Source organism: Nymphaea colorata, chromosome 2 (genome assembly GCF_008831285.2).
Source record: "Nymphaea colorata isolate Beijing-Zhang1983 chromosome 2, ASM883128v2, whole genome shotgun sequence".
NCBI lineage: Eukaryota > Viridiplantae > Streptophyta > Magnoliopsida > Nymphaeales > Nymphaeaceae > Nymphaea > Nymphaea colorata.
In genome coordinates, this window is record NC_045139.1 from 6,706,813 (window position 1) to 6,776,282 (window position 69,470).

The 69,470-nt window shown below is 38.4% G+C and overlaps 7 protein-coding genes and 1 non-coding gene across 13 annotated transcripts; 4 read left to right on the forward strand and 4 right to left on the reverse strand.

Moving 5' to 3' along the window:
* The first annotated feature begins 419 nt into the window (after nt 1-419).
* On the forward strand, nt 420-5,391 carry LOC116247128 (uncharacterized). 2 transcript variants are annotated; one of them, XM_031619105.2, is made up of 5 exons: nt 420-681; nt 1,693-1,849; nt 2,483-2,533; nt 3,996-4,088; nt 4,893-5,391. In XM_031619105.2, exons 1-5 carry the CDS (start codon nt 677-679, stop codon nt 4,968-4,970), a joined length of 384 nt encoding a protein of 127 aa, XP_031474965.1. In that variant the 5' UTR covers nt 420-676; the 3' UTR covers nt 4,971-5,391. The 2 variants fall into 2 exon arrangements, with proteins under 2 accessions (XP_031474965.1, XP_031474964.1); XM_031619104.2 differs by having other exon boundaries at nt 422-1,272.
* Nucleotides 5,392-5,807: 416 nt separating this feature from the next.
* On the reverse strand, nt 5,808-8,901 carry LOC116247005 (malate synthase, glyoxysomal). The gene is made up of 4 exons (XM_031618947.1): nt 8,551-8,901; nt 8,099-8,424; nt 7,362-7,692; nt 5,808-6,467 (listed from the first exon to the last, which is right to left on the reverse strand). The coding sequence occupies exons 1-4, from the start codon at nt 8,899-8,901 to the stop codon at nt 5,808-5,810; spliced, it is 1,668 nt and encodes a 555-aa protein (XP_031474807.1).
* Nucleotides 8,902-10,871: 1,970 nt separating this feature from the next.
* On the reverse strand, nt 10,872-22,032 carry LOC116247169 (transcription factor GTE9-like). 2 transcript variants are annotated; one of them, XM_031619167.2, is made up of 10 exons: nt 20,143-22,032; nt 19,987-20,035; nt 19,721-19,876; nt 17,934-18,007; nt 17,689-17,758; nt 17,162-17,242; nt 16,952-17,067; nt 16,792-16,858; nt 11,964-12,094; nt 10,872-11,897 (listed from the first exon to the last, which is right to left on the reverse strand). In XM_031619167.2, exons 1-10 carry the CDS (start codon nt 21,529-21,531, stop codon nt 11,604-11,606), a joined length of 2,427 nt encoding a protein of 808 aa, XP_031475027.1. In that variant the 5' UTR covers nt 21,532-22,032; the 3' UTR covers nt 10,872-11,603. The 2 variants fall into 2 exon arrangements, with proteins under 2 accessions (XP_031475027.1, XP_031475028.1); XM_031619168.2 differs by lacking the exon at nt 10,872-11,897 and adding an exon at nt 15,757-15,901.
* A 1,610-nt stretch (nt 22,033-23,642) lies between these two features.
* Nucleotides 23,643-33,404, reverse strand: LOC116248075 (uncharacterized). 2 transcript variants are annotated; one of them, XM_031620670.2, is made up of 5 exons: nt 32,129-33,403; nt 28,335-28,766; nt 27,798-28,101; nt 26,053-26,166; nt 23,644-24,344 (listed from the first exon to the last, which is right to left on the reverse strand). In XM_031620670.2, exons 1-5 carry the CDS (start codon nt 32,582-32,584, stop codon nt 24,316-24,318), a joined length of 1,335 nt encoding a protein of 444 aa, XP_031476530.1. In that variant the 5' UTR covers nt 32,585-33,403; the 3' UTR covers nt 23,644-24,315. The 2 variants fall into 2 exon arrangements, with proteins under 2 accessions (XP_031476531.1, XP_031476530.1); XM_031620671.2 differs by lacking the exon at nt 26,053-26,166 and having other exon boundaries at nt 23,643-24,344; nt 32,129-33,404.
* A 2,151-nt stretch (nt 33,405-35,555) lies between these two features.
* Nucleotides 35,556-36,488, forward strand: LOC126409838 (uncharacterized). The gene is made up of 2 exons (XM_050076379.1): nt 35,556-35,841; nt 36,050-36,488. Exons 1-2 carry the CDS (start codon nt 35,715-35,717, stop codon nt 36,286-36,288), a joined length of 366 nt encoding a protein of 121 aa, XP_049932336.1. The 5' UTR covers nt 35,556-35,714; the 3' UTR covers nt 36,289-36,488.
* Nucleotides 36,489-40,605: 4,117 nt separating this feature from the next.
* LOC116249195 (ATP-dependent DNA helicase Q-like 5) lies at nt 40,606-54,479 on the forward strand. 3 transcript variants are annotated; one of them, XM_050076376.1, is made up of 21 exons: nt 40,606-41,524; nt 41,610-41,729; nt 41,809-41,862; nt 42,476-42,588; nt 42,736-42,945; nt 43,400-43,481; nt 46,482-46,535; nt 46,621-46,695; nt 46,801-46,854; nt 46,985-47,029; nt 47,109-47,203; nt 47,286-47,454; nt 49,143-49,241; nt 49,337-49,389; nt 49,482-49,584; nt 51,232-51,360; nt 51,441-51,616; nt 53,145-53,169; nt 53,263-53,378; nt 53,460-53,531; nt 53,734-54,479. In XM_050076376.1, exons 1-21 carry the CDS (start codon nt 40,682-40,684, stop codon nt 53,753-53,755), a joined length of 2,709 nt encoding a protein of 902 aa, XP_049932333.1. In that variant the 5' UTR covers nt 40,606-40,681; the 3' UTR covers nt 53,756-54,479. The 3 variants fall into 3 exon arrangements, with proteins under 3 accessions (XP_049932333.1, XP_049932335.1, XP_049932334.1); XM_050076378.1 differs by having other exon boundaries at nt 47,286-47,415; XM_050076377.1 differs by having other exon boundaries at nt 53,643-53,739.
* A 426-nt stretch (nt 54,480-54,905) lies between these two features.
* LOC116247671 (protein TPLATE) lies at nt 54,906-65,350 on the reverse strand. The gene is made up of 7 exons (XM_031619915.2): nt 64,061-65,350; nt 62,772-63,368; nt 60,757-61,121; nt 59,500-59,803; nt 57,152-57,274; nt 56,571-57,029; nt 54,906-55,926 (listed from the first exon to the last, which is right to left on the reverse strand). Exons 1-7 carry the CDS (start codon nt 65,189-65,191, stop codon nt 55,438-55,440), a joined length of 3,468 nt encoding a protein of 1,155 aa, XP_031475775.1. The 5' UTR covers nt 65,192-65,350; the 3' UTR covers nt 54,906-55,437.
* A 573-nt stretch (nt 65,351-65,923) lies between these two features.
* Nucleotides 65,924-65,996, forward strand: TRNAE-CUC (transfer RNA glutamic acid (anticodon CUC)). Its single transcript has one exon. It is a non-coding gene; the product is annotated as a tRNA-Glu (tRNA).
* The last annotated feature ends 3,474 nt before the right edge of the window (nt 65,997-69,470 follow it).

Below are 69,470 nucleotides of genomic sequence, written 5' to 3' on the forward strand. Positions count from 1 at the left end.
TAATATGCAACACCTACTAGAAGAATCTCAGGACCTGATAATTATAAAAAAAAAAAAAAACCACTCAAATGTACTTTACAGTTGTGATTTTCATGTGGAAAAAAACCTAACAATTTAGTAAAAATATTTTCCTTATGATTCAAACTATGATGTTTGCGTATATTGTAAAAAAATGTAATTTCTATTGAAGTTCTTAAAAATTCTATTGTAAAAAACTTAAATCTATATTGTTAACATAGAAGGAATGATCGAATACCAACAGTCAATCAAGTTGCTCTCTGATTTTACTTAAGGAGATGCAAAATACATACCAACGGTCATTTAGTTGTCAATGCATATGTACACCAACATCAATGTCTATATTGATGAAGTAGCAAAACTATATGTGAAATTCATACCATTGAGTGGTTCTGCGTGGTTTAAGTGGGTAAACGTATAATTGATGTTTGGTTACATAGTTAGAACTTTGGAAATTGGCACGGAAGAATGTTTGCCTACCCGAATGTTTGTATTTGTTGTTTCTGCTTTCGCTGTCAAATGAGTAATCACACTTTAAATTCCATGGCAGACGCTTTGTTTGCAAGCCTAAGCAGCCATGCAGTGAGAGTTAGGGCACAAATCACGCTGTTCTATACGATCAAGAGTGCAAGTGGTCGGATGATTCGGATCTAGTTTGATGATGTGGGTAATTCAATGATCTAGATTCGATTTCGATGCAATTTCTAATGTATATTTTTGCTATCCAATCTATTTTGCAATGCGACGCCCTTATCGTATCGATCAAATGGGGAAATTCCAAGATTTTCTTGAAAAATTTTTACTATTTGAAAGGGTGATGATATCCGTATGGGTAGCCGCTTGACTCGGAAGTGTTTGGAAGTAGCAAGGTGGCGAATTTACTCAGTGAGGATATTCATCTCTCTCTCTCTCTCTCTCTCTCTTGAGTTCCTGCATTTGCCCGCGAAATCAGGATCAAATCAATCGTGTATTGTTAGAGAAAGAGTCCCCCCTATCTGCATGGCTCTTTTCCGTCATCCCCACGTCGAGAATCGCAAGGTTGAGTTTGGTGCATGAGACGAGTGTGCTTGTGGGGGACAGAGAGAGCGAGAGAGAGAAACTGGTCGTAGTGATGGAAGAATCTGTTTTCCCTTCCTCTTCGTCAGTGTTGGAGCTGCCGGCGACTAGCTCGCCATCTTTGCTGAGCAATTCTCCTCTTTTTTTGGCTTGGGCGGCTTTTGCGATTGGACAGTCGTTCAAATTCTTCATCTTGTGGTACTTTCCCTTGACTGTGCGTGCCTTCTGTTCTGTGGTTTTTCTTTACTCTAGCCTTGGAAAACTTGATGCTTTGTTGCTTATCTAAACCATGCGTGAAATCTGTTAAGATCAATAGCTACCCCCTTCTCTTTTGGCTTTCCTCTAAGTTTGGTTTTCTCTCTATCATGACGTCCTCTTCGGGGAGCAGTTTGTGGCTAGTCTGCTTCTCATTGTGTCAATTTTATGAACTAGCAACTGCCATAACTAAGACTAAGAATCTGGATTTTCACCACGGTAGCAGTCAGCGGTCATGTAAGTCCTGCCTCTGTTTGTGATATGATATTATGATGATAATAAGGAAGGAAACTTCTTCGGACTGTGGCCCCTTCCTGCTGAAAAATTTTACCTGAAAAATTATAATTTACTTTAGGAATGCAGGTATAAAGAAAGGCGATTCGATGCTAAGCTACTCATTGGATCTGGTGGGATGCCGTCATCTCATTCTGCCACGGTTACGGCACTCGCAGTTTCTATTGGACTCCAAGAAGGATTTGACGGATCACTATTTGCTGTCGCAGCAGTCTTGGCTTCTGTTGTATGTTCCTTCCTTTTTTCCTGTTTTGCATTTACATAAGCAGGAAATAAGATCCACTTTTTCTATCAATAGTAAAATCTTAGCTTGCTTCTTCACCTACATGTATGATGAACACTCTTTTCTGATGCTGCTCATTTCAGGAGAAAATTAATACCGTTCAACGTGATGCTTTTTGTGATAAATAACTATCGAGGACATAATACCTATCTTAAAGGCTCATTTACAATCTCTTGGAGTCGGATGTTATATGGACAACACAAACTTAAGAAAGCAAGATGGGGAATGCATTTTTATGTGTATGTGCATGTTTTGTCTTCACAGCTTCTAATTATTGCTCATTTCAGTCGCCAAAACAAACAAAACTATGTATTATCATTCTACTAGAGCAGTGAAGGTTTAAGATAATCCCAAGAAAACCAAATAGTCTTCAGTTAAAGAAAGCTAGATATTGTATTAGCATTCACTTAGTTGTCCGTTTTTCTGCCTTATAGACAGTGGATACACTGTTTTAACAACTGATGCCAGTTCATGCTCACTTTCTCTTGATATATTTGTATGTTTCAGCCAATTTTTCATTCGTGGAAATAATTTTCTCCACTTATAGTAGTTATTTTTTCCTAAATTTGCTTGCAGGTCATGTACGATGCTTTTGGTGTTAGATTACACGCTGGGCGGCAGGCTGAGGTAATACTTGCTTCCGTTTCTTTTACCTTGTTTTCTCCTGTTTAACTTGGTCCTTCTAAAGGCAGTGTAATCTGTTCAGGTGACTTTTGTTAGTTAATCAGGGATCCGTCTTCTTCCTTTTCTTACCAATTGCAGAAAATGCTGAGGATGAAAATTGCACGTGCTTGCCACACACACACACATATATGGAGATTTGGTCCCTCTTAACAGTCCATACTGTATGGGCAGTTATGATCTTTGCTTTGTGCATCTTGACCAGATAAGAATCTACGGATTACTTATTTTGGTCTTTGGACCATGTTTTTCTAACAGTTGAAAAATAGATAATTGTGAGCCATGTTTATATACTGGACATGTAAAAGTGTTTCCTGCTAGGCAAATGACTTAATTACATCCACGTGGTTAAATTCCAAAAAATAATGTGAAAAAAATGAGTAATATTGTCAATATTTTCGTGCAGTATGTAAATTTGAGATTTTCTTTACCTCAGAATGCCTGTCGAGTGCCATCCAAATAAGTCCCTTAAGATATATCTATCATGGTCCTTAGGAGTATGATAGAAAATGTAATTTTTAAAATTTGAAAATCTAGATAGTTATGAGCCATTGATTTCTGGAGCTCTCCATTAGTTTGTAAATAAATGTTCTAATGGTGGATTTTTACTAAACAAATGATATAGAATAGAATGCATCTTTTCCCTAGATTGCACAAAAGAATATGGAAAAATATCATAATTGCTACATCAGAATGGTCCCCACCAATTAATTAGTATATGTGTATGTGTGTGTGTGTGTTTGTGTATGCACATGTCCATGTGTGGAATTTTGAAAATATTATGTCAGAAGACCTTAAAATTTTGATATAAAAAGCAAAATATTGTGAGTATAGAATAATACAGGAGAGGAGACTCAAAATGTTGCTGTATGACCACAAAAATTTCATTTGTTGCTCTCCTAAGCAACACTCTCACTAAGTAATTGTGCTTCTCTCTCTTGTGTGCTTCAGAAAACACAAGACCTTTAAATATTATGTTACTTGGCAGTTGGCCTGAGCAGCACTCAGAAACTGCTGCATACAAGCCATAGTTTTTAGAGTTTAGTGTCAGGTCGTGCAATCTTGTTTCATATCTTGGAATTCTAAAATAAAATATGCTCGAAGGATAAATCAGGCAGCTCAGAGACACATTGATGACAATGACCCGAGAGCAAGCAGAAGCATAGTTGAGTCTTGAGACTACTCCAGCACAATTATCTGAGCAAGAGTAGCAATTTTTTGGTAGTGTATTCCAAACAAATAGATTTATTTTCTTGTGGTGATGCAAGTTGCTTTGATCACCTTTCGGAATAACCCTTATCTGATACTGGAGATTTGACACTACTGTACGGATGCATTATCTACTGTTACCAATTGTTTGTAAGTTGAAAGTACTTCTGCATTCACTTTACAACCGGACTCTTTACAGGTGCTGAATCAGATTGTATTTGAGCTACCGGCAGAGCATCCTCTGTCTGACACTAGGCCGCTGCGTGAACTTCTGGGACACACTCCACCTCAGGTCCTTCTTTCCATTCCCCTAGATATGGTCGACCTCTTGGTATTCCATTTTAAAATATTAGTAGTTTGTCAATATGAGATATTTCAAAAATTTTAGAAGAATTTCTCCTTTTTTACTTTATTTGTGTTGGAAATCTGCAGTCATTGTGCATCAGTAAATAGTAATCATATATCTGGAGATGCATCTGTGGGCATCTCCCAACTTTTGTGGCCCAGGTGCCTCTTACATCTCTAGCTTTCAGTATTGGTCAATACTGTGGCATAGTTTCAGTTCTGAGGTCAGGTGCTTCTAACAACAAATCATAGGAGTCAGGCTCCATGAAGGCTATGTGACTTCAGTGATTTCATGTGGTATAATTGTTTCTAAATTCATTTATATTGGCCTGTAACTGACTCTTGTTATTGCACAATCCATGATGGTAAAAAAAGTGCAACTCTCAAGTAGTAGCATTTTGCTAGTAAAATGAACTGGCAATCTTAGTCCTCTCGCAACTTGTCATGTTCCAGAAACAGCAAAAGTATGTCCACTGTTCTAAATGAATACTAAGTAACCATTTCCAAGGTGTGGAGACATCTAGTTTTTGTTTCTTTTGAATACCAGCATCTCAACTTGATGTTCTCTAACCTGCTATTTCACTTAGATATTGGGCATTTTTGAACGTAAGTTAAGCTGATCATATCAGCTTCACAATATTTGGTTAAGCTGAAACATTAGAAAATAAACTGTGCTATGATTGTAAGTATGCTTTCACATCCATGTAGATACTTGGATTTGAATTGACGTTTAAATGCTTTGGACTCTCAGGTTTTTGCTGGATCAATGCTTGGACTTGCTATTGCTCTTGTGGGCTATGCCATATCTAAATCAGTAATTGTGGGGTGATACACTCTTTAAGTGATCAGCTGCTTCACCAAGAAGTCTCTGCACCAGTAGATGCTGACAATCACCTTGAACTCAGGAAGTTCTGCTATAGACTTTCTCAATCAGCTTCTTGCATCTGATCGGTTATTCACTGTGACAGTGTGTTGTCACATGTAGCGTGAACATTGGTTCTCACCTTATTTGCTTGGAAGCAATAAGTTGCATGTATATAGGCAATTCTGATCCACTTTTCTGAGATTGATTGCGTACTCTTTTCTTTGGCTTATTACATGGTCACATAGTGTCAGTTTCTAGGTCGTGTGTATGGCTTCATCTCTATCCAGAGATGGTTATTCCTGGTTTTTCGTGTTCTCATAAATTTTTCTCATTTTTCATGTAGAAACTTCCATTAGTATTTGTTATCAATATTTTTGCACTGCTCTTTCGGGTTTCTACTTGATGTGGTGTCCTGATAATATCAGTCCAGCGGTTGAGTTTCTCTTGCATCTTCCAACTCTTTGTAACATACAGACACATGCACATGCACGTATACATGTACATACGTGCATAGATTTTTAACATCAATACTCTATTAGTGTTTGGTAGCAGAATTTTTTGGTCCATGACTCCTTGTGCTCTAGCATTCGCAACTAAAAGTCAGATAGCTGTGCAAGTGGTTGCCCATCTAGTTCCTGCCATGAAGAACATTATAATGGGTAACCTGATGCGATTCAGAATTTCAAATAACTTTGTCTGGGCCTTTTTCATTTTCAAATATCAGTCACAAAATAAACTGCCATTTTATTGCCATTATATTTCTAGGCATCCTTTTTTCCATCTAAAGGAGGACGGGAATTCTTAAAGTTTTGAACATGCATCAGGATGAAACTGTACTATCTGGTTGTAGGCCTCTAATGTAAGGAAATCATCAAGGGTTGGAGTGGTGCACTGTCTAGTGAAAATGTTACATGCCTTTCTAAACATCCCCTCTGCAAAACGTTCGTGGCCAACTTCTCTCTCTATCCTTGCCATCTCCTCTTTCACCACTCTTTCGAACAATTCCATGGTAGCCTTCAATTTTATGCGGCCTTCACCCTCCAAGACTGCACCATGTTTAATCCACTGCCAGTTCTGGACCCTGCAGATTTCTGCAGTTGCAGCATCTTCCATGAGATGATACAGTGGTACAGATCCCGTCCCACTGAGCCACGCTGCCAGATACTGTATACCAACACGTACATTGAGTCTTAGAGCATCGACAGTTTGTGTCCCCCGAGGTCTTTGGAGCAGGTCATCTTCTGTAATTCCAGAGGAGTCTTCACGCTTCTTGATCTCAATTTGGTTTGGTCCATTTTTCATGTTGTTATTGAAAACCTCCATTACCAGCTGTATCAGGCCTGGATGAGCAGCCCATGTGCCATCATGTCCTGCATGAACTTCTCGTAATTTGTCCTTGAAGACCAACTCCAGTGCTGCTTCATTTGCAACATCATCATCCTTAATTGGAATTTGGGCTGCCTGCAGATTAAATGTAAAACTTTTAGCGTATCCTTTTCTGTTCCCATATCTTGCTTGTGCTTGCCCACATTACTCCTTTTAGCTGGCACATGCAGCCAATGTTAGACAATCCAGTAGGATTAAATAGTTATGGACAGTCCTACATAATCAGGCGTACCAATCTGGTTCAGACTCAGAACATGGTTCACAAGGCTCTGCTTCTGCTACAACCTTTTCTTCACTTGAAGTCAAGGGAAACCTAAGCCTGAACCCTCTTAGGAACAGTAAAATCCCTGGATGTCCCCCTGAGGTCAGCTTGTCTCCTAGAATATCTGAAAGGCAAGAAAAAATCAAAAAAAAAAAAAAAAACTCAAGTACGTGAAAAATTTTATTTGTGGAAAAAACTCAATTATTGGTCTGGTTGGAACGAGCTTCTAGTTTTCGAATCCACAGTTTCTGCCTAATCTTGTTTTCAAGTGTAATAGTACTTCCAGTTGCAGTTCTTTTTTGCCCCTTTTTCTTAGAAATGAACTTTAACTTTTTTCTATTTTTGTATAAATCGTCTGTTTTCTTTCTTCCATCTTTTCGATTGCATAACCTAAAAGGCTAAAACACATTCATGATTGAACGACTTTGGGCTATTCGAGATTTTGCTAGCCATGATCACACAGATCAAGAGAACCTTCTGATTTCTACATCTCGTTTTCTTAGTTTCACATTAATCTGATGCAATTGTTTGGCAAGCCGGATTCGTTGAAGGTATTACATGGAACAAACTTATTGGTCGTCAAAGAACGTAGCCATTCCAGAACTTCCTCACCATGCAACAAAAAATTGGCTGCATGGGAAAAACCATCTACTGCTGGTCCAAACATGAATCAGATATAAAAAGCCAAAAAGGAAAAGAAATCCTACCATGCCACCCATTGCATGCACGCCTCTCCTATGGCATGTGTAAATAAGGAGGTCCGAGTATGACTTCATTAGGTGCTGTGTCATGCCAACTTGGACTCTGTCAGGAAGCAGACGGTCTGGGTGTGCTTGAAAGGTTTTGACATAGCTGAAGATGTAGTCCCATCTTCCACAGTTGAGTCCTAAGGAGTGTTCTCTCAACTCGTACAGTATTTCATCCATCTGAAACACTGCTGGAAGTGTCTCGATTAAAACAGTTGCTTTGATGCTTCCTCTTGGAATATTAGCTACTTCCTCTGCTCTCTCAAATACCGACTTCCATACCCTTGCTTCCCTGCCAAAATGTGCCTACATAGCTGATGATATAGTTCTCATGGACCTTTTTTGTTTAATGTATGAGCAAGAAAGGGAAGGACTATGGTTGCACGAGAGTAGTTTATTAGCTTTCAGGAAGGGTTAAAACCGTTGAGTCCCATTCATATGATGCATCAGAGGTTGTCAAACCTACTTGACAAATTAAAGGAATTAAAGGAATCATATATTCATATTAGGTAGACTAATGTGTTTGAACTGATATTGATGCATAGATCCACACAGACAAAAATGCTATGTGTGTGTGTGTGTGTAAGTGTGCGTGTGTGTATTGACAAGCAGACACCCAACTAAGCCTATTCTGTCAACCAGTTATTGAGAAAGCACAATTCAGACTTGCGGAAATAGTGCCATGCATGTGCACTTGCCTTGAGTGCTCCATCTTGGGCAGATAGAAGAAAGGTCCAAAGCCTGAGCCTTGTGTTGATCTAAAAATGGCATAGTTATGGTAGAAGTAAAGGCCAAAATCCACAAGGCAGCCTGTGGCGGGCTCATTATCTATCAGGATGTGAGCCTCTGGCAGGTGCCACGCTCGTGTCCTCACAAAAAGCACTGCCCTCTCCTCGTTCAGTATATAAAGCCTGTTTCTCTGAGCGTCATGGAAGTTGATGGTTCCATTGACTGCATCCTTCAGATTGACTTGTCCCTTCATGAGGTTATCCCAAGTTGGTGAGAGGGAGTCTTCAAAATCAGCCTGCATTTAAACCATCATCATCAGCCATTGCTCTCTCTCTCTCTCTCCCTCTCTCTCTCTCTCTCTCTCTCCCTCTCTCTCTCTCTCTCTCTCTCTCTATATATATATATATATACTCGAGATTACCATGAAAACTTTAGCTCCAGAATTGAGTGCATTGATAATCATTTTCCGCTCCACTGGACCAGTGATCTCCACTCTACGGTCAGCTACGACTGAAGGGATCGGTGCACATACCCAGCTCCCCTCCCTTATCCATCGGCTAGCAGGATCAAACACAGGAAGATCACCAGAATTATACCTCTCTTTTGCTTGCTTTCTGCACTCCATTATGTACTTGACCGGCTGCCTGAATTCTCTATGCAAATCGGCCAAGAATTGCAATGCCTCCTTGCTCAAGATGCTGGCATAAGCATCGTCATAATGCCCTCGGATTTCGACTCCATGAGGAACATCATAATTCCTGCAGTTCTCCATTTCCTACTTGTTACTGATTGATGCTAAAAGATACTAGAAATATATAAGGGACACGATGATCTGATTGTGCTAATAAGGTATGGGCTTGTCATGGAGGTGGTTGCCAGAATCACAACTACTGATATCAGGTTGTTATTTGGTGTCGTTACATTAGTCATCTCCAATAAAAGGCTGGCGTATGCGTCTTACTTGCAGTGCTTGGCTAATTTAGTGATTAATTCTTGCAGAGATGTTAGCTCATACTCATCCAATTAACTGTTCTAGTTAAGGAAATTAAACTACATTGAAAAGATACTAATATTCAGTTTAGATTGTTTCATCTCAGTTCATCAGGTCGGCTATCTGAATTCAAAGAAGGTAATTAGTCAAATTCTGGAAATAGGTGTCCAAATCCTAGTCCTTGTCTGCATGAATTACTTTAGATATCATTAGTTTGCTTCCCGAATGAATCCCTCCGTCTCGGCGTGTGTGTGATTAAACCAACTTTTTTAACATTAGCAGCAATAGAATCATTACGTCACCCTTGGGATGGCATAGGTGACTATTTCTAGCAGGAGGTTCCATCGAAAGTGAAGTGACAAGCTCTCGGATGCGAACTTCATACTTAACCAAGGCATATAGTATGAAGTTTTGGAAATGCCAGGAGTCAAAATGTCAACTTAGTGAGCCACGGCAGTCTGAACTTAAGTTATTTGTCCTCTCAAGCTCGCCGTGTTTAGCCTTGGATCGACTGAAATCTTAAACTGGGTCTGCGAAACCATGTGCAGGCATAAGATTGGTTACATTCAAAAGCAAATTCGTTGAGCAGAAAGTCGCCCCATTCAAAAGTGAATTTACGATAGATCACAGTCAGGGCTGCACACGAGCCAAGTCGAGCTCGAGCTTGCCCAGCTCGAGCTCGACTCGACTCAACGAGCTCGAGCTCGAACTCGACTCGAACTCGAGTCGAGCTACCTAACACAAGCTCGAGCTCGACTCGATTAAATAAAGTCGAGCTCGAGCTCGACTCGATTAACTCGATTAGCTCGTCTAAATAAAATATGATCTTTCTTTTTAAAATATCTAGTAAATTTCATGACGTGGGATGAAATTTGTTTACTCATCGAGTATAAACGAGTCGAGTCGAGTATAAACGAGTCGAGTTCTTAAAACTCGAACTCGACTCGTTTACTCATTCGAGTTTCATTGTAAGCTCGAACTCGACTCGTTTATAAACGAGTCGAGCTCGAGCCGAGTTTAACCAGGCGAGTTCGAGTCGAGCCCGAGCTGGCTCGACTCGTTGTGCAGCCCTAATCACAGTATTCCAATCTCTTTAGCAGGGCTTGTACGTGGGCTAGAAATGCAGTTGGAGGATCATCTGAACTTTAACATACCTGATGTACTTGCCCATTGAAGCTGCAATATGAACTTAGTTATAAGACTTCAAGCTGCAGGCATAGAGTTTACTGTTTGTCAAGCTGAACTTTTAGAAGCTTGTTCCAGGCCATGATCATGTCCCTAAACCTTTCATGCAAGACAGTAGGCTATAAACCATTTTGGATTCCATGCGTGTTATAAGTTTCAATGACCTCTTAGCGAAAGCACCTCCATCCTGGAAATTAGTTGAAGGTTCGTTTACACCAACTTAAAACTGAAGTCATCCTCAAAGGATTGGCGGTAAAAACTTTTACCCACCAATCTTTTGCGCTAATCAGCACAAACAAGTCTTGATAGAGAGATGCGATGGAAAATGAAAAAGAAAACAGTACATAAATCATAATGTCTTCTATCACAATTGCAGACATTTAATGATTAGGGTTGACAAGACCATCAATTCTCAAGTGTATACATGATGCTTTCTTAAGACATAATTTGTTCAAGGTTCCAGGAATGTCTGACATACAAGCAAAGATACAACTTCCTACTCCTAATCATGGCAACCAGATCATTTCCACAAATATAGCACTAACATTGCTCACAAATGCCCAATCTAATAAAGGAACAAGTGGCTAATACAAATAGAAAATCGTATTTTTACACCTCTGTGACTTAAAAAATCACAAACTTTTGAGCATAGTTGCATTTGACAAAAAATCAAGTCCATCATCCTGCTTCTTGGCTGCACGCAAGAAGATCCAGCATCCAGCTTTACTCAGCCTTGATAATAACATCATAACGCAATTCACAGGTACTTGCTCTTCATGGCATTTTTGTCAAAATGCACAAAGGAGGAAGAACCAAAGTTGAGCATCAGCAAGATGATTGTTGACAGAAATCCAGCATATCGGCTTCAGGAATACACATTTCATGCACGGGAAAACTTTGGTGCCCGCAACAGTTGGGGAAACAAAATTTTATCTACATAACCCCCACCGAAAGGGAACTGTTCAAGCCCTGTTCTGCAAAATATCTCTCTTTCCCAGAAACAAGCATAAAGGGAAAAACCCTGCCCAAAGCATAAAATATAAGCATTACATGGCACTGAGCTTTGCTCCCCAGCCAGATTGTCTAGACAGCGACAATCCCAAGCAAGACTCTTCAAACACCAGCTGAAAGTAACTTCATTAGGTAACACTCAGGTTGATCCGCATCAACTCAGTCGAAGTTAAGTAATGTGGCTGCATTTCAGAGAACGAAACTGGTTAAATCCAGCTCAGCTCTCCCCCTTGATTACCAGCAGGAAGGCCCAGTGCTGAGAAAGAATCACGTGTGCTTGATTCTCTTCAGTCAATTTCCCCTTCCTCAACATCACCACCTTCGGGCAAAGCAGAAGCCACAGCAGTATTAGCAGGCAAACCATCATCTTCGTCCTCGTCATCATCCTTCCTGTATAAACCAAGTTGCTCAAGAGGGTTACGTCCACCAAGCTTGAAACCTGCAGCCATACTATCTTCATAGTGGTCCGGGCTTGTTTCATCAACAGAGCTTGGCAAATGCTCAGGCAATGGGCCAGACTGAAGCATTTCTAAATCTTTCAGGAACTGGCAATTCTCATCAATCTCAACTGTTTTCTCCATCTGTAAAATACAGCGCAGATCAAAAACAGTCCACAGTTAAAGAGAGTTTAATTCTGCAGTATATACCTTTTGCAATGCCAGGCGTGCAGCCTCACGCTCTCGTTCCCTCTTCTTCTTAGCTTCAGCAGCTGCTGCTGCTTCAGCCTGCCTTCTAGCATCCTCTGCAGCCTTTGCTTCAGCTTGTAATCGTGCTTTCTCTGGTTCCCAAGTTACAAAACATGGATATAAGTTTTACTGAAACTCTGATGACATCAAAAATTTGCATTTACAAAGTCCCCCCAAGGTGAATTCAAATCCTTCTGAAGACGGACTCAACCAAGGTGAATTTTCAAGTCTTGAAATAGTAAAAGACACCTCTAATTTTCATATTTCAACAGCTTACAAAGGATTCCGGTTCATGTAAAATATATTCCTTAAGGATCATTGTAACTGCATGGCATCAACACTAGATGCTGACACAGAGTTGATTTGTCAATGCAATGACCCTGATGTCAAAGGCCAAATGCACCCGCCTGGATCTACAACTGGTGTACATTGAATTGTATGTTGACACAAGTTGGGTGCAGTCAGAGACACCACTAACATGTTCAGTAGTTTATTCTCATAAGCAATTTTGTATTTGTTGCTTTGCTATGTACCAAACTACCACTCCTTAATTTTGTTATGCGTTTAAAACTAAAAGGTCCTCAGCAGTGTTGTGCATATCTCAAGATACAGGGGTGTACCTTACCTGTACCATGTTGTATCGTACAATACAGCCTCTTATCTTGTGATACACCCCCATAACTATATGATGCCATATCTTATAATACGGCCCTTTATCTTGCCATATGCTCGATATCTTACTATACAAGACAGCAGGTAAAAAAAGGCCGCCTGAAACACCATTTTTTTCCTTTTGGGTTTTAAAAAACCCTCACCTGACTCCTACACACACTTAGGGAGTTGAATGTGAGGGAGATCTTGCCACTTAAGGAAGAAAAACATCAATTTGAAGCTACATTTGCCAATGGAAGATTGATCCGCGGTTGAAGAAATAAGGGCCTTTTTTGTATTTCCCTCAACTTCGTGTGGTTGATAGCGTTGATCATTTGCTATTTGCATTGGACAAGTTTATCTCATGATGTATAAGACTTTAAACTTATTTCTGAATGTGTCATGAGTTATGAAATTATGATTATGTTATGTTGAACTGAAGAATGTTTCATTTTTATAAGTCTGAATTTATGTATGACATGTTTTATTATAGAAAACATGTTTTCTTGATTTTTTTTTCTTATTTTTTTTCTTGAATTAACAGATAAATTTCCGATATGTCTGCAATATATCACAATATTTTGTATCTATTGGCTTGATAAACACAAACTACCTATGTCACATAGGTGCAGGGTGCGGGTTCCAGTGCGGGTGCCGGAGCAGCACATTCCAAAAAATTTAGGTGCAGCAGTGGGCAAGGGTAATTTTGTATTATTATTATATACACAAACACACACACACATAACAAAATTGTCACCACTATCTACATTCGGTGCTAAGTAAAATGCCAAAATCTAAATCAGTAAATGGTAAATGAGTAAATGTTTACAATACACTTCAAATATCGGTGCTAACTGGTTAACAGACATTGCAGTAAAACAGATCAAATCATGGACACTATAAAAAAACAGCAAAACCCAGCAGAAATTAGTCATAAAAACATGCTATGCAAGTAAACATTAAACAACAGTATAACCATCATTGCAGCAAAACAAAAACTGATCTAGGTGAAAAACATTAACACTTTAACAGTCAAACTCAAGCATGTAGTGTATACCATGAGAATTTGAAAACAGCGATCAAACAATTCCACGTTTCAGAAAATAATCATCAAATACTGAACATCACAAAAAGGAACTGTAAAACAGTAAAACACGCTGCAAATATGAGCAAATGCCTAACGGAGTAGCAATCATCATTCCTAAAAGATAAAGGCGACAAAAACAATAATCGAATTAAAGAGAAACAGCAATGAAAACCAAACACGCAAGCTGCAGTAAGAAATCGACTAGATGGATCTCTGACTCGCAGCTGATTTCTCACACATTTGGGTGGAGACCCACCAGCCAGAGCTTCTAAACGCCAAATGGAGATTGACCAGAGGTCTTGCGCCAGCTGCCTTGCACTAGAGATGCATTGAAGGCTGTCGCTGGTTGTTGGAAGATAGCATGCCGGTCTCATGTCGCCGGAAAACTGTGAAGATCGCCAAGACACACACACAACAGCAAGGCACCTCAAGGGTGAACAAAGGGCTTTCAAGTAAGTCAAAGCCCTAATCCCCTTTTGTTTTATGTTTTAACTTTTAACAAATGATTAAAAAAAATAAAAAACAGACAAATGTAAACTTGACACGGTTGACCGCACTTGACTCATGTTTGACCCGAGACAGGTGCGCACCAACATCGGACAATCTAGGTCGGGTGCAGTCAGCTGCACCTGATTCTCATTAACTGGCTTTGGGTGCGTGTCGGAGCCGCACCCACACCCGAGTTGTGTCGACTCAGGTGCAGCACTGAAAATGCAGCATCAGTGTGATATAGCAGACTACTATCACTTTACAACATTGGTCCTCAGTATAATTCCTAGCCTAACTCATTTAGTCATTTCATCAATTGACTATCACATCATTCATCTAGACTTCTAGTCATGTCTACTATTTGTTTGATTTATTTTATTTGACTATATTGTGAGTTTTGATCAATCATAAAGTTCTTAAACAACCTTTTGTTGTTCTTTCGATAATCTAGAAAACGCTAGTTCATGTGTGCGAAAGAGAGAGAGGAAGAAAAAGATTGGGATGGGGGTGGGTTGGAGGAGGAGGGAGAGGGAGAAAGAGAGTGTGTAACTCTAACAAATCCAGGCACCTAAGAAACATATTTTGGCGTGTTCTTGTCTTATTGCTTATTCTTTATGAACCATGTCTGAGTGTGAAAAATACAATGCAAAACCATTCTTGACCGCCAAATTTCAATGTCATACGAACTCTTCATTTTTTTTTTGTTTTTACTCACTTTGAGGAAACATCAACGCATGAAAACCAACAACTTTAAGTTGTTAACATATTTTATGCACCTAAATCAATTATAAGATAACGTTATAAGGTCAGGCTATGTAACAAGGACATGAACAATAAAAGAGGCGTTTGGATTTGCCTGGATACAAACCGCCTAGAATGCTTGTGTATACAAAATATTTCAACATGTATAAGAGAAGCCCAAGACATGACGTTGCCTGAGAAAGACCCTCCAACCATGTCAACCTGTTGTTGAGCTTCAAATAGCAAAACCTAGTAAACCCACATTGAAATAGAGCCCATGAATTGTCCTCAGTTCTCTAGGATTATCGATTTGCAAGTCGCATTTATAGGACAAGTAAGCAGAATAACATTTGCAACAAATTATGATTTTGAGTCAACAATTTGTAGCATGGTTTTTTTGGGGTCCTGCCATGCAATTCCTTCTTGTGAGGGTCCACCTTTCTAAACTTGATAAACACACAGCAATGACATGCATGGGAGAATTGTTCATATTTTAGGAGAAATCTAAAATAAAACCAGGTCATTCACACGACAGACCCACACATGAATCCTCTTAGAGGAGCCAAGCAAACTTCTGTCAAAGCATTGAGAAGACCTGGCCCAACAAGAGGGCGGCTGGGACTGGGGGAACATGTACAGGCACTCACACTAATGCAACGGGACTGAGGGAACACCCACTCACACTAATGCAATTCACAGTCACATGTTTTGGAACCATGAGTAAAAGCATGATCTGAAAACACTCAAGTTGTAAGTAAATGATCTCCAATATGATTCATTACTTACTGCCAAAATTTTTTTGTTCTTGCTTTAACGCCATAATAGGGCTACAAAAGAGCAACTCTGGTTTGGGATGAAGAAAATATGCCCCAAAAGAACTGGTTATGATTCCAACACCAGCAAAGACAAGAAAATGGCAGAACCATAGAAGCTGTATGATCCCTCATCAGCAAACATGAGAAAACCATGTCAGTCAGCACAAATGCCAAAATAAGTGTTTCACATGCTTTCAATAGAAACATACACAAATATATCCTCTTCAAAGGCCAGAATAAAGCGCTGGAATGCTCTGACCTTGATGGCACCCTTTGGCATATAAATTGGCATAGAGAATTTACTGGGGCCTTTTTCAAATTCATTAACTTATAGGTGATTTGTATCCCTGAGTAATTGCGATTGACAAATCTATCCCAACATTTGCACAACTGTGTACCTGCTATCCCAATGAGAGCAAGCACAAGAGGCATAATATGTATCCAGTAAGTTGGAATTTGATTGCAAAATTCCAAGTGGCTATCATAACTTCAACAGTTTCATCAGACATCCAAAATAAAACACTTTTTAGTTGGCTTCAAGCATCATTATAAGCTGGAAGATGTACAAATATAACAGGATTTAATAGTATAATCCACTAAATTTATTGGCCATAGCATGTCTATGATTCTGGATTTCAAGATGAATCTATCAGATGGCACATAAAAAAATTGTTTCCATCTAAACTAATATTGCCTAGGTCTCACTTGAAATCCGAAGTTAATATTTTATCCCATAATAAAAGCCAGAAGTAAGAATTGATTAAAATATAAATCTTTTTAACAAAGAGTGAATAGCTTTTTCCAACCCCCATAATCAATGAGAGGGAACCACATTCTTTCTTTGTCCAATTCCAACACTAGCTGCACTAGTGCCGTTCAATGTCAAAGCACATATTCCTCCCTCACTCAGCTTGAAAAGCAATAGAAACAACAGAAACACAAACACATGCATTTGCATTTGCTAGAAGAAATATTCAAGATTCAGTAGACAGTAATGAAAGCTAACCTTCTCTTTTCTGTCTTTCAAGTTCTTCTCGCTCAAGTCTCAGTTTCTCAGGATCTCCCTTATCACCCTGCCCCAGAAATGAAAAGGACCAAAATGCTTCACATTCAAAATATTTATATTCTAATTCTTACTTCATATAAACTCACTTGAAATATTTAACCTGATCAAGTGTCTTCTCACGAGCTTTAAGAATTGTGTCAGCAAATCGGCTCCTCAGTAATGCTGCTCGATAGAGCTTGTCTGGGGAGACCTGCCTTCCAGAAGGAGCATTCTCCCCTAAAATGTTCGTAGCAAAAACATAAGTTGATGCATCTACAAATGCTAACCACCTCTCATTCTCAAACTTCTCTCCTGCCCGAATCATGCTTACCCTCATTCTGACTGTCAGCTCCACTCGAGACAGCTTTAGATTGTGAATTCTGCTCAAGCTCAGCCAACTCACTGACAGGACCTATAAAAATAGGTGCCAAAGTCATCAAGACCACTCTCACAAATATCGTTCAAGGGAAAACATCAGCAAGGTTTTTCTTGGGTATTTTTCCGCAAAGTTTTTCTTGGGAAAATCTCAACAAATTTTTTAAAAAATAAAAAATCCTAAAACGTAGAAAAAATAAAACAAGTGAGAAACTAATAAAAAGTGAAAATTTGTGAAAAAAATCACAAGAAAATCACGGGAAAATCACAAGATATTCATTTTCACGAAGATTTTCCCAATATTTGTTTTATTTGTTTTTCTCGCAAATATCATGAGATTCTTGAAAATCTCACGATATCTGTTGACAATGATTAAGACACCCACTAAGCAAAAAGTCAATGCAAATAGCATTTAGATGATATTCATGAATCATAATATCACTATAATAACAATACAGAAGCATCATGTATTTGAGAACTCACAACTTCCATCATCAGTCTGGAACTTTTCACTTCCTGTTTGGTCCAGAGATGGTCCAGAACATATTGTTTCCTAAAAAAGAAGATGTTACAACGTATGATTCTATAAAACAAAGACAATCCCAAAACCAAAGGAAGAACATTAGAAAATTTTTCTTAAAACAGAAATAAGAAATAACAAAGTGCAATCAGTGATTTGAAAATTGTGACATGCTACCTTTGATTAGATAAATAAATGAATAACAGACCTTAGTAGCCACTACAGGGGATATAGCCTTAGCACCATCCGTTCCACTGTCAGAAGAGCTTCCAGAATCTGAATCTGCACCACAACATGCAGTTTAAACCAAGAAAATAAGAAGCAATAGCAAGCCTTAGTCCAATCATGGAAGGCAGAACTGCATGTCAAACATAATACTGGATGAGGGACCCTTGACAATGAAACCCAGTGACACCCCTCTTCCAGCAAATCAGAGAAGTAAATATACCAGTAGGAGAAGAAACCAGGCCATGGTCAAAAATTATGGTTCAAAGACACTATCTTTCTGTAGATACCACTCATAAAAGCATCCAAATTATGCAAATAAATACAAGTATTCTTCTCGAACATCATTTATTCATACATTAACTAATTAACTTCTTGAATGATACTTCTCAGCATGTAGTGCTTAATCCCACATCTTAGAACGATACTTCTCAGCGTGTAGCACTTAATCCCACATCACAGAGCATGCCAAAGGAACTCACATGCAGAAAACAAATTTAAATCAATTTAAACCCCTTGGAACATAATATAATACAAAAGTCTCACCAAAGTACTGCATGGTAAGAAAAAAAGCAGCCGAAATTCTTTTCTTATTGAACATAATTACGTAGTTTTTATTTAAAACAAGTTTATTGCATCGATTCTCTATTTTACAAAATCATTCCTACCTATTTTCTTCTTATGATCTCAACAACTATTTTCATCGAAAAATTAGGATCCTTATATATTCATTTATTTATTTATTTATTTATTTATTAAAAAGAGAGAGAGAGAGAGAGAGAGAGACTGGTATTTCCCATACACTTATTTCCCAGACGAGACTGGACCAATCTGCGCAGTCCAATTTGTGTTGATCAACGGTAGAAATTAAAGGTGCAGTTGCATTTTTTATTTATTTATCCATTTCTTCCCTGCTTAAAGAAAGAAAGAGAGGGGTCCACACCGTTCTCTCCTCCCTTCTCTCTCCTCTATGCCTCATCTCTGTTACCAGATATCTGAATATTCTTGCCCTGCAGAGGTCTTTTGATCCTGAATATGGTAGAATTGATATTGCAATGTAAAAAGCTTGGATGTGACCCAACATTTAACAAACAGCCACCAGTTTCAAATACTTTTTAAATCACTAGCTAACTCGAAAAGTTTTGTGCTACAAGGAAAAAAGAAAATCTGTAAGAGAAAATATCTAGGCAGGCACAATTCAACCTCCTTTTTTTTTCTCATCAGGATAGCCACGACCATACAACTTAGAAACAGTGAACTCCAAAATCTAGGTAAACCCCAACTGAGCATCCATCTCCAGTTGTGATCACAGAAAAAGACAATCACCAAAAAAAATTCCACCTAACGCTTGAAATGTTGACAAAAAACAAGTGAATTTAAGCAAAAGGAAAATACAAAAAAGGTTCTATAGCAGGTGCTATGTTAGGTGAGAATATTCAGATTATTTGGTAATTGGTATGATGCAGAGAGGAGGGACAGAGAGAGCACAGAACAGGATTGGCACCTCACTTTCCCCTTTTAAGCAGGGGCAAGATGGAGAAATAGAAAAAGGCAACTGCACTTTTAATTTGCACCATCTGATCAAAGGAAATTGGACGGTCCAGATGATTCCATTCTCAGCTGGGAGATAGGTGTCCAGCAAATAACAGTTTTTCTTTCATATATACAGTGATACCATTCTATTTGGAAATGTCGTATATCATTTACACAATTATGAAATGCCAAACCACATGAGTGGCTCTTTACAATATCAAGTGGTGGAGCACAAACCACTGGAAGAAGACGCAGAATCACTACTTGAGCTGCTTGAACTACTGCATTTGCCACCACGTGCCACCATATCCTTTTCTATTTCAACAGGAGGGTAGCTCGAAACAGGAGGATCATTTCCACCAATGTCGACATCCTCATCTGCGGGTTCATTTCCTGATAGAAGAAAATGGAGACAGATGTGGTTGCTGAGCATCAAACGTTCTCAATCATGCAAAAGCGAATGAAAGTGACAAAAGGACAAGGAAAAAACTAAAAAGACAAACCTTTGCAAGGTTGTAAAGAATAGTTGCTAAGCCCAGACTCATTTAAAACCTGTCTCAGTAAACCAAAAGACATCTAGTCATAACCATGATCCAAATGGGACAAGCAATGAAGGCTAACTCAAGCTACGCTGCACATCTCAGAGAGATAAAGGGTACCTCCACTTCAGTGGGCTCCACGTCAATCAGCTCTGCTTTCTGTTGTGGTTCTTGGCTCTTGTTTAGGTAGTCATCCAATAGCTTACGCAACGTAAACAACACATCATCACTCAGAGAATCTATATCAATCTCTATTTCATCTTCACCATTCTGGTTAGTGGTCTGGCTATGGCCTCTTAAGAAGTCAACAACATGCTCTAGCATGTCACCTGTCAGATTCTCCAAATCTCTGCTCAGCTTGTGCTTCTCTGCATCGGACATGATACGTTTGGCACTGTCTACCTTGACTTTGTCATTGGCATCTGAGACTTTCCGCTTCTTAGGCTGAGGCTGTTTTTCCTTTTCCTGTTGACTCTGCTCCGAAACGGCCAAATCTGAAGCTGCTGCCGGTATGCTGTTCTGAGATCTACATGGCTGAGCATTTATTGCAGCTATCTTCTTCTCGATTGCTTTCCATCTTACTTCAAAAAATTTGTTGAGTGTGTCGGCCATAAAATGAACATCATTGCCAGGTGGATTATAAGTCATCGCGTTAGAGAAAGTAAGCCTAACGTCCGCTGCAAATGCATGAGGGCTAGAGTACGCTCCGGAGGCAAGAGTGCTCCTAATCGTCCCCAGGTCCATTGGGTGCTTGATGATATGGAAGTAATCAGGAATCTTTAGTTTAACGGTGTCTACCGGGACATTGAACACCCAGCCAAACTGGTGAGTCATTAGACGCTTAAGCAGATTCTCACACTGTGTCATCACTGATAAATCCTTGTATTTTGCCTTTTTAGCATCTGCATTAGCCGATTCAAATCTTCCAGATGGCCCACGCTTCAAACCACCTCCATGTTTGCCAGCAGAAGTCTGGCTTCTCACACGGCCAGACGACAATTCGGGTAAATCTACATGACTTGCCTTCTTATTTGACTTTCCCTTGCCATTTGCACTAACTGAAGGACCGACCGCTGCCTTTTCAACTGTGGGCTTCCAGCTACGGACACCGCTGGAAGATGATAAAGCAATCCCGTTAGAACACCTTGAAGCTATCTTCTTTTGAAGACCCCGAACCTGTTCCAGCTCAACCCTAAGCTTCCTCGCCAGTTCCCGCCGTTCTGATCTAGACATATTTGCAATAGAAAAAACCTTTAACGGGACGCCCAAAGCATCGGACCTATCCACATTCAGACTCATCAATTTCCTCTTGGGTGCGCATGAATCCTCCGAAGCCGTTAATTCAGCATCAATCCTACCAGAACTACAGAAACCCCCACTATCTGAATGAGCAGCATTATTGTGTAACCCCGCCCCATCGGATTCACCCGTAGTTTCGAGCCTGTAATTGGAAACAAAATTTTCCGAGTATCTCCTCGACAGCTTCTGTGATTTCCCCATCGCAACCATGAACCTACCGGCAATTCCAATGATTCCCTGCACTTTCCACCATCCCCTATGGAAACCGAAGACACCATGAAAAAATCGCGAAGCGAACCATCTCGACAATGCCGAAATCTTCAATACCCAAGACTGCAAGAAACCAAATCCAATCCGTCCAAACAGCACGGACCCACCTCCGAATTTCTCCTCCCGAATCAACAGATGCACTAACCACAAAGAATCCAAAACACAGCACAAGAAACCCAAACCCTAACTGCGCGAATGCACGATCACCACCACTCTTGATAAAGGAGAATCACGCAGAACAAGAAAAACCCAAATCGCTAAATTGAAAAGAAATAATAATTTACCAGGAAGTGATCCTAAAAATCGAATGCAAAACCTGGATCTGGGCACCGCGATGGCGCGATCCCTCCTCTTCCTTCTTCGAAGTTAGAGAGAGAGAGAGAGAGAGAGAGAGAACAGAGAACGAGAGAGAGGGCAGATTTGGAACTATATAGTAATCAAGAGAACCCGCGCTCGCCCGCCTCATCGACCCTATACTTATAGAGACGCGGGCGAGGCACCCTGGCTCATCCCGGCCGTCCATCTTGGGCCCTATCCGACGGCTGTGAGGGTTTCACGTTCCCGCCCTCCGTTTTTCACCTCGTGCCCCTGGAGGTTGGTTTCATGCACTTCACGCCCACGGCCCACTCCTCCCAACCTCCAAATAAAAATAAAATTTTTTTTAATAAATTGCTGCTTTTGAATTATTCATTAAATCTTAATTATAAATTATTTTCCGAATTTTCAATATAACCAACAGCAACAATTAAACCGGTTCGACCAATTTGATATAACTCAACCCTAATCTACCTTTTTGTAAAATGGTTTACCTCGATAGCGGCGGTGATGGCATGGAAATTGCTTCCGTTGAAAACAATTATAACCCTAGATGATTCATTCTTTACATTTTCTAATCCTACTTTTAAATCATTTGAGATAAAGTGAATAAGTTTTTAAAAATGTAAGTCTCAAGATCTCAAAACTTTCATAAACATTTAAGATTTTAAGAACGTTAAACAATACAACCCCTCTCTTGAATTTCTTTATTATTAAAGCTGCTTCAAGTCCAACGCCAGGCGAATCGTTTTAGAAAGTTTCACTTGAAAGGAGTGAAGAAAGATTCAGAAATTTCTCGTTACTGTTGCGTTTTCTTTTTTTATGTACTTTAAAATAAGAAAAAAAACCCACTCTCTCTCTAGTGCAACCATTGAGTTGGCGGCATGTTGTAGCTTCTGGAGTGTTGATCTTAGGATTAAAGGTGCCGTTATTGAAGCCAAGTTGACTGGTTCTTGTACCCTTCATTCTCTCCCCCGTCCAAAGAGGAGAAGGGGCTCGAAGACATTACAATTGGAGTCAAGTCATCAACTGTTAGGCAGTCGCGGTTCCACTACCATAATCCTCAACTTTTTATACTAACCAAAATGACAAAATTATAAAATATAAAACCCTGTGGCTGGTACCACGTCCTTCGGGTTCATAGCTACTATGCAAATTGTTTTCTAACAGCTGTCGAAAGAGGGCCAGATTTTAAACATGTCGATCTTGCAACACATGAATTTTTGTACCGTTTCATGTGCTGATTGAGATGGGGATGACGTTTATCAACTCCAATTGCAATACAGTACTTTGAGTGTGCTCTAAAATGTCTTAAGGTGCTATAGAAAACTGACTCTTGTCAGCCACACAGGATTTATTTGTTTTTAATAAAGAGAACGGAAGCTTCATCTTTTTGAAGAATCCAATGAAGTGCCAATATAACCTTCCTCTGCATAGTTGAAAGAAATGTTACCAATATTGGAATCGGCATCATATCAGTTTGCTGATCGATATTGGTAGCTGCCCATCAGCCTGCATTGCACTACATTCCTCTTTCTATATTAAAAAAATAAATAAATCGATCTGAAAAATGAAACATATAGGCTTGTAAGGGACAACATAGTGTGGATCGGCGATATATTCTGATTGTAATAAGAAACGCAAGGAGTTCTAGTTGAAGAAGATCAAAAAGTTCAACATAAAATGTGTCCTTTTGAGACTACTAACGGTATGGAGCCTCAAGCTGGAACGAGAGAAAATGATTCACATATTAGTAGTTTTAAAACGTAGACAATGAAAAATATATCCCAATTCCCCCGACTAGATGTGGCTCGATGCAGCTCAGTGCTCTGCCAGTTTGTAAAACGTTTTACTTCTCATACTGAAACCAACGACGCACCGACACTGATACAGACCAACATAAGTTGTGCTATCACATGCAAATTTCATACAACTTCTCAACCGTGAAGGGAGAAACCATCGGCTAACAGAAAATTTAATGGAAAAAGAGTCAGACAGGACAAGGGCAAAAGAGAATCTCTCTCCACTGTGACCTGTTTTCTCATTGACCTTAAAATAGATCTCATCTTTAACTGTATTTGTGCTGCATGAAACTTTTCCTTTTTCTTTTTTTTAAGACAAAGTTAATCAGGTTCCACTTTCCAAGCAAGCACCACAACGACGCAGTTGCTCAAGCTAATAGGAGGTCTATAGTCATAATGTCATTACCAAGATTGACGCAGTGAAGCCATACGGTCGAATAGAGTAGAAAGGCACCAGATTATTTCAGGTATTTGCCAGCATCATCCTCTTCAACAAACAGAGATGTAAGAAGTTAGAGAAGCATACGCCTACAGCAATCATGTCTAAGGGCACAAATGCTGGGTAAGGAGAGTCCGTTAATGGCCTTCCTTCATCTGTCTTTTGGAGTTAGTTAGCAGCAACAACAAAGCTAGTACCTGCAAACAGGTAGATCTCAAATTGATACTGAGGATGACGAAACTGCAATGGCTAGCAAAACAAATAGAGCTCATATAAACAACAAACTGCCTCTAAATTCTTGGCCCCTTTCTGACTATGCCAAACTCATTTGTATTCTTTTAGCTAAGCAGTGCTTGATTCAGTAAAAAGTGTTGAACCATGTTAGCAAGCATGGTTTCATATTATGGAAGTTCTTACTCATTTCAATCATGGCAGCAAGTATTATTGGAGAAGTAATTTAACCGGCATGCAAATAGGCATCCCCAAGAAAAACAAGTCCCCGCTTCATATATGAAAGGACTTGTCGCCTTGTAATTTGACAGCTTGGATAGATTTAGCTAACAGAAGAATAGTTTTTGGAAGGAGTTGTATATCAACTTAGAAAATGTCTACTTTAGCTCATAAATAAAGGGCTACTAGAGTTGAAATAGCTGCCAGTAAGTCAATAATTGAAGAAAACATAATTTACGCTAGTCAGGCAGTAGCATTAGGAGCTTTACCAATTCTAGAAAGCCTGCATCTAGCATCTAAGAGAAGGTGGATCACAAGACAAGCTATAATTTTGTAAAGAAAAATCCAGATGAAGAGGCAAATATAATCAAAGGGAGTTTGGCAGAAAAATCAAGTGTCGAATGTGGCCTATGATTTCTCAGTTCTTTCCAGAATGTCATTTGAAACGACCATCAAAGTCCTAGCTCTTCAGGTTGATCCTTCAAGAACAACTAAATTCAAGCAATATTAATTGAAGAATCCTACATGGAAATTGCATTTTGGGCTGCCCTGAACCCATTTAAACGCAAACACCTACAGTTTCCCCTCATCTAAGCCTACGGCTATGATATATGCAGAGTTCAATGACTTGCTTTAAGAAAAAAATGAAGTGATTGGTCCAAATGCTGATAATATATGTACCCCAATTTTAGCACAATCTAGCATTGAGAGACACATATATACAATGCTATTGCTAGCAATTACACATCACTAACTGACATGGACCTCACTAGACACGGCCTAGGATCCTAGGGTTAGGTGGGCAAGATTGCAACACTAAGGCACTAGAAACTTCATTTATAATAATGAAATGACGTTTTATCCAACAAGTTGTGGCCCCTCGGTATTGTCATACAGCCACTTAGGTCTCTTAACTTCTCAAGGTTGTTTCCTCCCATTACAAGAAGTACAAATAAGCAAATGCATGAACAAAAATACATGGCAAACACAAAAAATAAGGGTCAGTAAGAAAATACTCAATAAATCAAGGAATATATTTACCCATCTGGGATCACAATGGTCGCAGTACATCAGTTTTTTGATAATTAGAAAAATCAACAAAATGTACAAGCTGTACATAACAGGACAAATTGGCCCAGCTCATTCATTAATTACATGAAACAATATTACAATCTGTTCATACACATGCAACTCCAATCAAAGATCAAAATGATTCGACATCACTTCCCAGACTGGCTTCCTGAGGATTGTGATTGCCTGAAATTAAATCTGGTATGCTGACTGTATTTCTAGACTGCAGGAAGCCTGCAGCTAAGGCTGCACGTGTCAAACAAGGTAGAAAGTATACAGCAGATTTGTACAACCAACAGCCTTTATCTTGATACTCATTTGTCAAAAATGAATGCCAGATTGGCTCGAGAAAATTTCACGTTGAAGCAAGGGATAGTGTTTTACCAAGGACAAATGTAACCAGTGTGACCTCAAGACAAAAGATTGTATTGATCAACCCACGATCAACACTAAAACCAAATAGAGTGATGCCACCAGGATTTGTTTGCAAATATAGAACTGCATATAAGATAACCAAAGGTTTAGTTCAATAGAAAAGTTAAGATGCAACATCACTAATCGTCCTGACTCCTATCTGTTCCTCAATAATTCACAAGTTTCTAGTACAGTGAAGCCTTTTGCAGCAAAAGCAAGCTAGATGACAAGCAATACTAAAGCAGCAGAGATGAGGACCCCAAAACCAAAGGTCTAGCTTAGTTTATACTTTGCCAGGAGAAGCCCAGCCAACAAATGCCATGGTATACTTTTTCCCGTTTGTCAGTAATTTGTTGCCTTAAGGTCATAAAAGTGTAAGACCAGTAAGGAGACAATGGTACTTGCATAATATGTTGCACGGACACATCTAAAATCATCAATTCAATAAGAAAAATTTTATTTCAAAATAAATGCTATCACAAAGAGATTTAAGGAACGTTGGTGTAATTCTTCATTTCACTACAAAATCATTTACTTCCAATTCGACAACTAGTTCATGAACCCTTTCCCAAAATTTGGTTTTCCAGGAAAAACATCTTAATTACATCGAATCAGGTAAATCAAACCTAAAATGACACTGGTGCAGTTAGAAAGGAAATCAATAACAACTGCATATAATACATGCCAAAGTACTTTAAGAATCCAATTTTTTTTCAAAACCGTTGTTTTACTTTTACCACAAATTTTAATCAATTCTTTTAGAAGTTATGTCGAAAATGTAATTTTTCATAGGAAAATGTGGAAAATTATTGGAAGTTCGAAAACTTGAAAAATATAAATAACAATAAAAAATAAGATAATATGTTTTTTTTTTAACCCCAACATGGACTGTCGGGTGTCCTAGTTTGATCCAGGCTCCAACACATCTTGTAAACTATGCATAATTTCATGTACTTTAGGAACATAGATAGAAAGTCTTTACCACTGTGACTTGTGAGTGTGCTCTCATAAGTACTTATGGTCCTATGCATAAGCATTTGACTTTATGACTTTGTAGGCTGCTCGTGACATTATTTTTTTACAGATTGTTGTTGTATTCATGTCAGACATTTTGATTCTTCCTCATGCATTGATGCTTATAAACCATCTGATTACAGTTTGTTCTTTCAAAGAAAGATTTCGCTGGAAGTTCATGCTTTACACTAAAACATGACAATACAGTATCACCTTCACTTGCATATATTGTGACAAAAGATGTGCTTCAACAGCATTTAATATTTTTTCCCTTTAACTATGTACTCTGATTTAAGGTACAAAATCATAGCAACATAACATTACAATCTAGTGGTATAAATGGCTGAATGCTAAATGGAGATTACAATCCTGGACAAAATACATGCTAAAACTAGCAAAGATGAAAAGGCCTGCTAAGCGACAAGCACCATGCTTTCAGTAAGTACAGGTCAAATAACAATGTTATGCAGTGCCCGATTTCAATGTTTTTTCTCTTCCTCTATCTATTTAGCAAGCTGGGTTACCCAGACGAGATCATAACAAGAGACATGACCAAGTATCAAACTCTTGCCTCCTCCTACTTGAAACTTTGAAAGTCTCAAGCCAGCATACCTAGTCAGCTGAATGGAGCCCTTACTGGTATTGCAGAGATATTAAGTTATGAATGATTGCGAATAGTATGCAAAGGAGGAAGTGTGTACCTAGAGCTTCTCTCTTCTGGTATGAAGAAACATTAGCTGCAAACCGCGTGTTTGGAAATCTTGTACTGCTCATGGATTCCAGATCACTCTCAGATTCATTGGATGACAACATAAAGTCCTGATCTGTGAATGTGTTTGCAGCACAATCAAGGGATTTCTGATCCTCTACATCTGCTGCTGAACAACATGTTGCCATTGCATGCCACCTACTTGCAACAGATGCTACTCCTTGGGCCCTATGAGTAATTTTAGCAGCTGCATGTAAGCAAAGACTTATTCCAACTACTTGAATAGTTGATGCCACCTGATAATATAATAACATAAAAAAACTTAAAACATGCCTACAAAAAATTACTGTAAACTTGAATTGCAAATATATTAAGTTATTGTTTAAATTATACTACAAGACCAACTTGCAGTTCTACATATAATCAAATTAAGTAGAAAACAGTTATCACATCAAAATTTGTAACTGGCTTTCTGAAGGCAAATTTTCATGTTATGGAATTACAAGAAACAATAAGGCAGCCGACTTACAACAAAGTCAACAGCATTGACAAAATTGATGGTCCCGCTGTAACTTGTCGTCTGCAGGAGTGTAATGAATTGACTAGCAGTTACTGAAAAGAGTATCACAAGGAGAAACATTCGAAACCTATGGCTGATTTTGGATAAATGATGACGCAAGCGCATGTGTTCCTTCAAGAAATTAAGGACATGTGAGTTGCTTTCCAAGAGCCTTCCATACTCTTCAAAGTCGATGACCAGAGAATTGCAAACTAGATTGAATAAAAGACATGCACACAGATAGATAGTGGCCAAATACACCCATGGTGCAATAAGGCAGAAAAGAATGGCAATGTCCTCCCACCACGGCACTTTATGGTTGTAAACTATCCAGGCAATTCCAGATATAATCTTCACAAATAAACATGGCAGCATCCAGCAGACCAAAACGGTAAAGAAACCCTGTACAAGAAGCAAAATACAGAATTTGTCTAGTTCAAATACTGGCTGAGGATCAAAACAGAACTAAAGGCAAACTACAATAAATCCAGAATTATACGTCACATGGACAACATAATAGAGAGATTATGGCACATATAAAGAGAAGGTTGTCAGGTGGCACATGTTTCCATGAAAGAACTGTCATATGATGGGATCAGTTTTTGAAGAAAGAGTTGTATATGTTTATGTAAAATGTTCCACTTCATGGGCATATCAGAGAAAAAAACATATTTTCATCTATTCAAATGGTTATGAAGGCTCAGATACTCCTGCTCCCATAAGGTAAAGGATATCTTCTCAAACAGTTGCTTGTTTAGATCACAGAATGAGACTATCTCCTTGTGGCTTCCTCAGCAAGAGAAGTAGCACCTGACTGAATATCATGGATTGAAGGTGCACTGTGGACAAGAAGGTAGCAACTCTAAAGGAGAAAAATAAGCCAATAACATTAGTCAAAACATAACCCGCATACCACATTTAGGATAATTGTGACCTCCATCTATCTCACACAGATGACAGATAGTTGGTTGTGAATCTCACATTACATGTCTAACTATAGAATTATGTTATGTGAAACTCCTGCCACATCACGTGACATAGCCCTTAAGACACATGTTAATACATGATCCATGAAGACTATTCTTCTTCTTCAAACCCTTAATAATGCAACCTTTACAGCCATTATGTTAATACATGATCCATGAAGACTATTCTTCTTCTCCTAACCATTATGTTCAAGTGAGTATTGCTTAAGAACGTGATTCGAAGTTTTAGTGTTATAGGTTATCCTCAGAAATTTATTGATCAGTTCAATTTGCCAAAAAATAAGTCCAGGAACTAATTTTGTGTTGTGTTAGATAGTGTAGAAGGTTTTATGTTGATGTTGTACTGGGCAGCATATAAGTAATTTTAGTGGTGCCTTGGCTAACAAAAGAAAAATAAATGCCGGATAACATAAAGTCCCAAACTCATCCACATAGGAGTAACCAACAAACTATTTCCTTCAAGGCACTTTCTCCTACTCTTATAGATACTTTTTTCTCTTGTCCCAGTTCACTCTAGTGTAAACATAATTCGTTTACCTTTGAAAATACCATATTTGTGGTTCCTATCATTACCTTCATGAAATCATGTCATAAAGAGAAAGGCGTGGAGAAAAAGGCCATTTTTTGTATCCATTTCATGAACTACACAAGATTAGACCAAAGGAAAGGAGAAGAGCTAAGTGACTCCCATAGCCTCTGTCACACGGATACTTGGGTTTAGCCCACGTACCCGTAATTTTCAAAATTGCCCTGTCCGTACCCGTATCGCCGTACCCTTACCCGTATCGTACCCGCACCCACGTGACATAGCACATAGCCTATAAAAAGATAAACTATAAAAGGCTCTATATCTTCCTCCATCTTGACAGATGTTCATAGTTTCTTTGTGGTAAAATCGAATGTGCAGTACAGGATGGTAAAAAGACAAGTACTTTCATGTATCCTAGTTGCAGTAGTGAAAATTTAGAGAACAGAAGATATGGTCATTTTCCTTGGTACAGATATTAGACAACAATAAGTCTGCTAGTTTTGACACCAATTTTATTGGCTTAGAAGCAATGCGTTAAACTTGAGCATAAGCTGTTTTCACCAGCCAAACCCAAAAAAGCAAAACTTTGATTTGTTTTATCAACTAAACCCCCAAACCAGACATATGCATCATAAATTCATAATTGAGTAATCTTTTCAAGCTTAAGAATTGAAGCTTACTTTGTCCACGATGTAATTCAGTCAGTAGTCCACTTATTAGCTAGATCACATAAATAAGGGACACTCTTAAACTGCCATTCCCTGCCAATATCATGTCCAGTTCTCCATCAGTAGCAAAAAATACAATGTCTGACTTTGGATCGGGTAATACAATTAGGTCTAACCATATCTTTGGAAAATCCAGACAGATGAAGTTCCACTATCTTCCTTGAAGAAATGACTGAACAAGATACTGCTATTATAGGCAAAACGGACCGACTAGTACCCATGCACATTAAGTTGAGTTGGACAGTTCATTGTCTTCAGCTCTATCTCCTGTCGTGCCAAAGGAGGATCCTGTATCATAATCTTGCCCACATATTCAATCTTTGGTGAGCTACTGAGTCAGTCCTCTTCATATTAAGAAATAGTAATCATAATCTAACTTAGGTCAACAAGAAATGCCAGATCTGCATAAGGTAAATGATTGAGGCACCAGCAGAGCCTCACAATCTCTTCATCCTTTCAATTCTTTATTTACGAATTACGATTCATATAGTTTAGGAACAGAAAGTTAGCATTAACAAAGACATTTTTGTCTCTAAGGATTTTCCCATGACAAACTCAATAGGTCTTGCATCACGCAAGGATGCTCGAGATAGATCTTGCAATTCTGCTTCTATCTCATGTGCTTGCTGAAAAGTAATAGTGGCCTCTCAGCATTGCAGTTCATACTCAACCCGCTGACATGATGCATGGGGAATCATGGACAATCAACTTTCTCTAAGAGATTACAATGCCAAAGGCCGTTATGTCATTGCTATAAAGTTCTCATACAAGAATGAAGTCAATAGTGCATATTGAGATCAATTAAGAACCAGATTACTCAAGGTTACAGCAACATCATGAGAATGAGCTCATTCAGAACTTCAATCGCAATCAACATTGTAGATGCATGTGCACCTTTTTGAGTTCAGGCATTGAACTATATGTACTAAGTTTCGAAGATATAGATCCTTTAGGGTTAAACATAACTTTGAGAACTGGCTAAAGCTCATGAAGGTATAAGTATTTATACTTCTTCAATTTTCATTTGCAAATTCAACAATGTGGTTCTGTTCTATAGCAGCTAGCAGCATGTACAAATAAACACAAAGAAATGGATCTATTCTGGCCCCACTATAAGTAGAGACAAGTAGAAAAATATATATATAGAAAGAAACGAATGAAGGAGCAGCGATAGCTAGACTATTTTTCTGCATAAGAATTAATGAAAAACTACCAAGTCATAGATTAGTCGTGAAGGAACTGCCTTGTTGACGAATTGGAGATCCCATAAAATGGAAAGCGTTTCGGATTCTCAGTGATGAAATATTAAAATACCAAGTTTCGGTATGTGCAAAAAAATAGAACGAACGCATTAAAACTTTTAGACCTGTTGAGCACCAGATAACGTTTCAGTTATCAAAACAGACAGTAAATACGTTCCTCTCATTGTTGGCGATGACCAACGGAGAACAGTAACACGCCGAATATCAGTATAAAAGGCCGGTACATCGCTCACAAAAGAAGGCGGTAGTAGGGGCTGACCTTGATCCTCATTATGTATTCTTTGCGGAAACGCTCTCCTCGACCTTGATTGTGCTCCACAAAGAGGAAGCGATGGATGCGATGCTTGCGCAGCTTGGACGAAATGTAGTGGAGGGACACTGCAGCAAGGACGACATAGGAGACGAGGATAAAATATTGGAATTTGAAGCCGTTGAACGCGCCATAGCGTGTGATGTAGACGGTCGTCGATGGCAGCGCAACGCCGAAGCTGACGAAGAACAACCACGAGAGGATGCATCTGAGGGCGGTATCCTGGATGAAGCCGAAGGCGTAGAGAAAAGCTTTGAGCCTTTGGATGCGGCGTTCAAGTTCAAGGGTTTCCCCGTGGAGGGAGGGCTCATTCGTCTCTTCCTCGTCCACAAAAGAATTTGGCGCCTGTGGCAGACCCTCTTCCTGCTCGTCCTTTATAAGGCCGGTTCTGATTTCAACGGACATCCTCTATCTCTCTCCCTCTCTGTCTCTCTCCCTCTCTGTCTCTCTCCCTCTGTGTGTGTTGTGTGTGTGTGAAATTCGAGTAACTCCCGCGGGTTAACTTCCTGTCCTCTATGGCTAATCAATGGAACTCTCTCTCTCTCTCTCTCTCTCTCTGTCTGAATAAATGAGCTCCCACGCGGGAGAACTTCCTTTCCTCCAACCTCTCTCTTTCTCCCTTCTCAAAATATGTCAAACCTTATAAAAGAAACTGCTGAATGGTAGTTGGGTTTTGAAGGCAAAATGAGGAGACATATCATTATTGTGAAGGAGATCTGCTTCTCGACGCCTTTCCTTCTGGAGAAAGCAGAAACAGGATTCTTCTGAATTAGGACTAAGAACGAAGATATGGAGAGAAAGAGAGACAAACAACGGGCTGGCTCTATCATGCTAGCCGTCGCTGTTTAAAAACCGGTGATGGTGGGAGAAGGGCAGTCGGCGGGGCCAAACAGTCGTCCACTGATTGATTCTCTCTTTCCTCGTCACGGTTGGGGCTGCATTCAAATCGGAGCGGTAGCTGTGATGTGTTAAAAAATGACATCGTTTCGGAGGCGCGCTTTTCCCGTGGAGATCGGAACGGAGCTGTTCCACTGTCTCCACCTCAACCTGCAACCTGCACACTTTAGATTATGTCATCAAGTTTTCAGATCTAACTTTTACTCAAGAACCGTCGCAGAACCTGCCCACTTCAGCTCCCTTCCCTGCTTAGTTCAGACCTGTGATCAATTTTTCGTCTCTTACATCCCAGACTCGAATCTTGGCACTTAAGCGGTTGAATTCTTTGTTGAATCCAGATTTTACCTGAACCGCATGTGGTTCTTGTAACAAAATCAAGTTTAATTGGATTATACAAACCACAATTCAGTTTTGTTGATCTGATTGATACGGAATGCTATGTTCTTGCATCCAAACTCATCCAAGTATAGTTTTTGTAATTGGATTAGTCCACCCCATTGACTCATCTTGATACCGTTGAAAAAACAAGTGAAATCTTAATAGAGCCTTACAACTTGTGGAGCGTCAAAAATAGTTTATGAGGGGAAATCTTTTTCAAATAAATATTGGTAGTTAAAAATAGCTTAGAAGGGGAAAACTTTTTTAGTAGAATATTGATAGTTAAAAGGATATTATTGGCTCTTTTTCTAGCATTCCCCAAAAAAAAAAAAAAAAGTAAAATCTTGAAACGGCCTTAAAAAAGTATGGAGTTCTTAGTATGTAAGGGGAGTCCTTTTAAGTAAAATATTGATGGTTAATAAATTTTTATTGACTGTATTTATAGTGTTATGAAAATAATTAAAATTTTGAAAGTTTTAAAAGCATGGAGTTCTTATAAATAGTTTATATGGGGAGGTCTTTCCAATTAAAATTAGTCGTTAAGAACATGCTTTTTTATGTTAAAGTGAATGTCACAATTGGTAAGATAGATGCATGCCTTTTGAGTTTTAACAGAAAACCTTCTTTTTTAAAAACTAGTTGCTTTTTACAGCCAAACATTTACCATATTTAACTGATTAGATGTTTGTGCATTACGATTCGAATTCAAGTTTTACAATAAATCAAAAAATGTCAATATCATATTTGAATCCACGTTTTAAATATACAATCTGAACCCAATTTGAATCCGACATTTATTTCCACATTCAAATCCAAAATCCAACTTTTAAATACACAACCAAATCTATAAAGGTTTCCTGGACGATGGCACAGGAAACCTTTATAGCATTAATAATGCGATGGCATTAAGTTCATCAATAATGTGAAGCTCATTACTAAAAGAATAAAAATTTCTGGTTAAGGGACATTAATCATAAATCTTAATTTCTCAACATGTAAATGAAATAACTCGCTCTGAAGTGCCAACATATTTGTAGGTTTATGTAGATAAGTGCCCATATAGGCTGGCATGGGCAGTTGCCCACACCAATAAAATTTTTTTATTTATTTTTACATAGATATTTTACAAGTATTTACTTATTTATATATGTTGTGTCTCTTGAAAAATGAGAATTTTTATAACAGTTCCTCATAGCCAAAAATTTATGACTTCGCCACTGCCCATAAGACATATCCAGGTCCGATATTTGTGTCGATACGCCGGGATTAATTTCATATAACAACATTTTTTCGATAATAAACGACTAAACGCACAAGGATGCGAGCCTGGAGGATCCAGGGTGGTCAGCTTTTAATTTCGCTGTTTTTAGCTTATATAGCTAGTTGGCTTCATGAACATTAATTTTTTATATTATACTGTCATACTATATTAATGCGCCTTTGAATGCATGTCACGGGATTATAAGAATCGGACTGTCGGTGGTTCCTGGTCTGCGGCATTATTCGAAATGCCTAGAGATATGAAATTGAAATTTTACTTGTAAATGTCTAGTACTGCATGTATGAGCACCATTTCCTCTACAACATGGATTTGAGATCCACATTTGGGGTGGATGTGATATCTGCAAGAAATCAAACACGACTTTGTTTTTCTTTTATTATTATTATTATTATTATTTCTTTAGCAAAATCACAAGAAAAAGAGATTATCATACGTGATATATATTTCAAGGCCTGAACAAATAAAGCAAACGAATCAGATGATTTGCTTGGTCAGCAGGCAACCCCTAGCTCTTTTTGATTTGTAAATGAAAAGTTTGCTTCTTTTCACCGTCCATTTGGACGTATTTTTCTGTTGAGGCGTTCTTTCCTTCAAAAGCAGTTATTAGGATGGGCCAAGCCGCTTGTGTCCGTGAAAGAATAATGAAAAAGGAAAAGGATACGATATGCAACGGCTGTTTAGTACACTTTGATAAAGCGAGTTTTCACGGGAGTGTTCTAAAGTGCATTGCCCCATATATTGGCTTGCATTTATCTTGGGAGAGGGCATTAATATGTATAAATGAAAGTAAAATAATTTCGTGGGACAATGATGGCTACCGACGGCACATGACCTTGCCCCCTGTCTCCGATGTTCCGACTTGGGGTGGGACAGCACGTCCGGCCGAGCTGGACAACCTGGCAGGATGCATGAAAGGCTCCGGCGGCTTCTACCGGATATGCTGAACATCAAACGTCACCGGGGAATTCCGGCAGGCGCATGGCCCAAACCCTAGCCCCCCTGAAACTGCCCAGCAAGAGGGCGGCCACGCTGTCGTCGCTCGAAAACTCGGCCTTCGGGATGCCTCACCGGAGACTCGTTTCGGAAACGGTGCCCACTCATGCAGGTTGTTTCTATCTCTTCTTCTTCTTCTTCCTTCTATTTCAACTCTTCCTGTTTTTGCAATCCGGGAAGGAGTTTCCGGGCCGTTACTGTCGATCCTGTCCAGCCGGTGCGGACGATTCGATTGCGGTGGAAAGAGAAGCTAATGTTGCTGGCATAAGTGCGAAGCGAGCTCTTGTGAACCATCTGAATTCTATCGCCAATGTTTGCAGAATTGCAGTCCCGAACGGCTCTGTTTCCGAGCTCCATCATCAAGAGGGGCGGCGATGGCGCCAATTTCGTCAAGGTGAATCTCGATCGCAGGAAGAGGTTCCTCAGCAGGCGGTCAAGGTTCAGGAAGAGGCGGTTCTGGGAGGGGAATGATGGGCACGACGATGCAGGTCTAGTAGGCAGTTTACTTCATCATTTTATGCAGGAAAAAAGAAGGGAAAACCACATTGATAAGAAATGAACAAAACGTGTAGGCTGCAAACAACGGGACAAATTGGCCCAGCTCATGAATTACATGAGACAATATTACAATCTGTTCATGCATGTGCAGCTTTCATCCAAGATGAACATGACCCAACATCACTCCCCAACTGGCTTCCTGAGGACTGTGAATGCTTGAAATTTAAACGAGTTGCTGGCTGCATTTCCAGTCTGCGGGAATCCGGCAGCGAAGGGTGCATGTTTCGAAAAAGGCTTCACGTTGAGCAAGGGATAGTGTTTTACCAGGAAGTGTCACCAGTGAGAACTCAAAAAAAGAAAAAAAAAATATAGTGTTAATCAACCCACGATCAAAATTAAAACCGAAAAGAGTGATGCTGCCAGGATTTGTTTGCAAATATAGAACTGGGAATAAGATAACCATAGGTTTAGTTCACTGGAAAAGTTAAGATCCAACATCATTAGTCATCCTGTCTGTTCCTCAATAATTCAGTGCAGTCTATAGCAGCAAAAACAAGCTGGATGACAGTGAATAGTAAAGCAGCAGGCACGAGGACATGGAAACCACAGTGTCTACGTTATATGTTTTGCTAGAAGATCCATCAACATACTTTTTAATTTTTATTGTTCATTCATCTAATGATTTTAGCTTGTAATTACATCTATATATATTCGTTTAAATGATTTTACAAGTAAGTAATGAAGAAATGGAATTTGAGTTTAACTTTGTTGAAAAATTTTGGGAAGTTTGGGAACTTGAGAAACTGTAAAAAACAATGAAAAGTATAAGATAATATGTTTCTTGAGAAATTGTGTGGTTGTGAACTATCCACACAATTCCACATATAATCTTCACAATTAAACATGGCAGCATCCACCAGAGCAGAACTGAAAAGAAACCCTGAACAGGAAGCAATTCAAGTGTAGTGAAGTTGAGAGATTAAAGCAGAAGTTAAAGCAAACCAACAAATCCAATGCTATACAGTACATGGACAACATAACATAGAGATATTATGGAAAATGCAGAGTAAAATTTGATGACTGCCCCAGTAACAGTGCCCCTAGAAATTTCTGACTCCGCTACTAAGGTAAATCATTGAGGCACCAGTAAAGCCACACGGTCTCTTCATCCCTCCAATTTCTTTCTTATGTTTGATTACAATTCATATAGTTTATGAACGGAAAGTTTTCAATATTAAGTACTAAGATATTCTTGTTCCTAAGCATTTCCCCATGACAAACTCGATAGGTCTTGCATCTTGTAAAGTCGCCGGACCGGAGATGGATCCTGTTATTTCGCTTCCATCTCATGTGCTTGCTGAAAAACAATAGTGGTTTCTCCATGTTGCAGTTCATACTCGAACTAATCATGTAATGCACAGGCAACCGTGGATGATCAAGAGGTTACAATGCCAATGGCTGCTAATTAGCATGATCACGAATATCGTCCTCGATCGGGTTGTAAGGGTTTTACAATGTGATGTTTTCTTCAGGCATTTTTACGCAAAGTTGTTTTTTTTTTATTCGAAGAAAGTTTCTGTAATTTAAAAAAATCCTAAAAATTAGGTAAAAATAAAATAAGCGAGATCCCTAATAAGACAACATGAAGAATTATTAGTTAAGATGATAAAAATGATGACTTAGTCACCATAGAAATTAAAATGAATAATTTAACTTTAACTTGTAAACTTTAAGGCCAAAATAATGCCCCAAAAACATGATAAAACGTGTTAAATTCTTTTTTTTTTTTAAACAGATTTTTTAGTTTTTGTGATTTAATAATTTTTTAGCATAAATATCAGTTTTTTTTTTTTCAAAAGAGACGTGATATCCGTGACAATGCTGTCTAACTCATCTTTATAAAAGTTCTCATGTAAGGATGAAGTCAATAATGCACGTCAAGTTCAATCGATTGCCACAGCATCATGAGAACTAGCACGGACATAACTACGTTTTGGATGAAAATGATAAACATGTGCTTTCTTGAGTTCATTAAATATTTAACTATACTTTTTAGCGATATAACTTCTTTAGAGATAAACATGATAACTTTGATAACTGGCTAAAGCTCATGATATTTCAGTTTCTTCAATGTTCACTTCCAGCTAATTCAACAAAGCGAAGTAAAAGGTTAGACTTTCCTTTCCCTTAACGTTTTTCAAGAATTCAAAACTTTTGATGCAATGATCTCTTGAGCATCAGTTAGTTCTCCTTTAACGAGTGGCCGAACCAAGATTTTTCATCTGTGGGTCACTTGCATTGGTGACACAACTTTGGTATGGGCATTGCATAAATTTTAGGGTGATAACTATTGAATTTTTTGATGGACTGGTGTGGGCAGTGGCCCACCCTAGCCAACAAGTAGCTCCGCTACTGCCAGTAACCCACCGCCCAATAAAGAAAACCCATGCCACCAAAGTCCTAAGTTGCATCGAATAACTTGGTGGGGTACTTCATACCCTTCAGTGTCACAATCCGACAGTTTGTATTTTTAAAAAAGTAGCACCCACAAAAATCAAATCAACTACTACCTTGGTATGCCAGCATGCATAAAGGGTTCATTGTAAGCGCAACATTTTCTTGGTACTCTAACTCATAATTACTACTTGTCTTAAGAACTTTATGTTGTTGACATATTACAGAATAAGTTGTTAATAATGGCATTATACCTGCCAATATACATTGCCATAATGAATGATTATGTCATTTTATCATCACACGTGGAATGACATATTAACCAAGTCGCCCTCACGATATTACATGCATGTTCTTTTGTGCAAACATCACAGAATTGAAGAAAGTTTTTTCTTTTCATTCAGAATCTCTTCCCTCTTGTGGAAATTTAAAATAAAGGGAAAACTCATTTCCTTTTTCTTCATCTTTTTCCATTTCGTCCAATTCAAACACCATAAGTCATTTTTCTTCCCTTTCTTTCATCTATTTTTCTCCATCCAAACACCTTAAACTATATTATTTCCTCACATTTTCATCAATCCTAATAGGCGGACAGTTGATGATTCCAAGTTTATGGCATCATTTGAAATATCCAGAGATCTGAAATTGGAAAATCCTTCGTTAATGTCTAATATTGAAAATAAATTTGTCCAAATGTACTTAAATTTAGTGAATCCAGTCTTAAGCCACAAGAGGGGAAGAGTGTAAATTAGATGTGGATATGAAAGTCGGAGACATGCTAGAGGAATTCATGTGTTACATATATATATATATATATATATATATATATATATATATATATGTGTGTGTGTAGCTAGTAGTCCCTCATGTATATGTCCTATATATGCAATGGGAATCATCTACGTAGTTTATTTTAAGGAAATTAGGTGGTCGATATTAAGTTAAAAAATATACACTTATTTGTATTATCAATATATAAAATGCCTAATGAGATGTTGAAATAGATCTCCATTAAGAAAACATGTTCATTTCCTTCTTTGAAGGGTATTTTAGTTTTTTAAAAAAATATTGGGTTTTCTTTTAACTTAATTTCTACTATTTGATCTTTTTAATATCAATGACCTAAACAATTCCCATCAAGTCTGAAATACAAGGGTTTGGTAGCTACCAATATATATATATATATATATATATATAGTAATTTTCATATGTTTCTTTATTTTTTGACCTTGCAACATGATTGCAATTCTTATTCAACATTAATCCTTTTGACCGGTTTGCTGGTAAGTGATATTCTGAGCAGACTAAGAGGTTGTTTTTTATATTCTTTCATTCATTGATTTATAGTCATCCCTTGATTTTATGTTAATGAATGAATGGACGCCTATCATCTTTTATGTAAATAATTAAAAAGTAAAAAATGAATACATTTTGATCCTCATATATGATTTTAATCACCAAACTGGTTTGCACAAATAGTGTTAGACTTTAATGCCTTGTTTGAAGGATAAAAAGGGCGGGAAAATAATAGATGGAAAGGAAATGGAAAGATTGGAGATGGGAAAAAATGAGATGAAAGGAAATAAATGGTTATAAAATCTTAAGAAACTAAAATGAAATGAATAGTTAAAATCATGCTTGCTTAAACTAAATAGAGAAAACCAGAAAAACATTACTGAAAACATAGAAGTTTTTCTTATAAAAGCAGTTGGGATTCACTCGTAATTGGGAGGAAACACAATTTTTAGAAATTTTCATACTTTATAATTTTTTTTTTTCTGTGCATTTTATGAGATCGAGAAAATTAATGAAATAGAAGAGTCACAATTTGAGATCGGTATAGAGACGCAGGCTAGTAGTCTCAGGTTATTCGATCCGGTTCGTGAGTTACGCCAATTGATTTTTGGCGGGAAACGCAATGTTCCATCGTGTAAAAAAATTGGAACGATCATCCATCTTCTGCCCAATCGTTCCCTCGGCTCCGGCGGCTTCTACCAGGTATGCCGACCGTCAAACGCCACCGGAGACTTCGTGCAGGTGGAGGGATCACCTCCCAACCAAACCCTAGCCCTGATCCCGATTCCCTGAAAATGCCCAGCAAGAGGGTGGCCTCGCCGTCGTCGCTCGACAACTCGGCCTTCAGGATCAGGTTGTCGAGGGATGCCTCACCGCAACCCGTTTCGGAAACGATGCCCGTCCGTGCTGGTTGTTTCTCATTCGCTTCTTCGTCCTTCTCTTCCAACTCTTCCAGCTTTTGCAAGCCAGGGAGGAGTTTCAGGGCCGTTACTGTTGATCCTGTCGTGCCGGTGGAGAACGATTCTGCTGCGGCTGAAAGCGCAGCCAATGTTTCCGGTGTAAGTGCCAAGAGAGCTTCTGTGAGCCATCCGAATTCGATTAGCAATGTGTGCAGCGCGGGAATGGCTCCGTTTCCGAGGTCGATCGTCAAGAGGGGCGGCGATGGGGGCAATTTCGTCAAGCTGAACCTCGATCGCGGGAAGAAGTTTCCCGGCAGGCGGTCGAAATTCAGGAAGTTTAGGAAGAGGCGGTTTCGGAAGGGTAATAATGGGGAGGACGATGCTGGCCTGGTCGGTTCAGAAGGGGAATGTGATTTGCAGGCGAACGAAGAGGAGAGATGGAGTTTGGATGGCGACTCCGAGTTGTGGAAGGCGGTGGCTGCAGCGCGAGAGGATCATTCGGATCAGAACCTTATAAATTTGTTGAAGCTAACGCATGGTTTTGATTCTTTTCGTGATGGGCAGCTCGAGGCAATCAAGAGGGTGCTGGCTAATGAGTCCATGATGCTGGTCCTGCCTACTGGCTCTGGGAAGTCATTGTGTTATCAAGTAATTCCGATGCTAACACGGTGAAATCCTCTTTTAGTTGCTCTGTTTGCTTGCGAAGATTCACTTGGCTTTGGATGTTGTGCAGTTGCCGGCTTTGATTTTGCCTGGAATTGTATTGGTCGTGAGCCCTTTGGTGTCCTTGATGGTCGATCAGCTTCGGCAGTTACCGCCCATAATCCCAGGAAGTCTCCTTTGTAGCACCCAAGTAGATTTTCCTCCTTTTCTCTGGCTAATTTCTGATTGTACTTCTTCCCAAGGGTGCCAATCTCAAAATTTCCTTGCAGACTAGCAAAGAGGCAGCAGAAACAATTGAAAAAATCCGCTCTGGGGCTATAAAGGTAATTTGTGCGTAGGCTTTAACAAGCCATGCTATGTCATTTACTCAGCTGTCGCTTATAGTGAATTGAGTCTGCGGAACCGAAGGGAGAAGAGAGGACACCTTCGTTTACAAGTGACTAGAAATTATGCGTGACGTGTGTGACATTGGCATGGTCTGATTTTAGTTCCTGTCTTCCTGAACTAAAAAGATTTCTCCTGTGTGAGAACATAAATCTGGAATTTCCATGCTTCACCAACATGTTAATAAGAAAAATTGCCTGAAGTATCAATATGAAGATAAGTACTTTTTGTGGCTCTGTGTGGGCAAGTGCCCACACGCGCTTCTGCCCCTCATATATCGTTCATTTCATTTCATGCTTCTGAGTTCTCTCTCTCTCTCTCTCTCTCTCTCTCTCTCTCTCTCTCTCTCCATTCTATTGCTTTATAAGCGCTGTCCCCTTTTTTGTCTCACATTAATATATGGCTTTAACATTTGAATGAGATATCAGGTAGACATTGTGAAACTTCTTTTTCCATCCTGTGGAATTTTATTTTGTCCTGTGTTGATATCTGATAAATAGTCAAAGGTCGCTGTTTTTGCAGACCATGTGTTTAACGTTTCTTGTTTATCAGGTACTTTTTGTTTCACCAGAGCGACTACTGAATGCAGAATTCTTATCAATATTTGCTTGTGAGTCGCTTGTATCTTTTGTTGTAATCGATGAAGCACACTGCCTTTCTGAATGGTTAGTTGAATTTTCTATTCTTTTGCCCATCTTTCTCCTGCTTTGTTTGTAGGAGATATGGGCCACCTTTGTCCTGCTTTTTTTCTAGGAGAGAGCAATTTCAATCTTCCTGTAGTAAATTGACATTCTGAACTAAGCTCTTAACAGGTCCCACAACTTCCGGCCTTCATATATGAGACTTAGGGCTTCTGTCCTTTGTGATAAGCTTAATGTGAAATGTTTTCTGGCAATGACTGCAACTGCGACGTTGAAAACATTGAACTCTATTATGTCTGTCCTTGAGATTCCACCTGCCAATCTTATTCAAGCTTCTTGCATCAGGAAAAACTTGCAGTTGTCTGTGATATCAAGCAAAAACAGGAAAGTGAATTTCTACATGTTTTTATTGCCATTATTTATTTCACTTTATTTTCATATTGTAGTGCATATTATATGCATGTCTGCTGTTTTTTCTGAAAGCATGTGGTTCTAATGTATCCATATATTTCTGAATTTAGAATTCATGAATGCTGTTATGGTGCACATATGAAGGAACTGTAAATTTATTATTTCTATCATCACATGTGTTCCGATTTTCTACTAGTGTCCTGCTACTTGTTGACTGCATGCCAGCTTAATGGTTTCAACGTTGTATGTGTGATTCATGGAAGCACAAGCATGATCATGCTGGATTTACATATTTGTTATCTTGTTACACATTTATAAGTATATTAGGATTTAAAAATATCTGTTGTTCCAATTAAATTCTATAACGGTATCCTTGTTCCTATAGCATTTGTAAATGCTCAATGATTTGTTGGTGACATAAGTGCAGATTAAAAGACCTTCTAGCATTAATTAAATCTTCACAAATGGCAGCAATCAGAAGCATCATAGTTTACTGCAAATTTCAGGTTTATTTATGGTTTCCTTTTACCTTTTTTTAATAATGTCTGAAATCATCTATGTGTCCTTAATGCTTCTTTAAGACATCTCATATGGGGTTATTACTGGTCTGTGGTTTGGCATCATCTCTTTTTTTTTCCTAACTTCTATCATTTATGTCCTTATAAAAATCAAAACACATGGTTTCTTTTCTGAATGCTATTATTACTACTGTTGTTGAGAGATCATGACATATACTAGCATCCTTGTTCACAGCTTCCACTCACTGGTTTCAAATTTCAATATCCCGCTGCTAGGCAAGGAACATGATACATGACAGAGACGAAGGCAGTCATGGCCAAGAGTTTTGTTGTGGCTATCCTTAAACTGTCTTCGAAGTTAGAGGATCACCTTTGCTTGCTGACTTAGATATGCAAATATGTGCACAAATAGATGGACATGTAGATGGGACTTGAGAGTGCATATGTTTTTGACAGCATAACCTCGGGGTTTGAACTGTGGACATCTTAATAACATGGGTGCTTAAGGGGAAACCTTTGAAATATCATGAGAGTACAATACACAACTTTTTAATTGTGTGTTTAGGTATATCATATTTTGTATTTTGAAATATAACTGTATGGTTGCTTTTTTCTCATCCTAGTGTTAACAAATATGATACTCTGGAAGGTTGATCAAGCATGTGATGTTTTTTTCATGAGGAAATGACCTTGGATGTTTTATTTAATGTTAGGATTTTAAAGTTTAACGAGGAATGAATTATCTAAATATTACAAATTTGAGACAGAGTTTAGCAAGGGGATATTTATATGGTTTATAAACATTATGGATAATGTTGATGTGTTGGGGATAACATAAGACCTATTCTGTTTACTAGAAGCCCAATAAAAGCAGCGGATTTGAGACTCTGGGGTTTTCCTTGAATTTTTTTTAACAAAGGATTTTCTGCAATAGAGATCAGAAACGGAGAAATTGAATGAGTAATTTTGTGGAATTTAGTGGCCTTAAGGCCTTTGAAAAATCAATTAATTAAAGGGTTAACCCTTTAAAGAGAAGACCTGAAATGCTTAAAAGGGAAAAAGGGCTTGGGTTCACAAACGGAAGGAAACCAAAGAAAAAAAGTGCGTGGCTAGCAAGAGGTTGGAATGACAGGGAACATAGGAATCTTCTTAAACCAGCCTTTGTTGTTGGAAATTCTCTTAATGCTCATGCCTTGTTAAAAGAAGTGTTACAGATATCACAATATTTTCGAAAATATCGCGATATTAACGAGAAAGACAAAAAAAAAAGAAAGAAAAAATAGTGAAAACTTGAAATATTTTGAAAAAAATTAGAAAATATATTTTTGCATTATTTTTGCGATTTTTCCCTTTTTATCTTTTTTAATGTTGATATCATCATGGATTCAAATTTCAACTTAAACTAAATTATTTTTCATCATTAAAATGTTCTTTTTATCACTTTTATCTAGTTGTATTTATGTTTTCGTATTAGGTTTTGATTTGTTTCATTTTTACTTATTTTTTAAATTTTTATTTTTTAAAAAAGTTTTCCAATTTTTTCCCAAGAAAAACAACTTTTCCAAAAAATACCCTAGAAAAATCTCGCTGTTAAAAGCCCAAGAATGATATTTGTGACAATGGTTAAAGTGGTGATTAAGCAGTAGAGGTGAGTAGGAGTGAGGAACAATGCCAAATCTGCATTCTAGTCTAAATTCTTATAAGGGATTACCAGTGCTGTGTTAATTTCCTTGTATAAGAATGCACATGCTTGATTTACCAGTTCCACAAACTTGGCACCAAACTATGAGAGTCAGTTATGGTGCATATGGTCAACCTTGAAGCACATAATTAAGGCACTACCAGTGGCTTCAAGCATATTCCTCATAATTGGATCAAATCCACACTCTATCCATGGCCTACATATGAGCAGTCAGATCCATTACACCTCCTTTGTAATATTACACCACATATGTTATATTTTCAAAATATTGCCAAGAAATATATATTGCAGTAAGATCACAACATCTTGCAATTTCTTTAAAATGTTCTCCTTTTTGTATATTTTAAGCCTCTACACTTTCTACATTTTCCTTTTCATTGAAATGTATCTTTATGATTGTTTCATTTTATTTTGCAAAAAAATGTCAGAAAAGTTATTGCATCAGGTGCTTGCTTCAAAATTTTCTCGAAAAAGAAAGAAAATCACATTCACAAGAAAAATGATTTCACAAGCAGACTTACTGCAGAATTTCTGATAATGATATTGATCACAGATTCACATTGAAAAACAAATGAACGTGCAAAATGTCATAAAAATTTTTGATTTACTCTTTTAACTAAATAAAGACATTCCTGGCAGGCTGGCACGGTTATTATCCTCCAGAACTTCTTACCCTATCAAGTTCCACACTCATCAGAATAGCTTTGAAAGTCTAGGTTTCTCTTGAAAGGTAATATTATGATTTGCGGGATAGTGTCAGCAGCACTATAAAAACTAGGATTGCAAATGGTGGGGATCTAGTCTGAGGGCTTTTCATTTTCTGTTGCACAGGATCCTATTCCAACCCAATCTTTAATCTACTTTGCCATCCTGGATCCAATCCACTTGCTTTCCTACTACATACAAGAAAAACAGATGTGGACCTTGAATAACCACCAGTTCACCTAACTAGTCTGTGATTCTACTGCCTTGAAAAACATTCAGAATCTTCAGAGGATGATTGCTTTAGTAAATCAATGTCCTACTGAGGTTCAGATATCTTGTCTTTTGAATCTCCTCCATTGTACTCTAGGTTACAGCAAATCCATTCCTAACTTCTCCTATAATGCCCTCAAAGAAGTTTAGATGCAAGTCCACAATCCTTTCATAAAATAAAAAATGAACAACCTAGGGTTAGGAGCCCGTACTTTGTTACTTAATAAAAAAAATTGCTATTTTCTTGCATTTTTTCATTGGAGAGCGAGTTGGATGGTATTTTTAGGCATTTATATGTTTGTCTTTTGCAGTATGAAACAGATTTAGTCTGCAAGCTTCTTTCTGATAATCAGATCAGTGCAAGGGTAAGTATCATATTGCCCAAGTTTATTTTTACAATTGAAGCTATACTTTACGAGTCCAAGTTGTTTGATTAATTATTACGTTTAGATCTACCACAGTGGCATCCCAGCAAAGGATAGGATTCTCGTGCAGAAATTATTTTGCTCCAACAAAATCCAAGTGGTAGGATGCTTGTTTGAGAATAATTTTTTTTTTATTGAGTTGATTGGAATATCTTTCCCACTTTCAAAATTTGAGTTGCATTGCTAACAGAACTTGTTATGACAGATTGTAGCTACTGTGGCATTTGGCATGGGTTTGGACAAGAGTGATGTTGGTGCTGTATGTGCATTTATTTATTTTATTTGTCTTTTGAGTTTTGACACGTCGAGATTTTTTTCCCATTTTTGTGGAATATTTGTTTTATATATTTAAGTTATCCCTAGTTCTCAAATGTATTTCTTGCTTTCAGGTTATTCATTACAGCCTGCCAGGAAGCATAGAGGAATATGTTCAGGTGAGCATATTTACATGAAGTTTATGAAGCCATTTTTCTTTGTACTGTGTTTATGGTTGTATGTTTTTATGCTTTATAGGAGATTGGACGTGCTGGACGGGATGGATGTCTTGCTTTTTGTCATATCCTTCTAGATGATTCTACATACTTAAAACTTCGCAGTCTCGCATACAGGTACTGTGCACTCCATACAAAGTTCTGTTTCATATATGTTATTGTGAACAAACTGCTTACACTTAATGTTGTCACTTGTCAGTGATGGTGTAGATGAATATGCTGTTAACAAATTCCTTTGTCATATTTTTGATGATGGAAGTCATCATCTCAATAAAGTTCATTCCTTGATTGTTGAAACATTATCACGTAAACTGGATATGAAAGAGGAGGTACTGTTCAATTTCAACTCTATCAACTGCTTTTTCAGGGTTAGTTTTTTAGTTTTTTATGTTACTTATGTGTGACAAGCTCCTTGTTTATCTGATCTAAAAGTTTCTATTGCCTAAGTTGGTGTTAAAGAAACAAGTATCTTACAATTCAGGAATGCATCACAGCGTGATCAAAATCAATGCCGTATTTGTTCTGTAAAGCTAATTTTAAGTGGATGAAATACTGATTGATCATAATATTGAAGAATATATGCCTTACACACTTTTTTCAATGTAAATGTCAGTCACTTGCTTTTCGTCCTGGAAGAATAATTGAACGTAACACATTTTTAATTGTAATCAGAATTTATGTGATTTTTGGTAGTATTTCAGTCATTGAATTTTGTGTTGACAATGCAGCATAATAAGATGGAACATTGTTGTGGGTGGGAGGCTGGAAGTAAATGGTTGAATAAAACAATGTGAGGGTCAAGATAGAAGTGGGAGACATTAGGTTTGGCTTATACCTAAGGTTATAGCCAATGATAGAGGAAAGATGCTTGTGTTAGTGGCAAACTCTACAACATTAGAACATTCTTAGATGTCGCTGTTATTAGGAGCTGGATGGTATATCAATTATTTGTCAAGAACTTGTCCTCAAATACAGATCTTGAGGAAGAGGTTTCCATTGAATTTCCTTAGTGAGTAGTCAACTTTTTAATCTCAAAAGAGTTGTGTTTGGGTGCAAAAATGCATCCCATGTTTGCATTCTAAAATATTTAGTGCAAGCGGCAATGAATCGGTCTTACACTCTTACTCAAAGCTTTCATTAGTTCGCGCTATTTACCCTCCTTTGTGTGGAACACATTATAGGGTATTGAGAATGATTTGAAGATCATGGACCATGTTAGCGCAAGCTGGATATTTGATTCAGATGAAGACCTTGAGTTTTTCAAATTACTTTGTAGTTTGAAGATATTTAAAGAGGAATACATTCTGAATAAATGACTTGATGAGCCATGGAAATCAAACTGATTGACACTCCATTCGACATTAGATGAAGCTGAAAGTCATTATCCTAAACTACAGCTAGTTGGCAACTTGAGTTATATGATCATTGTTCAACCAAATGTACATTTTCTTTTGCATATAGTAAGCCAATTTATGAATGATTTAAGATTAGTATATCTTGCAGAAACTTCAGGTCATACAAGATATTTGAATATCTGTAGGTACTCATGTTTTTTCCCATACATCATCTTCATTTAAGATGAGATCCTATGTTAAGTTTGTAGCAGTCGTTTTAGAGTTCACTGGCGACATGCGCAGAAACACATATCTATGTGTTTCATATAGTAGTGGAATCAGCAAAAATAACTCTATCAGTAACAGTAGTTGAATATTAAGCAAGACTATATATTGGGTATTGCTTTATTTAGATAGCTTTTAGAAGAATTTGGAGCCAAAATGTTTAGAAGTAGTATGCTTGATACTTCGTTGTGATAATTAGAGCAGTTTATGACAGACAATTTATGAAGGAAGCAAACACACTGAAATAGGTCGGCACTTTGCTCAACCGACCTACTTGGATGAAGTTATTTTCTTAACTGTCTGAAATCTGGTCTGCACACGGTTTTCACATGTTATATTTGATCATTTTAGTTGACTTTTTGTTTTCTGCTTTCATCTTAACCAAGGGCATCATATGGCTTTTCTGATGTGCTTTAATGTAGCTTCTCTGATGGCAGGTGATGGATACAATACTGACTTACCTAGAAATAGGTGAAGTAAAGCACTTGCAACTTTTGCCACAGATGCATACTACTTGCAACTTAAGATTTCACAAGGTTGGTGTTCCATAGAAAGGTGGAATGGTTTAATGTAATGGTGAGATAATCCTGGTATCATCTAGGCATTCAAAAAATTACTTCATTGTTCACAGACTGCACCTAGTTTGCTTGCTGTCAAGGATGTGGTAGTTGCCAACATTCTGAAGTAAGTCTACTATCTGCCCCTTCAGATGTTCCAGACACTTGAGGTTTTGGTCTTCTCATAAATTTTTACGTGAGTTCTTTCTGTATTCTCAGGGGAGAAACTAAACAAGGATATTATGTATTTGACATACCAACTTTAGCGAATACTGTTGGGATGACACCTCATCAACTTGTTCATCACATTCAAAGGCTAAAGGTAAAATGAGTTTTCATGTTTACATTATCAGCACTTTTTTCCCCCTCCATAATTTATTGCTTTTGATATGTAACTCCATGACCATGAGTACTTGGTGTTTGAATTTGTAGGTTTAGATCATAAGCACTTCACTATGTAGTCTCATCTCCCACATCATACTAAGTATGCAAGCAACACAAAGCCTTTGGTGTTTTTTTTTTCTGTTGGTTAGATCCATGTCTACAATCTCGTCTTTTGCATTTTGACTGCTTGCTTGTGATATGGTCGCTAGGATCTCTCAGTTGAATTGTATGAAAAATGTGGCTACAGCTAGTGGACCATCGGGTTTGACAACATCTGCTTGTAGTGTTTGAAGTTCACATTGGATGGTGACCAAGTGGGGTCTAAGGAAGGTTTTAACATCACTTTGTGTTGCAAAATCCAATGCCACCACAATTACAACTCCTCCACTAAAAATGAAAAAAAAAATGAAAGGCCATTACCCTGAATAAGATCTTTAATAGACTTTGATCAACAATTTTAACGTGTTAAAAGAATATATTGTCTAACATGCAGCAAAGGAAAATGGTTAAAGAAAGGGATAAACACATACAAGTTGAATAATCATAAAGTTTGGCATGAATGAATAAGTAAGAGAAGCAATATAGACTCATGCTCATTTGCATGTCTTATGAGCTAAGATCGGGCTTTTCTGCATGCTTCATTAGTTCAATCATCTTTAACTATCTTGAATCATTTAACCAAAGTGAAGAATAAATGAAGAAAATAGCACATTTGATGATGAATTAGTTGCATTCAATAGCCTTCATGTTTGGATGTCTTTGCCAACCCCCTCCTCCCTTGTTATCATGAATTTAAGCATGAGATTGTGTTCTTCACCTCAAACAGTTTGATCACAGTCAATGTGCTGTTCATCATTGAAATACAGCTCTGGAAGGTTAACCAGAGCAGGAATTGCAACAGTCGGTCTCCTAGTTAGATAGCCATGTGATATTTGTTGCTAAATTCCCTAAGGCCGTCACATGGATTTTACAAGTACTTACTATCATGCTAAAATGATTGACTGGATATGAACGTTCTTTTTCTATTGAGAGGAATGTCAAAACTTCCACTTATCCAAGACATATAGCTCAAGTTAAAACAGCAATGTTGATTGAAAGCTACAGTGATCACAATTCTCAGACTAGGTTAAGCCTAAAAATTGCATGCAGGAAACCAACCCATCAAATTTCCATGGCAATGAAATAATAATAAGTGTATAGAGCAGATGATGAGTAAACGTACTAGTCTGCAATAAGATACTAGTACGATCACATCACTTTCATTCTTAATTGACCTTGATGATTATTGAGTAAACAAATTACCATTTTTGTTTGGTTGATCCTTTTTATTGATTCTTCTAGATGCCAAGTTGAAATAGTTTAACCTTTAATTTCTTTCACTTGCTATGCCATTATCTTTCACATTGTTTTTTCTAAATTCTGCTGTAATTGGATTACTCATGATGTTAGATGTAAATCTAGTCATGTACTTCACTCCTCACCATAGCACAGTATGAATTACGTTTTCAGTTCATTTTTCTCAAATTTATTTCCCATTGACATCTTATCTGCTTAAATTAACTTTGTCCTTCATTAAATATGGTAGTCCATGGAGGAGGTCAGCTATGAATTGAAGGATTTAGCCTTTTTCTTTGAGGTTATAAAATTTCCTGAAGATTTGTGCACTCTTGTGGCACATATCACACGAAGACTATCTGAGGTGGAAAACTATAAGGTATTGTAAATGCTTCAAAATCTTTTTTGTTGAATTATTTTCCAGCATCCTGGAAGTTTTAACAGTTAATATTTTTATAGATTTGGAAACTAGATGCAATGTTCTCTCTTGCATCTTCAGCATTAGAGAGGTGCAAAAAAGTGGATGAGCATGCTGATTCTCTTCATATGCATTATTTGCAACAAAAGATTGTGCAATACTTTGGGAACCGTGGTGACAATGAAAACTTCTTGATGAGTGGAATTACTAAAAGCAGGTCTGGAAATTTCATATCCTTTCTACTGGATGCTTTGCTTGGTGTGTAATCTGGAATTCTTGCAAAGATATTTGTGTTGAGTTTCCAAAACAATTTATTTTGCGTCTTTGCAAATGAAAGTAATGCTTTTAAAAGTTCAACAGAATTAGTAAGAGGTTCATGTGAATTGGCAAAAGGGCCAAACTTGCAAAAAGCATATCGATGGCTGTACCAAAAGCAACCTGAAGAGGATGGTCAATGTCATCTGTCTGGTCATACTGTAGATACAGTACTGTTTTTCAGAAAGGAAAAGCAATAATGAGAATTTGTAATGCAGGAGGGAGCATGGTACTTGTCTTACATCACGTCATAAAAAATTAAAATAACCATTGACATGCTTTCAATAGAATGATGTTATGAAAAATTTGCAAGATGCATAATACCATCTTGATAGTTCAAAATAGACAAGAGATGTATTTCATAATACTTTCAAATATATGAATTGAATCATATAATAGTTTTACATGAGGTAGAGTAGAAGGCATTAGAATAATGAATTATTGTTTGTGACTGTTTTCTTCTTAAATGGAGATCGTGATTCTTTTGTTTTCATGTTGTGAATTTATGCTTGCGAGTTTTCTGTATATGCTTCCCGTACACCAGCGAGAACTAATACATATGAGAACATGCTTTTCTATTTCCCTTTGACTGCCCTTGGATCTGTATGTAACCCTGAATCCAATTCCTACATGAACAATCACGATCGCATTTTCAAAACTTTGACAATCCTATCCATATGGTTCTGCCCCAAAATCTGGTAAAAATCTGATCACAGATCTGAGAAAATGTATGCTTTAGATTTTTGTTGGTTGTAGTTCAAAAGGGAAACCAACTGAACAGCGAACCAGACTTGTTGGATTTTATCTAGTTCTCTGGAATTTTCTTTGATAGTTCTAAGGGCTTTCGCCTCTCACCACGATTCTGGAGAACCATAGCAATATTCAGCTATACATAATAAGCCATAGTTGAAATGGTTTCTCCACTTTACCTTGCCATTTCTCTTTCCTTATTGCTGTCATTAGACATTATTGATTAATATAATCTTTTCTCTTTTGTTCAGTAAAACCTTTATCCTTATGATATACCTAGGAAATGAACTTGGTACACTGTTTATGTACTTGTTGGTTGAAATTTCAATGACAATATTTGTGATACTGCTTTTTTCTTAAACTAAAAAAAATTGTGTCATCTTGTCACTTGTATTTATAAGCAGAAACTAAAATTTCATTATCTGGAAACTGATTTGCTGAAACCAAGAAGTCACTACATTGACAGATTGACCCATTGATTTCGAGCTGTCTCTAATTTTCAAAATTTTTCAATTATAGCATAGTTAACTTTCAATTGCTTTCATGTTCAGACTTTCATTTAAGACTCTTACATTTAACTTCGATTCATGAATCCTTGAAGTCTTCACTTTTATAAAACTAAATAACTTTTATGATGCTTTATTCAAAACATATTCAACTGAGCTCTTTTATGCTTGCAGCCCATATCTACGAGCAGATATTAAGGTGAGGTCAACCAGAAGATGGATTCCTAAAGTGTCTCTTTTGCATTTGAGTAATTTAACCTGGTTCAGTATGTAAACCTCTGGGTGGATTCAGGTGTTCTTGCAGGCCAATTCTCATACGAAGTTCACTCCAAGGGCTGTAGCAAGGATACTGCATGGAATTTCCAGCCCTAGTTATCCTGCTTCTATTTGGTCAAAAACCCATTTCTGGTACTAACTTTGTTATCTAAATGTATAAATGGTTGCTGCATCTTTTCATGTGAAATTGTTTTGAAGTCCTTAATTTTACAGGGGTCGATATTCAGAAGTTGACTTCTTAGCAGTCAAGGAAACAGCAGCAGCTGAGCTTATTAGTTCTAAAGGGTAACTACCAGTCGTTGTTGTCATTTGACAGTATATTTACTCCTTTTGCAACTTCTCAGTGTTCACTTGTCACTTTTTTTAGCAAAAAATTGAATACAAAAATTTCAACAGATAATACGTCCAGGCTGAAACCTTCACTAAGTAAAGTCTATTTATTTGTCTCCGTTCGGGGCCATATTTGTCTCATTGCCTTTTACTCCAGGCGAAGCAATTCAATACAGTGAAGCAGTTCAATCAATTCCACCTGGATATTGACTTGAATCTACTTCCTCCCCTGCCTGCCAGCAAATAACCAATTCCTCCAAGTTCGAGCAAAGACTATTCTGCGCACCATTCTTCCTTGCGCAGTGATTTCTGTACGGCTGGGCCCCGGGATCAGATTATAGCAGTAATGAGGACTAGTGTAACTCCACTAATCTGGTGGCAGGCAGATCGGAGATTTTACATGCCTGAGTGGTTCACCAATGACACTCCCCTTTGGCCTGTTCCAACTAAAATATTTTGCTGAAGACCCAGGTTTGGCTTCATATGGGATGATTGGATTGTTGAACAAAAATTTACAGCACACGGTGCATAGAAGGTTCGCGCCGCAAAGAAATCTGCAGCGACCATTGGTTATTCAAGGGCTTTTCCTCTTTAGAGAAGGGTTGCCCGAGTCCGCCAAAAACATCGTTGTAATTTGCGTTCAATGAAGTTCATGAATAAACTACTATATGCCTGGGTCTATTTCTTGAGGTTATGGAACATAAGAATTGAAGTCTTTTAACTCCACTTTCTATGGTAGGATCTCTCTGCAAGATGCTTATTGAGTTGTTATATGTCAAGTTGTAATAAAGGTTTGTGTTGCAAAGAAATCTGCAGCCACCATTAGCTATTCAAAGGGCTTTTCCTGCCGGTGTCTGCCCAAAGCATCCGTGTAATTTGAGTTCAATGAAGTTCTTGAATGAACTAATAAGTGCCTAGATGTGTTTGTTGAGGTCATAGAGCATGAAAATTGAAGTCTTTTACTCCATTTTTATGTTACAACAGCACGAGGCTTATTGAGTTACATGTCCCAAAGTTTTCATTATGTCCCAGCAGTTACCTCTAAAGGTGTCACTATGTGCCAAACGTCTAAACCTTTGATTTTTTTTTTCTTTTTTCAATTCTCGAAGGTGAGTCTTGTCCTTCGCAAAAAAGTGTGTTAAATTTCAGATGAAATGAGGATTCCAAGCGCTACCATTTATCCATATAATCTTGATGGAGTTATGGTTCAGTGGTCGATGTGATTAATGAAAGGAGCCCCCTGTATTTATTCATGACAATGGCGAGCATCCGAGGAGAATAAATGCTGATGACGATCTTCCTTGAGAGGGAGAGGGAGAGAGAGAGAGATAGAGAAGCAATCCGTTTAGACGAGGAAAATTAAGAAAAACAAAGACCAAGAGCAGGCCTAGCCACGGCCGACAAACCAGGTACACCTCAAAAGTAACAAAATAGGGACCCATTGAACCATCACTTGGAAAACAAGAATATACTTAAACCTCTCTAGATACGGGATGGGACTTCACATGGAGTGGGAAAAAAAAAAAAAAGAATAGGGACAACTAGGGACAGTTGTTCGAAGAACTAGCCGACCAGCAGACAATGGTCCGCAAGGGGCAGCATCTGGTTCTTTATACATCTGTTATGATCTGGAAGCCCAAGAGTTTTTCTTGATCTGAATGTACACAGCCAATCAGAAGTGCATTAAGCAGCACAAGCTGTTTGAAGATGCACACTTAAACTCGGCGAGTGACTAACCGTAGGTTCGCTTGCACCACTTGCAGGATATCCATCTTCAGACAGCAAGAACAAGAAGCACCATAAGCTTACGAATATAGAGAAGGAAATGTGAACTACAACAGAAAGTGACCCTTGAAGTTTCTTAATGAACTTTAGTTGCTCTATCTTTGTACAACATGTGCCACTCTTGCAAAACCGCTGCCTGAAGGGCACGGTGTTCTTGTTCTTCTGCCGTCAACTCTGATAAAGTTGAAGGTTCCTTAGGCTTCTTCTCAGCGTCTTCCTTTTCTTTCTCATTATCATCATCACTATCCTTGGGAGGTTGAGGTGGAGGTTGTGCTGCTCTTAGTATTGCTATTCTTTCCATTGAGATTTTTAATCGCTCAATAGCTGCTTCTTTTACTTCATCCTCAGGCATGTATTGAACGCACCCATCCGTAATGTCATCTAACCAGCCTTGCAAATCAGAACCTATTTCTTTTATTATGGAAGCATCAGAGGCTCTTATCACAAACTTGCACAGCATTGCAGTAGTCTCGTCCCCAAAGTCTACGTTTCTACTTACTTCACTGGCACCAAATATCATCATACCCACAAATCCACCGTACCAGGTCTTGGCAGCATAGCAGAGCTGTAAAATCACATCTCCCTCAATAAAATTCAAAGAGTAGAGATTCTTGAGAAGTACAAAAAAAAAACTCATATATAAAACAAATATGCACGAGTGGAGTGATCGCGCATCTGCCCTTCTGCTCCTGGTAGTCAAGCTACGGATACAGGGACTTGTTTCCAAAGATCCAATGGTTAAAATCTTAAAGTGATTCCCGTGTCCTATTCAACCCCAACCAAAACGAGATTGACGGATGGTATGAGTCACTCAGAACTAAAGATTTTGGAATTGAAGACCATGGGAATTGTCCTTGTATTATTAAAATGGAAAAAAAGGTTCTCTAGCACTTGCCTGAAAAGGCACAAGGAACGGTTCAATCTTTCAATGGCTGCAATGGATCTGAATTGAAATTGTTTTCGAATTGGATTCAAAAATATATTTTAACCAAAACAAAGAGCAAATTTAAAAAAAGTACAATAAAAAGTCAAGAAGTTCAATTCAATTCTAATCAGCAGATTGATTAACACCGATTTGATAACACAGAAAAATGATTAAAAGGTACAACTTACAGGACAAAAAAAAAACATTAAAGCACTAGGTAACAGATGAAGAACTGAAGGGTAAAACCAGATAAGAAAGAGAATGAAGACAAGTGTTTAACTTACTTGAAATCCTGCAACAGTCCTGAGAACATGGGAACAAACTTGGTGGAAAGGCTTTAAAGAAAGCGACTTCAGCCCCCTCAGGAAAGGAGGAGCCCCAGTCTGTAAAGCAGCAGTAGCTTTAAAACCACTCCCTTCGTATGTGTATCCACCTGAATATTCTAGTATGGCAGGCAAACTCGGCCATAAGCGGAAATATTCAACTGGAGAACACTTATGGGGCAGCATGAGTTCTGTCAAAGGAATTTTGTAAGGCATACAACGTAAAATAACTGGTTCTCCAATCTCTGGCTTTAATGTCTTCTTCTGTCTCATGATTTGAGAAGGGTCCTCATCTGGATAGTCACCATCATAGTCGCCTGCACCTCCACTTCCATGAAATGGATAGTATAAAACCTGGACCCAGAGAGCACAGCGTTCGAAATGGGAAACACCAACAGTTACACTGCAGAGGATTGGATCCTGCAGGAGCATGGTGTCAGTAAGCAACACCTTCTTGGTTACTAAACTATCATGATATACATGTATACCGGGAGGCATCTGGATTATGTAAAATGGATAATTAAAGTGATGAAAATACAAACCTGAGAGACAAGATGATGCAGTTGCCTCACTGCTTGAGGAGAACCATCCATAAAATGCAATGCACCTGAAAGCCCCACTCGGATATCAACTCTGTTAAGCTCCAGTTCAGTCAAATTGAGAACCTGAAGATGTTGCAGAAAATGTCATACTGGTTCATAACAACAGGACAACAAATACGCAGCATTATCATCCAACAGATTTCGGACTAGAATGCTGGAATGAAAGGGACGCAGGCACATACAAGTCATCATATCTTATCAGCTCATACAAGTTAACCTAGAGTTCCTGCTGAGAACCTGGATATAATGATAATTATGGATTTTTTCTATATTAAAGAATAGGTCAAGATCATCTTTGAGTTCGACCATCTTCATTTAGTTCTTTGTTCTGTTAATCTATTAAAGTTACAACTTACTTGATTTAAAGCTATAGCCTATGATCGTGGCCACAACTGCAACTAAAGGACATTTTAAAACAACTTAAAGTGGCCAATCTGATATTACTATTTTTGAAAGAACTAATGCAAGAAATATTACATCCATAATGTTTGATGTGACAACTGCAGCAACCATTATCTTCAAGATATTTGAAATTTACAGCAACCAATAAATATCAGTATAGGTCCAAAAATACCCTCAAAATTATAAATCTAGATACTATTGCAACTATGAAAATATCACAACATTTGGCAAGATTCTTGAAGAAACTTTTTTTACATGCTGCTAAATTATGTACTTTTGATTTTGTAGTTTCTTTTATATTTTAGAAGAATTTATGTTTTTTGCCAAATATTTTTTGACAGACTTTCCCAAAAATTTTATAAGTAAAACCTTATTAAGGAATTGCAGAGAATGATATAAGTGGCTGTGGTAACAACTGATGAGCTCAGAATTGCTTGAAGTGTAATTGAAACTTCAGGAGTTGTGCTCATACCAAGTAGCCTTCTAAGCCAAACATCATAGCCATTAGGCACCAAAGCTCCCCTTTGTCTAATATCTAGCGACAACTTGTGGACCATCTTTGTCATTGACAACACTCACGTTAAGAAAGAATCACCCTTTAGAATGCATTTTAAAGAGAAAAGCTGGCAAATGTGAAAATTCATTCCTCAAACTTCATATCATACTCCAAAAAGGACAAATCTAGGCTCAACTAAGAAATATTAAAATTACAGTGCCAGCAAAAAGTGGCTAACAAAATTTGCCATGCTTGAAGCCCTCCTCACACACTGAGTGATTCAACTGGCAAAAAAATATCCTTGTATGATGCATTACTACATAATACTAACATGGATCTGTTAGCATATGGAGTATGAATAACTAAGAAGTTCTTACAGATATTCCAAGATATCCCTAGTATCAGTCTCTCATGATTCCTAAGGACCTGTGTGCACCGATGCTACTCCCTGGTACCACACTCACGTATAGACTAATTTCAGATCAGATCTTTTAAAACAACCTACTTTACTACTAAAAAAAAATATAAACATATATTGTTACATGATACCAATTAGCTATAAACATGCAAGAATACAGAGCATCCATGCAAAAGACCACATAGACATTGCAAACAGAATAATACATAGACTGACACTTGACATGATTATACCAATCAGAACAGTGCCTTCCATATTGAAGCAAATCATCCTAAGTTGGTCACTATGGGAGAAAAGTCACATCAAAGACTGCAGAGCACATGCAACACAGACCACAACCACAACAACATCACAAACAGAAATAATGCATAGACTGACACTTAACATGATTATACCAATCAGAAGAGTGTTTCCATGTTGAAACAAATTCTAAGTTGATCACCATGGGAGAAAAGTCATAGCAACTTGATTTTCATTCCTTGTAGCAAGTAACTGTACTGTTCCATTTGGGGCAGATATTCATCCACATTGGATGGAAATGATTGCCTTATTACCTTCAGAATAGAAAGTACAAAGTAATTTGCAATTACTTGTCATTGACATGGAGTCAGTGACTAATTCTGTCATCCAACCTTCTCAACAGAAGGACATTTTTCCAGCAGTAGGCCATGAAGGCTACTGGAATTTTAGAGGCATAAGAGCATAAACGGAAAGCTAGACATAACCACAAGTTCTGAGAGCTAAAGTGCCAAAGATAGACTCAGACACAGAAATTATCTGTTGTTCATGAGAACTTGAACATGATTTCCAGCCAATTTGGCATTTTTTTGTACAGTGAGTACTAATGGCATTGAATTGCAATTAGTAAAAATGATGCAATAGTTCCAAGGCCACTATTATATACACTACAATCTGCATGAAAAACGAGACAGCAACGTGAGATGATGCAACTTCGAGAGAGCTTGATGGAACCTTTAGGTGAAGAGTAATCCTTCCATCAACTGAGTCAGATAGATGATAGGCTTCAACGAAACAGGGATCACTGCTGCCACTTAGGGTACAAGCACTAGGTGGCACCTTTAGAAAAGCAGAGTCAATGCCCCTCGTTAGCAAAAGCATAAGCTCACTTGGATCTGGACTCCACAACTCCTGGATGGCCTTATGAACCAAGCTTTCTAGCTTTCGGTCCTGAGCTGCAGAAGCTTCAAAAAATTGTACAGTAAGCTTATGATGGCTAAATGGATAATCTCCCCTCGCTTCACCAACTCCTGCCCACCTGTACAAAGCAAAACATAGACCACCAGAGTATGTTAAAGCACATACATAAGCTACCAAAAGTAAAGCTATAGATACTTGATACCATTAAGAAAAAACTTGAACTCTTATCATGTAAGGCCAGAACAATGAAGACAAAAATTAATTTCTATCAACTCAATGCTTAATTGAATGCAAAAACTGTTATTGAAAATTTGAAACACAAATGTTGTGGGAAACCACCACTTATATAACAACAGAGCACATGAATAGATAGGGAAGACAAACATAAAGAAATATGGACCTACATATGTTATGTTATAATGAAATGCAGGGAGACCAACAACCCAACAATCAACATAAATAAAATCCAGTTGAAGAACTAGGTCTTCTGTTTTCAAGTAACATTTAAGAATATCTGACAAGTGCATGCTTGACAGCTCCACTGCAGAAATTATCTTTATAATTATAAGAACAAAAGAATATGTGCATGACTCATGTGCACGCATAAATTTTCTATTTTCAGAAAGTCTCTGTTTTACTTTCAGCACCCATTTGGTTAAGGGAGGGAAGCAGCCTGAGGTTCAACATACACCTTCTAAGATACTACCCCACATGATGAGAGGTAAAGTTTCTCTCCTATCTCAAAGACATTAATTCAATATTAAACCCAAGATAAGATGCCATAATGTACAAAGTTAGCACATCAGATATACAGAATATGTCTATACATTCAAAGAACTTGGACGAAAAATGATCAAGGTATTCACTTTACTGAATAAAGACACAAGCAAAAAAAATCATATAAAAAATTCAAGATCACAAACTCACAAAGATCAAACTTATTTCTGTCTTTATAATAAGAATTCATGGTAATGACAATTAATCGGATTTTTAGAATAGTCAAAGATAAACAGTAGTGAAATGGTTAAATGACAACCAAAATCCTACCAACTAGAGCATCATGCAGCATACCTGCTTTCAGGGTGGTTAGTTATGTACTTAATGGTCTGCAATATTAGACGACACTGATGCTTGCTGACAGCATCTGCTACATTGCTACTCCGAAAATCCTCAAGTTCTTTTGTCAAAAGTTGCCCTGCTCTAGGATGACGAGATCCTAAAGATTTTGCACACAGTAGAACTGCTTGCACATCTTGAAGTCTATTTGTAGTAGTCGCTGCCGATGAATCTATGTTGAACAATACCTTATGAATATTTGATATCAGGATGTTCAATGGATCTTCCGGGTCATCAGCAAGAAGGGGATCTAGACCTTCAAGGTCAAAATGCTCAGCTATAGCCCAAAGGAGACGTGCACATATTCGTGAAGTATTAACCTAATAAGATAGGAAAAAAATAAACTGTTACCATAATAACCATACATTGGAAATGCAATTTACCTACAAATCATAAGTTGTTATTTAGGTAATAGGACCAGAAGAAAAATAAATGCCTTTGCATGAGGAAAAGAGAATCAAATAATCTTAAACATTAGAATTTTGATCGAGAATAAATCTAAGTCTAAAAAATTTTTAGGCTAACAGTTGTTGACTCATGAAATATCAAAACCTGCCAAATTAAATGTTCAAACTCATAAAGTTTACAATCTCCATCAGTTTAAGGCAAGGAAAAAGAACTAAAGCAGCAAAGCAAAGGATATGACCAAATAGCTCTGCTGTCCTTTTTTTTTTTTTTTTTTTTTCATTATGAAAAAAGTTTAGGGCACCTTTCTTTTGTTTGCCTCAAGCAAGATGATTTTGCTGTATCTTGGCAATTTATCAAATATATCATATTGTTTTTATGAGGTACTATGAAACAAGGGGACACAATAATTGAAGCATTCACATTTACATGATCAATCTGTGCAAATCTTCATACAAGAAAACTATTACAGTATTACTACATTCACTTTGAAATAAGTGAGGAACACTACATTAGGGCTGAATTGAAAAATACCTAATATGCAGACAAGTACAGTGCTTGAACAAACACAAGATATTGAGAAATCTATAGAACAAAAAAGAAAGGATGAAAAAGTTATATTGCAAAATGTCATCTGCAAGACATGAAGCCTATGGTACATCAGAAAACCTTATAAGTACATAAAATGGCGGTTATGACAGAATAATGAGCAAATACTACCTCACAAATGCTATTTTGTTTACTGGAATTTGTGCTTAACCTCAGTAGGGATATAGTTGCACATGCTTGCTAGAGAGAGAGTACAATGGAGGTCATGGCAGAATGACTACCAAATGCTTCCACATGAAAAGTAATTTGATTACTGGGATAGAGTCGAATGCACATGAGAGAGACAGAGAGAGAAGGAGTCCTCTAGGGAAGAGAGGCCTCCAAATTTCTTCAAAATTTTCAACAAAATCTCCAAATGGTGTCTGAGTTATACATCTCCTAAACCTTATGACCATTTGTTTATACTTCTAATCTCCATAATCTCACTTTTTTCCTTTTTTAATTTTACTTGGGGAAAACCACCTGGGCTGAGACACTTCATCAACCCCCAAGCCCAAGGCCATTCCTCTACCTCCCTGGTCTTAGCATGCATCAGCTTGAGCAAGGGGCAGGCACCTCTGGTCCACAATCTCACTTGAAATCCCCAAATTATCATATCTTGAACTATCTGTTTACAGACACTAGAACCATGTCTGAATCTGCCCCAATCTCACCTACTTTCCTTACTCAATTTATTGCTATAACCATACTCATCTCCCACAAAAGATAAGCAAAATCAATTAACTAGATAGCACAGAAAAAAAACTTAAGATGACCCAAATGGATACTATTGATAGTTTAACCACAACAGGCACATATGCACCGGCGTTCCTCATATGCATATGTGTTGATATCACAAACAGAGCAATTCATAAAAAGTTAAACAAGAAATCATGGTTATCATATCAAGCAATGTGACCATAATCAACAAAAAATCATATGATTATGATTCTTACAATACTTATCAGTAAACTGACCTCACGCAAATCTTTTACAAGAATTCTTTGCAGTGTCTGTAACCTGGTTTCATTTAGAATCTGATCCTGTGAAGCTCCATCTTTGACCTTTTTTACTCCTCCCCTGGTATCATAAATATGGCAGAGTCGTACAAGCAATTTTAAATAGCAGTCGATGGCGTAGGTTCGTCCTTCGCAATCCCACTTCACACATGGTCTACAAACCTCCACAACTTCTAGTGCAGACTCTGTCCAATTTAGTGCACCATAACCAGTTCCATAGGCCAAGGCCCCAATAACTCTACTCTCCATACCAGAAGTCTTCTGTTCAGGAAGTGGAAGAGATAGCTGAAAACAACTTTCCACAAGAGAAGCCACCAGTTCCTCCCTAAACAAACTTTTACTAGTAATACTGTTTAGGTCTTCTTTTATCCTAGCATCCTCAAAAAGTGATGCAATATCAGTTCCAGCCAAAGGTTTCTGACCTCTTCTTACACTTTCCTTAGCAAAAAGGTCAACACAAAGGGCAGTACGGCAAATACAAGCTAGGGCATGCATCCTGTCAGATTCTGCCCTTAAATTTCTAACCATTACCAATAACCTTTTAAACAATGAGACCTGAAAATAAATGAAATTAACTTCAGGACAAATAACATTATGAACTACATACTAATGTGAATAAGTTAATTGAGTTGATATATGCTACAGTACCGAGCACGGATCTTGATCAATCAATAACTTAGGATAGCAGTTCATGTATTCATAATAATAATAGCAAAAGAGAACACACAATTACAATATATGAATTGACTGAGAAAGAAGCACTAGAACAGAAACAAGTAGAGAGATCAAGGTTCAGAACTCAGAGGCCTCTTCGAGACTACAGTAGAATACACAAAGAAAGAAAAGAACCACCTCCGTGAAAAGTGGTGCTCTTACGAGGAGGTGCTGATGAGAAGAAACTTTCGCAGATGAACTTCTTGCTTGTTAGGCTGACGTAGTTCCTAGCTAGCAGAGTTGCTAGTATCTGAAGTAAAATTAATCAGCTACCAGAGTTTACATTTCAAAGGACACTAACAAGAAAGATCAAGCAGTGGTAGCACGATTACATTGAGTAATATTAGAAGAGAGAACAAGCATTCCTAAAAGGACGCGGTTGACGCGTGACACTGAAGAGCTTCTTCAGAACTACCACCAGCCTTTTCTTCAAATCCCCAAAGAGAGGGTAAAAGACTGACAATTCAAGTAAACGAGAAAAAAGAAACCTGGTCCGATAAAGGTAAAAGACAAAAAAGAAAAACGAACCGCACCTGCATGTGAAGATCAAGCAGATGAAGGTTGGTGACCACGGCCCTAACAATGCTCTCTCTCGCAGAAGAGAACTCCTGTCTATCCCAGAGGGTGAGGATGGCGATTATCGACATCGACGCCCATTCAGGCTTTCCTCCAGGCACGTCAGCTAGGGAGAGCAGATTCATCGCAACCTCGAAGACCAATGCCGGATCCAATGAAGATGTGAGGAAAGGAACCAAGTGGGAAACAACATCCGAGACACCGACGACCCTTTCGGCGTTAGAGTCCAGATCTGCAGTCCCCAATTTGGCCTCTCCCCCGCTCTTGGAAAGTTTCTTAAGGGCATCGGATGCACCAGAGGCAACAGCACGAACGCCGTAGACAATCGGGTAGACGCTAGCGCGGAAGCTCTCGACCGGAAGGACTAGGGACCTGGCCGTGAGCTGATTCCGCTTGGCCCAAACGAACACAACCATGGCAGCGACCCAGCCGGAACGGATCGCGAGGGAATTCTCGCTGGAGACGAGCTTGTCGCCCGCGAGGCGGCTCATTCGCTTGGAGGAAAACTCCTGGAAAAGGCGCCCGACGGACTCGAAGGCCACCTTGGAGACCGCGTCGGAGGCGTCGAGCATGTTAGCGGCGATCTGGCGCCACCAGCCCGTGACGCGGTCGAGAAGGTTGACATTTGACTCACAGAGGGTGACAAGATCGTCGCGGGCAAGGATGCAGCCCAAGGTTTCGGTGGTGGAGCGGCGCAGGGTGGGGCTATCAGAGATTAGGGCGGCGGAGATCTGTTTGGTGCACTCCGGAATTAAGGCAGACAGACGGTAGGAAGGAACGGACGCGAGGGCAGAGATGGAGGCGGCGGCAACGTCGGGGTCCGGGAAGTCTAGGTCGTTGCGAAGGCCCCTGCAGACGATGTCCCAGAGTTCAGGAGTGAGACGGGTGGAGCGGACGAGATCGAAGGCCAGCTTCTTGCAGACGGCCGAGGCTGGGGACGCGATGATCTCCTCGCAGGCGCAGCGAGCAAGAGAGGAGATGTCTCTCCCGGCTGCGCATTGCTGAAGGGCCTGCAACAGAGCCCCCGTCTGCCGCAAGGCGTCGCTCGACCGGAGGTCCGCCTGTATCTGCGCGAACAGTATGTCCATCCTTTCTCTCTATCTCTGTCTCTCTCTCTCTCTCTCAATGGATAAGAGCAGATCCAGGAAGAGGATGCCGATGCATTTCACTTTTCCGGCAGCTGCTGGGGAAGAAATTTTGGCTGGTGACGATCGGAGGGTCAGAAGTGAAGAACTGGTATTGTTTTTGAGCGCCAAGCACTTTGTCAAGAAAGAGCAGCATCAGTCTGGTTGGGCGTTTTCCAATGCAACCCCGATTTATAGGTAATTGACACATTCATGCCTGTACTTTTGCGATTAACAACGACGTCCCTTACATTTTATACTTCAGCGGTAAGTGCATCTTCTGATTCTTCCAGCCGTCACGTCAGCAACAAATTCTCAATTTGGGCTCTTTCTTTTTATTTACCTTTCCTCCTCTTTTTAAGTACTTTCTTGAACAATTGAGTTAAACAGATTTGTTGAACAATTGATAAAAAAAAAACTCTTAAAAGAAATTGATTCTTCCAGCTGTTAGCAACAAATTCAAGAGAAAAATTCATGTCCTTTGAAATATATTGTGACAATAAGCAATCTTAACTTTTGAATATTCATATTTGTGGTATTTGAAATTTATGACTTGTTTGAGTACTGAAGTCTATCTCTACATTCCCATTTAATATCTGTGTTTTTAAAAAAATGCCGCTTACAAGACAATGAAAATTTGAGGGATGAGAAACTGCAAACACTTAATTAAAAAAAGGCGAGAAGGTGTGCCAGCAATCCGTTGTAGTCTAGTTGGTTAGGATACTCGGCTCTCACCCGAGAGACCCGGGTTCGAGTCCCGGCAACGGAATCTTTTTCCCCTTTTTTTAAGTGGTTTAACCAAAATTTTATGTGCATCCTAAGTCCGCCTTTCCTAACGAACCTCTTTGTCCTCCCTTTTAAGGAAACAAGCTGAACTTGTTCAAAAGTGGCTTGAGTTCGGTCTGCCTGTTACATGAGTCAAGGTTCAATATCGATACAAGCTGGCATTTATGCAAACGTGCTATGTTCGTGCTGCGTCAAGCTCAACCAGCCTTTGGTCGATCCGAATTTAGGAAGCATATTATATTGTACAAAGTTGTGTTCATGTTAAAGAGATATAATAGCTTCATTCATGCATGTTCATTATGATCCGGATTTTATAATTCCTAAGGGGTCGTTTGGTTACTCCAAGATTTGAAATCTATAGACTTGATCTACTGTGACATGCTTTTCCTGATGTGCAAAAAGATCTACATGTAAGATTCTTATTTTATCTTTTCATATTAAGAAAAAATCAGATTTAAGTTTGAAGGGGGAAACTTCTGATCTTAAATCTATGATCTTTAAAACCAGAGGATTTTTAAATCACGGGTAATCAAACGCACCCTAAGGAAAAATATAGCTTCATGAAAAAAATAACTCTGGTTCTTATGTCTTAGGTAGAATGCCGTCACTGTCCTGCACCGATACTCAACTAATTTCATTTGAAAATTATGTTCATTGTTTTTACTTTTGAATTAAACATGAACATTGCATGATATGAGGGAATTGAATTGACTCCAGGAGTTACAATTTCGATCTTATCAAACGGTTTCTCAGCTAGCCAACTATGCTATCGAACCATGTAAAGAAACATATAAACTTCTGGATCTGTGAAAATCAGATCACCGGTACCGTTTGCTCCATGCTTAGAGCCTGTCTAGATAGTTTTTATTCTATTGTCCCCATAAAAGGAGCCATCAAGCAGGACAAGATAATCAAATGCATTCATGGAAGGCCTGGCGTGTAGGCCGGCCTCATACCTTGTCGGGCCGGCCTGGGCTGATTTTCAGGCCCGATTGGGTAGGGTACCGAGTACTCGTCAGGCACTCGGGCTCGATGCTCAGGCTTACATGGAAGCATGTTCATCGAACACCATAGTCGGGTGGCACCCTGAAAACACGATGTAACAGAAAAAACATAAACTTTTCAAGGAGATCAATAATGACAATTGTATACTCACAATTGCTTGGGAAGTTCATTAGCATGAAGCATCATAGTGAAGTCCAGCAAAGCCAGAAAGTTTTTTTTTTTTGGTGGGACATTAAATATATAGTTAACATCCAAGTTCATAGAGGTCTCCTTGGGCTGCTTTATATAACTTGAACATATGTCTAGCTAGATCCAAGTACTAAATTAAGGTTTCAGATCTGTAGGACATGTAGAAACATACGTTCCATTTGTAAACTTCACCATATCTCTGTAATATTTCGATGCTCTCTTTCTAACTCAATTCTGCTTATGCGTGTGCGGACATGAGACTCTATTAATGCTATGCTCATCCAAAATTATTATTGTGTTTTTGATGGAAATCTAGGCCCTGCGATCAAACTTGTCATCATGCTTTATTCCATTGTTGCAGAGGTGAAGCCATAAATTTTTCATAAAAAAGGTCGAATTAAAGCATCAAAATTTTGATTAGGGCCGAAATATCATTTTTCAAAATTTTTTATATAAAACAAACGAAATTTTCTAAAATTTACATGTAATTAAAAAAAAAAATTGAGATGGGACCGGTACCTATGCGAGCCCTACTTTGACTACGCCTCTGCTTTGTTAAGATTATAGAAGGCAGTTTCCTAGTTATGAATCCTTGCTTTATCTCGACTTTCAACAATGCAATATTTGCGTTGGCTATATATAACATAGAGTTCAAAAGATAGAGCTTGAGGGAGACAAAGTCCTAAATATTCAAATCCAGACCTAATTTGGACTTGCAATCCAAATGAGATTAAGAATGGTCCGGGTCGGGTCATTCATTTCACCCAGATCCAACGGAAGGCGGGCTCGAGCCAATCACCTCACGCCACTCAATCATGAGCTCCGCGCGAAAGCGAAGCAGTTGGCACAACTGTCGCCTCTCCTACCAGTCTTCTCAAAAATCGATTCAGCCACCAAAATGGTCGAAGCTTTGGACCTAACGAATCGGCCGATTCACTTACTTGGCTGAATCGGTTATCTTTTTTTTTTTGGAATATAAAATAAAAATAATTTAAAATAAAGTTCGTAAAATGCTTTAAAAATGGACAATTTGATACAATCAAATGTTCAGCAATTCTGAAATTGAAACCACCTCTTGTGGATTGCATTGAATCAAAGTAGAACCATTGCATGGATGTATGCTTAGGCACTTAATTTGCATAGAATATCACAACCACTTAGTTTCAATACTATAACATAAACTTTTAAGTATCAAATGTTCTCTTTTTCACTTCGGCATACAGCCTGTTCAATTGTGCAGGTATTATTTTTTTTTTGAACCGTAAAAGGTATTATATTATAACCCTCTTCCTTGAGAACCTGATTTTAAATTGGTTTAAAGAAATTTTACTACTTAAATAAAGAGAAAACAATATAATTAAAACTTAAAAGATGTTTGATAAAGAAAATTGTGTCCTTGTAGATGTAATTTTTAAATTCAATGATTTGAGGCTTGGTTAAGATAGAAGTGACGACGTTATTGAAACATATGTTTTTGGACAATGCTCTTCATTTAGAACTATAATAGGAAAACCGAGCCGCAACAGATTTTTCAGAGTCGGAGTACGAGTCTGTGTCTGATGATTCCGATTGGGTTGGACTTCAGGGTTCCTCTGCTCGCACAGGCTTCGAATGTTCCTCCGGCTCCGGGTTATGCTGTGTGTGAGAGACAGAGCGAGAGAGAGACCGAGGGAAACGAGAAATGGCATTTATTGGGAGGATCAAGTTTGTGACTGTCAGCTGAAGTGTGCTCGTTCTCCTTCATAGCCATGGCGGTTACTTCGCGCCAATCAGGCAGTCCTAATAAGGAAGATGAGCAGCTGGTCATGGAACACGGGGGCGACCAGCCAGGTGGGGATCGCGCCTTCTCGAGCGCTTGGTTCTTCGTCATCACATCGACAACCGTGTTGTTCATCTTGGCCCTCCTCCTCGTCTCCTGCTTCGCGTATGAACGAGAATTCCTTTCGATCTGCACTCACACTTCACCAGGACAAAAATAACAGAAAGTCGAAACGCAACTAGTTTTGTAGCTTGTTTGGTATATATTTACGGGGAGACCGCCTCTGTCTCTCTGATTAATGGCTTCAGTTCATTTCATGCTTCTAATATGGGTTTCTCTTTTTTAGGTCCCATTAATCGGGTATTGACGACATTGGATCCCACATTTAGAGTTTGATTGATGAGTTCTCTCGTTATATGGGTTCATCATGTTCTTTTTCTAATTTGTTGAACAAATTCACTACCAACATCCTAATTCTTATAAGGTGTACTGTTTGTGAAGAAA

Coding starts and splice junctions, on each gene's coding strand:
- LOC116247128 (XM_031619104.2), top strand. CDS start 1,130: ATGGAAGAATCTGTTTTCCCTTCCTCTTCGTCAGTGTTGGAGCTGCCG. Junction 1,273..1,692: donor TTCAAATTCTTCATCTTGTG/GTACTTTCCCTT, acceptor TTAGGAATGCAG/GTATAAAGAAAGGCGATTCG. Junction 1,850..2,482: donor CAGCAGTCTTGGCTTCTGTT/GTATGTTCCTTC, acceptor ATTTGCTTGCAG/GTCATGTACGATGCTTTTGG.
- LOC116247005 (XM_031618947.1), bottom strand. CDS start 8,901: ATGGAGAACTGCAGGAATTATGATGTTCCTCATGGAGTCGAAATCCGA. Junction 7,693..8,098: donor CCCAAGATGGAGCACTCAAG/GCAAGTGCACAT, acceptor ACATTTTGGCAG/GGAAGCAAGGGTATGGAAGT. Junction 6,468..7,361: donor TGCATGCAATGGGTGGCATG/GTAGGATTTCTT, acceptor TTTAATCTGCAG/GCAGCCCAAATTCCAATTAA.
- LOC116247169 (XM_031619167.2), bottom strand. CDS start 21,531: ATGGTTGCGATGGGGAAATCACAGAAGCTGTCGAGGAGATACTCGGAA. Junction 17,068..17,161: donor AGCTGACAGTCAGAATGAGG/GTAAGCATGATT, acceptor CGAACATTTTAG/GGGAGAATGCTCCTTCTGGA. Junction 16,859..16,951: donor GTGAGAAGACACTTGATCAG/GTTAAATATTTC, acceptor TTTCTGGGGCAG/GGTGATAAGGGAGATCCTGA.
- LOC116248075 (XM_031620670.2), bottom strand. CDS start 32,584: ATGTCCGTTGAAATCAGAACCGGCCTTATAAAGGACGAGCAGGAAGAG. Junction 28,767..32,128: donor AATACATAATGAGGATCAAG/GTCAGCCCCTAC, acceptor CTTCTTGTACAG/GGTTTCTTTACCGTTTTGGT. Junction 24,345..26,052: donor ACTGGTTACATTTGTCCTTG/GTAAAACACTAT, acceptor ACCTGTTTGCAG/GTACTAGCTTTGTTGTTGCT.
- LOC126409838 (XM_050076379.1), top strand. CDS start 35,715: ATGGCCCAAACCCTAGCCCCCCTGAAACTGCCCAGCAAGAGGGCGGCC. Junction 35,842..36,049: donor AACGGTGCCCACTCATGCAG/GTTGTTTCTATC, acceptor CAATGTTTGCAG/AATTGCAGTCCCGAACGGCT.
- LOC116249195 (XM_050076376.1), top strand. CDS start 40,682: ATGCCGACCGTCAAACGCCACCGGAGACTTCGTGCAGGTGGAGGGATC. Junction 51,361..51,440: donor CTGAGGTGGAAAACTATAAG/GTATTGTAAATG, acceptor ATATTTTTATAG/ATTTGGAAACTAGATGCAAT. Junction 53,170..53,262: donor ATCTACGAGCAGATATTAAG/GTGAGGTCAACC, acceptor GGGTGGATTCAG/GTGTTCTTGCAGGCCAATTC.
- LOC116247671 (XM_031619915.2), bottom strand. CDS start 65,191: ATGGACATACTGTTCGCGCAGATACAGGCGGACCTCCGGTCGAGCGAC. Junction 61,122..62,771: donor TTGTAAAAGATTTGCGTGAG/GTCAGTTTACTG, acceptor CTATCTTATTAG/GTTAATACTTCACGAATATG. Junction 59,804..60,756: donor ACTAACCACCCTGAAAGCAG/GTATGCTGCATG, acceptor TGCTTTGTACAG/GTGGGCAGGAGTTGGTGAAG.